The sequence below is a fragment of the Schistocerca serialis genome, chromosome 4 (genome assembly GCF_023864345.2).
Source record: "Schistocerca serialis cubense isolate TAMUIC-IGC-003099 chromosome 4, iqSchSeri2.2, whole genome shotgun sequence".
NCBI classification, from domain to species: domain Eukaryota; kingdom Metazoa; phylum Arthropoda; class Insecta; order Orthoptera; family Acrididae; genus Schistocerca; species Schistocerca serialis.
This window is the reverse complement of record NC_064641.1, coordinates 241,542,955-241,608,181: the sequence shown is the minus strand read 5'-3', so window position 1 is coordinate 241,608,181 and position 65,227 is coordinate 241,542,955. Positions and strand designations below refer to the sequence as shown.

At 41.5% G+C, this 65,227-nt stretch overlaps 1 protein-coding gene across 1 annotated transcript; it reads left to right on the top strand.

Moving 5' to 3' along the window:
• Positions 1-38,416: 38,416 nt before the first annotated feature.
• On the top strand, positions 38,417-54,826 carry LOC126473615 (protein yellow-like). Its single transcript, XM_050100785.1, has 5 exons — positions 38,417-38,723; positions 42,630-42,829; positions 43,781-43,960; positions 51,616-51,933; positions 54,392-54,826. The coding sequence occupies exons 1-5, from the start codon at positions 38,426-38,428 to the stop codon at positions 54,710-54,712; spliced, it is 1,317 nt and encodes a 438-aa protein (XP_049956742.1). The 5' UTR covers positions 38,417-38,425; the 3' UTR covers positions 54,713-54,826.
• The last annotated feature ends 10,401 nt before the right edge of the window (positions 54,827-65,227 follow it).

The following is a 65,227-nucleotide window of genomic DNA, read 5'->3' as shown; positions in this document are numbered from 1 at the left end:
ATATAAAAGCATTACGGGAAGTAAAAGATTTCACCGAAATGTATTGTTGTTTCTTACTGAAAGGCTAGATATTTAACTAAACATCTTCACTGACAGTCAGCTAATACATGTAAACGTGTGGGAATATTAATAATTTTTGAATGTTCTAATTTCTGTGCTTCAAGTAATTTCGTAACCTCCGAATGCAGTGAAGAAAGTAAGCTGAAATTGACCTGTTATGAGCAGTCGACCAAACAAACTGTTGTATAAAATTTTATTCAATTTGGTGTACGGCTAAGGTGTCCATTTGGAAATGTGTTTCATGTTTCATCTTCTATGACCTGCTGACACCTGTCGGCTCGAGCTGCAGGTTGGCTCATGGGAAAAATATCTGTCATGGTTAACGCATGTCTCGTAGCTCGTATGCAGTTAACTTCTGGTTCTATATGGACGGTGCATTGCACTATGCCACAGTTCAAGATTCCATAAAAGCCAAATTTTGCTGTTGTATAATTTGTTAATGACTTTCATCATGTATTGACCAGTCACATAACACATTGTCACCGCTGCGTGTATACAACGATTTAAAACCTTCTACTATATGGTTGCTGATTCCATATTGCCATTATAAGATAATACCTTACATATACACACTTCGGGATATCACTCTGTCCTTAGCTCCTCTATATTTCTGAAGATGGCTACTGAAACAGAGCTGGCGTTTGTCTAGGTCTTATTTCGAAGGCAGATATAAACGTTCACGATTAGTGGTGGGAAGAATACGTTTAGAAAAGCTGAATGTAATGGCATGTCGTCTGATGTTCATCTCGACGTAGCCGAATGAGAATAGTTAACAATAGCAGCAACCTCTCTACCTCGCTCTGCGGCACAAACTGACTGCGGGGACGGCTCACGCGATGTTCAGCTGCCGCAAACCACATACTACCGAAGTAGTGGGCTTCATCATCACACCATGAACAGGTACGACACGAGAACAGATCGAGTGGAAAATAATTCCGCATCGTGTAGGCTGGCCGTTGCTGCAGGTGGCAGGACTTAGGGTTCGGGGAAGCGGCCAAGTGTATTGCCTCCCGTAAACTACTGCATGGGGGCTTAATTATTATTTTTGCAAATATTTTTTTTTTCGCTGTATGTCCGATTACGCTGTTTCGTAAACGGTTGGCCCTGACTAGTATTTGTACGCAATCTGACCGCACTGAATAACAACAAAGAATGAAAGAAAATTTCCGTTAACACAATTAATTAATTAAATCCCCAGCAACTATAAAACCTACGAAACCAAAACACAAGTGTAATTGTTCTGTGTGTGGGAGTGTGATTCAACGTACACATCTGGCACGGTTCTTCTTCAACAAGACAAGAAATTTTAAATACCATTTATACTGAAGTAATTAAAAAAAATAGAAATACTATAATTGCGCAAGAAAACCAGAATTACACTCTAATACAAGAACACAAGCCAGATGCTTTGTTGACTGAACCTGTAATGACGCGTTATTTAAGACATTGAGATAATAAAAGAAAAGGAAAATTTTTTTTCTTTTACCTTCATATATATTGACGAAAAGCACTCTGATCCTTACAATATCTCCATTAGAACAACATCTGCTGTCTATCCCATCAAACAACTGCATAAAACGTGGAACAAGCACTCTCCACTACGACTTCTCGACAAGAACTTTTCACTACGACATCTCAGCGAGCACTCACTACTACGAGTTCTCGACAAGCACTGCCAGTGGAGGCGGCTGAATAATACTCTTTGGCGCGATCTCAGGCGCTGTGGCTCAGTGTAGCCACCTTTCATATGCCCTTCCTCCCGGGCCAGAATTTGATGGTATTTTTCCCAGCATTGGTGGTGAAAATACCACCAAATTCGTCCACAAAAATACAGACAAAAATAAAAGATAATATTAATACGTAAATATCACATAATTAGATAAAATTTTGGCTTTGCACTGACCTTTCAATAACCTAATATATAAAATACAATAAGCAATACAAATTCTTTAATACATGTGACTTTACATAATAGTTTACACAATACAGAAAAAATCAGTTTATACAAATGTTCACATAAAATGCTTTTAATTATTAAAAAAAAAACCAGTAGTTGACAGTTCCAGCAGTAGCACCCAGCAATGGTCAACAGGTGCAAATACCAACAAGTGACATCATTTTAGTAGAAGCAGTTCCATCAGTGGCACCCAGCAATGTTGAACAGGTGCAGACAGCAACAAGTGACATTATTTCAGTAGAAGCAGTTCCATCTGTGGCACCCAGTAATGTTGAACAGGTGCAGACAGCAAGAAGTAACATCATTTCAGTAGAAGCAGTTCCATTTGTGGCACCCAGCAATGTTGAACAGTTGCAGACACCAACAAGTGACATTATTTCAATAGATACAGTCCATCAGTGGCACCCAGTAATGTTGAACAGGTGCAGACACCAACAAGTGACATCATTTCAGTAGAAGCAGTCCGTCAATGGCACCCAGCAATGTTGAGCAGGTGCAAACAGCAACAAGTGACATTATTTCAGTAGAATCAGTTCCATCAGTCGCACCCAGTAATGTTGAGCAGGTGCAGACACCAACAAATGACATTATTTCAATAGAAGCAGTTCCATCAGTTGCACCCAGCTATGTTGAACAGGTGCAGACAGCAACAAGTGACAACATTTCAGTAGAAGCAGTTCCATCTGTGGCACCCAGCAATGTTGAACAGTTGCAGGCACCAACAAGTGACATTATTTCAATAGATGCAGTCCATCAGTGGCACCCAGTAATGTTGAACACGTGCAGACACCAACAAGTGCCATCATTTCAGTAGAAGCAGTTCCATCAGCGGCACCCAGCAATGTTGAACAGGTGCAGACACCAACACGTGACATTATTCAATAGAAGCAGTTCCATCAGTTGCACCCAGCAATGTTGAACAGGTGCAGACACCAACAAGTGACATTATATCAGTAGAAGCAGTCTATCAGTGGCACCCAGCAATGTTGAACAGTTGCAGACACCAACAAGTGACATTATTTCAATAGATGCAGTCCATCAGTGGCACCCGGCAATGTTGAACAGTTGCAGACACCAACAAGTGACATTATGTCAGTAGAAGCAGTTCTATCAGTGGCACCGAGGAATGTTGAGCAGGTGCAGATAACAGTCCATAATATTCCCTATCACTAATTAAACAGTTCATCAGAGTTCATCAGCAAAAATTAAACATCTCCTAGTGGCACCCATCATGTTGAACAAGTGCAGGTAACGGTCCATAATATTCACTATCACTAATTAGACAGTTCATCAGAGTTTATCAGCAGAAATTAAACATGTCCTAGTGGCACCAATCATGTAGAAAAAGTGCAAGTAACCGTCCATAATATTCACTATCCTAATCACACAATTCATCAGCAGAAATTAATCATTTATAAGTGTCACACATCAATGCTGAACAGGTGCAGGTGTGAACAACAGTTTGAATGCACACACAGTTGCTTTTACAAAATTATTCTCAATGCTCTTACACTAAACATACAAATTATAATAAACACACAAATGATATCAGATAATTGTCATCTTAACTATTACAAATACACAAATATCAGTAAACCTATAATATTTATGGGTGTCAGTGCAAGCCACAATAAACAAGTAAAATAATATTTAGGAGATAGGTTGGGATCAATTTGGGATTGGAAAAGGAAAACACACAAAACACACTCACTCATCTTTCATCCACATTAAGTACTACTGTGTAATTGAATAGTGTTAACTGTGTAAATGCAATTCTGTCAAAGATTTTATGTTCGACATGTGTATCAAATAGTAGTGGCAGCAATGTATAACAGTCAATAATAATTAGTCAACGTCATAGTCATCATGTCAAGACCAATGTTTGCCAAGCCAGATCAAAATGTATGGTTTCTGAACAACTGTCAGTGTGCCAAGATATACAAATACTTCCTATCTCCAAAAAAAGTGTATACTGCTTAGTGATTTAACCAAGTGTGTGTTTGTGTAGACAATCTTCCCTCTACTTGAGTGTTCTAGTCTGCTATCTTCATCCTCCTTGTTCCATATAAACCAACAAAAAAAAATATGCTCCTCACTTGCTTTACCTCTTATCCACCAAAAATCCAATAATCATCAGCATCAGATAATCTCAATACTTCAATAATACCTCTTACGTCGATACATATAAACCTTATCATCAATAGCATTTACCTTACCTCTTGTCCACCAAAACTCCAATAATCATCAACTTCACATAATCTCAATACCTCAATAATACCTCTTCAATACGTCGATTCATATAAACCTTATTACCAATATCATATCACTTCCATAACAACTCTTTCCTCTAGTCAGTCTCCTCGAACAAGTACAGATAAAATCCTAGTGCAAACATCAATTCATCATCCCATGCAATCCGAAGACACAGTGTCCACACACAACCTCTGTGTAATCCATCTGACCCAAATCCTCTACTCATTATGAATTATAAGACACATTTTAAGTGTCACTTCCTATTTCAATTGCTCACGAAGAATGCAGTGTAATAGCTGTCAATGGTCTAAACCTAGTGTTGGTATGTCATGTCGTTAGCTTCCTTCCTATTAGCATAAATTTATACAGCGTTCATAAAACCTCCAGCTCATGTGACTTCTATGAAGTTTCTTTTACTAATGTCGTTCGTCGAATTATAGCAGTTCATTTTCTTATCTTAAAAATATAAGGCACTGATCGTAAGCAAAACATGCAATAGCGAGTAAATATACCAGTAGAGAACAGAATGTCAACAAGTGGATGCAGCACAATTCTTACAACGAGGCTCTGCCAAGCGAACAATCTATAATTAATACAATAGTGTGACCTACACTCTATGTTCGTACACAGTACATCAGCATTTCTATATACCAAATTAAAGAGTAGTTATGACAACAAAACAGAAATGTGTAAATATGCAATCCATACGCAAGGCAGCAAATATATATCCTACATAATAAACAGGTCATTAGCATCATATCAGCATAAGCAAATAAATGTTCATATGTCATCTTAATAAATAAACATGAAGGCGCAAGCAGATACATCACAAAGTATAACCTACATACATAACCATATCAGCACAATTAATCATGTGACAATTATAATTTAAATAAATAAGCACAGCAGGCACATAAAAAAAATAATGTGACATCAGTGAAAAAGCATAGCAGCCAAGCGATGCATAATATACACAAGTAACAACCCTGTTCATTAATCAATCATTGTCAAAATCAGATAACACAAAGTATAAATCACGTAATTGCGAGCAGCAAATTACGTCTAAAGTACGTACCTAAGTGGAAATATGTTACCTGAAAAATAAACTCAATTAATAGTTACCTTTTTAGTACATTAGTTTCTTCTTTGAAATTACATTCTTCCTGAAATTTTCTCGATAGCAAGTCGTCTTAACGTCGTACACGCACAGAATTTACCTGATGTTCTTAAATATTTTATAGAACCGTGTCCTGAAAAATACTGAACGTTAATAACATAATTTATCAAGTCACTATAGCTTTATACTGAATTTAATCGGAGAAATTAGACTGTGTATTTGTTTACGGCTGTCAGTGCATTCGCACCGAGCGCTCGATCAGCTGTAGGCGTGTGACGTAGGAAGTAATTGTTTGCGGTCAACGACTGTCTTGTGCAGCGCGCAGACTTGACTGTTGCTTTGAGTATGTGCCGCCGCCAAAACACAGCGCGGTATCCTTGTACTCTCCGCATGTTTACGTAGCTGTTAGTTTCTCAAAGGTATGTCATTCCACAAAAATTTTTCAAAAGTATATCATTCCACAAAAATTTTAACGTTAGATATATGATGTATTCCCTTAGAGCGTCAAGATTTAAGAGTTTCTACTTCAACAGTGTTATCATGAATGATTTTGCGAATCCTATATGGACCGTTATAAAGCAGAAAAAATTTGCGACACAATCCCTTTCCTTTGTGAGACAAACGGTGGGACTTAATTAATACCTTTTGACCAACTGACAAAGTTTTTAAACGACCAGGACGTTTAGCTGATTTCTCTCTTCTAGCAGCCGCAGATGCAATATTTCGTAGAGCCAGGTTGACAACATCAGAATGCCACAGTTTCCGTGTAGGTGGAAAAGGAACGATTTCAGATATGCGATTTGTCGGTGCTTTGTTTTTTAATATCAGTATAGGCGGTAAAGAAGTTGAGTCATTAGAAAGTTCATTCAGGATGTTTTGAAAAATATGAAGATACTGTTCCCACGTTCTGTGATTCTGATGACAATAAAGACGACACAATTTATTGATTTCCTTCATCCATCTCTCTGAAGCGTTAGATTGAGGGTGAAAAAGTGAAATGAAGATTGGTTTAATCTTACGACGCCGTAGAGTACGAAGCCAAATTTTAGAACGAAACTGTGATCTATTATCTGATATAACCTTATCAACATGACCCACTTCTTTAAGAAAATGTTTGATGAAAGCGTTAGATACTGAACGAGCTGTTGCTTTGCGTAAAGGTGTAAAACACACATATTTTGATGTCAATTCCACTGCTACGAAAATGTACGCAAAACCATTAGTAGGACGAACCACTGGACCGAACAAGTCGACTGGAGTCATGTCCTTTAATTTCGCTGGAATGATAGGAAACAACAGTGCTCTGTGAGAAATAGTTGGCGGCTTAGCCTTTTGACATAACTTGCATTTGGCAAGAATAGATCGAATACGTTTTTCCATATTACTGAAGTAGCAATTTTCTCGTAATTTATGAAAGCATTTTCTGGGACCAAAGTGTGCATAACTGAAATGTGTGTACCAAATTAATTTATTGACCCACTCATCAGGAATACAAACTAACCAAACAGAGTTGTCGACCGATTTTCGTTTAAAAAGAATGTCATTGCGAACTAAATAATGCTGTCTAATCGCTACGCTTTCCTTTCTCCTCCACTTCTCCTTAATGTCCTTCCAGATTGGATCCTTATTTTGCTCCTTAGCGATGTCCTGGAGCGAAGACGAAATAAAGTTCTCAAACGCAACACCTTGAATATACATCAAACAATAATGGTTTTCTATGCAGTCCTCTTCAGCACTTTGTTTCAAACCCACAGGTGCATGTGATAAAGCATCAGCAATAATATTTGAAGAACCCTGTATGTAAACAATACTAAAATCAAATTCCTGTACATACAGCGCCCATCGTGACAATCTGCCGTGAGTTAATTTTGTTGACATAAGAAATTCCAGAGCTCGATGATCGCTGTAAACCTTAGTATGTCTGCCAAACAAAAATGTCCGAAATTTTGTAAAAGCCCAAACAACAGCCAAAGCTTCAAGTTCCATAATCGAATAATTCTTTTCGGATTTGGAGAGAGCACGACTTCCAAATGCAATAGTCTTTTGTACTACAACGCCGTCTTCTTCTATCTCTTGAAATAAATGAGCACCTAGGCCTTTGTATGATGAGTCCGTCGCCAAACAAAAATCTTTAGATAAATCCGGATGTGAAAGAAGTGGAGCAGCAACTAAAGCATCACGAAGTTGTTCAAATTCTGATTGAGCTTCCTCATCCCAACACCAATTGGATCTCTTTCCAGACAGTTTACATAAACGAGGTGTGGCCAAATCGTCCAATCTAACAAAGCATCTAAGAAAATTACAGACACCAAGGAAACTACGAACATCACGTTTTGTAGTAGGAACAGCATAATTACGAATAGCGTCTAGTTTCTCTGGATCAGGGAGAATACCTTCTGTAGAAATAATGTGACCGAGAAATTTCACCTGAGAACGAACAAATTCAGATTTTTCCAAGTTCACAGTAATGCCAACTCTTGCAAAAATACGTAATAAAGAATCCAAAATTTTGTTATGCTCACTCCAAGAACGTTTAGCAATAAGACATCGTCAACATATGAAGTAATATTGTAACGAAGATAAACAGGTAAAATTTCGTTTAAACTACGAATGAATGCTGATGAAGATACAGTAAGTCCAAATGGTAATTTCCGAAATCACTTTTAGGTAAAATAGTCATATCCGGTTATTGTTTACTTACTCTCTAGATAGATTGATAGTCGAAGAGTTGTTTTGACAGATGCAAAGAATAGTAAAAGAGTAGGCAGCGGTGCAGAAAACTAAAAGGGAACTAGCACCACCTCAGCTCGGAGCCCTATGCACGCTACGGCACATATTCACTTAGTGTAGTGAATCCCCTGAGGACATTAATAGCCGCACATAATTTCCAGTTTGTGACTTAGTGGCCAATTTGGTGGAAGTGCGTACGTAAATTGATCTAACCATGAACATGGATGTATGTCATTCTTAGAATTGCGAAAGATCTTAATTTCCGAACAGTTAAGAAGTGTTTATAATCAAAGTTTTCACCTCGTGGTGACAAAGACCTACCGCGACTGTTCCAGTCCGAATGTCGATTATTGTCAAGTTAACGCGCCTGGCGCGCTCTTGTTGCATCCCGTAAATGAAACAAATTATTTTCTTCAAAGCCCTCTACTATCTGTGATTCTAAATTTCTTCTGCTGTCTTTTCGTACGATTTCGCCTTCAATTTGTTTGACTTGCTTTCGTAATGCCTCAAATTCCCTTTTGACGCGTTCATTAAATTTTCCCGGATTTTCAACATGCTTATTTATGTTCTGGTACTCTTCGGTTTCTGCAAATGGCAATGGTGCTGTATCATCTGAATCTCTGTCACCATGTAAACTAAGATTTGTCAATTTATCTGAAATCTCCTCAACTCGTTCCGATAAGTCACCTATTTTTTCTTTCTGTTTATTTACGTCTTCCGTAAGTGTCGCGACTCGGGTTTCAGTATTGACACATTTGGTAGTTAACTGTTCATATTGTTGTGTTAGATTATTTATTCTGTCATTTGGTACGGATTCCTCGATTCTCTCAAATATATCTTCCCTATCGTGTGCGCGTTGTAAATTTAACTCTGAAAATTTCTGTACTATCACGCGATCTCTTTCCTCCTGTTCTCTATCCTGTTCCCTTTGTCTAATCTGTACTGCAACTAATCGATTATTGTGAGCATTCAAAATCGGTTGTGCTTCGTCTCTGATTTCTTTCCTTAATTCATCTTTCATATTTTTGAAACATGTCCCAATTCGTGAATCTAACCGTGTTTCCATTGTTTCTATCTCTGTTTCTAGCCGTGTTGCCACTGTTTTCAATTCAGATCCTAACTGTGATCCCAGTGAGTCTAACCGTGTTTCCATTGTTCCCATCTCAGTTCTAATTGTTCCTATTTGTGATCCCACTGAGTCTAACCGTGTTGCCAAAGTTCCCATCTCTGTTTTAATTGTTCCTATCTCTGTTTTAAATTCAGATCGTATCTGTGATCCCACTGTTTTTAATTCAGATCCCAAATATAATATTACACCCATCAACTGCTCCATATTAAATGGTTCAAAACTTTTTTCGCCTCTAACATTTCCCGCAAAACCAACGTCTTCCGTCAGAGCTGTAAAGCTATTTGTGTTTGATACTATTCCAGAATTTTCTGTCGTTAATCTCGGATTCTGAAAATTTTTTGATTGAGAAAAATTTTGAAATGGTTCCGGACTATTTTCCCGACTTATTAAATTGTTTTCCACTTCATTATTCATGATACTGTTTTCCGCTGTTGGTGAGTTCGCCATGTTAACAATTTCTTCATTCTCACTATCCATCATTTTTACCTTTTTCATCGATTGCGTAATCATTTACAAAACATACAAAACTCGTCACTGTACGAAAATTACACACAATGACTTTTTATCTCCAACAATACCATTTACACGAAATGTTTCCCTCAAACACGATTAATCGAACAATTGAATTAATTGCACTAAATTGTCAAACCCATAGACAAGACAACAAAAATTAAATTTTGAAAAATACCATTAGAAGAATGCCAATTACCAAATCTACACATGCAATATAGACTACAATTACTAAATTACAAATTACTACAACAATACTACTGCCTACTATTTTTACAATCAGAAGATTCCAAGGGACGATCCGAAGCAGCGGTCACCACGTGCATGGGGGCTTAATTATATAAATGAAAATAAATTTTATTTTTCGTAGCTGTATGTCCGATTACGCTGTTTCGTAAACGGTTGGCCCTGACTAGTATTTGTACGCAATGTGACTGCATAGAATAACAACAAAGAATGAAAGAAAATTTCCGTTAACACAATTAATTAATTAAGTACCCAGCAACTACAAAACCTACGAAACCAAAACACAAGTATAATTGTTCTGTGTGTGGGAGTGTGATTCAACGTACACATCTGGCACGGTTCTTCTTCAACAAGACAAGAAATTTTAAATACCATTTATACTGAAGTAATTAAAAAAAATAGAAATACTATAATTGCGCAAGAAAACCAGAATTACACTCTAATACAAGAACACAAGCCAGATGCTTTGTTGACTGAACCTGTAATGACGCATTATTTAAGACATTGAGATAATAAAAAGAAAAGGAAAAATTTTTTTCTTTTACCTTCATATATATTGACGAAAAGCACTCTGATCATTACAATATCTCCATTAGAACAACATCTGCTGTCTATCCCATCAAACAACTGCATAAAACATGGAACAAGCACTCTCCACTACGACTTCTCGACAAGAACTTTTCACTACGACATCTCAGCGAGCACTCACTACTACGAGTTCTCGACAAGCACTGCCAGTGGAGGCGGCTGAATAATACTCTTTGGCGCGATCTCAGGCGCTGTGGCTCAGTGTAGCCACCTTTCACTACTCGGACTATATGACTGTGGTGGCCGGCCACTGGCAGTGTTTTATGTCAAACTGTAGTTGACCTTAAGGTCTTTCATGGTTAAGCAAACAAAGTGTTTGGCGTCTACTCGCTTGGGACTGTTGAGTTACTGCATAGCGTCGAGTATGGTCCTGCGAATTCATGTACTGCGTATTCGCATGGTAGTCATGGGGCTGCAACCAAAGTGAGAAGCAGTGTCACAGAACGATTAACTGCAGCCTTTACTGGCGACGATCCGGTCGCTGTCAAATTCCGACATTAGAAGGCAGACAGTTGTCCTCATACGAGATATAACACGGTCTCCCCACTAATGGTGAACGTTCAAAGGCGTCTTCGGAATATGAAACCCGCAGCTTAATATTTCCTTATATATAAATGAAGATAGTGTTACTCCAATCCACTTGTGTGGTTGTGCTGCTAACCATCTGCATATCCAAGCATGTATTACACATCACGCCACTTTTATGACGTTACAATTTTAGCAGCCAGCAGGCTAAACGCAGCAACTTCGTGCTGCGTAGGTTACCTGCGATATTATGATAAATCGAACAGGTCCGGCGACAACAATATTTTCTGTTCCGCTGTCACACCACCACAGTCTCTGTTACTTATGTCTAACTAGAAACAAGTGTAGACTGTAGGACCTTCACTGCGAAGTGAACTGATATTATATCACTGTTCCGCTGTCACACCACCACAATCTCTGTTACTTATGTCTAACTAGAAACAAGAGTAGACTGTAGGACCTTCACTGCGAAGTGAACTGATATTATATCACGTACTAGCACCAACCGCCCAATTACTGGCTGCCTTCCCAGCCCCCTCCTCCGTCCCCGTTATTTTCAAGGCCTCAGCTCGAGTGCTGGGTTTTGCAATATGGCAAGTATCGAGTATGTTCCACTTTCGCTGCCGCAGAATGTATTTACAGCTTTTTTTGTTTCCAACCTAAATGAAACAAAATAAAAGAACTGCGGCATAGCATGTATATGATATTGGTACAGAATACTATAGTTGTTGTGAGATGCGAAAATATGAGGAGCATTTCCTAGAGATTGTCCCGAACAGGAATTGTAAAATGCAATGGCATTTCATATACGCAAAGGTTTAGTGATCCGTCTTTTCCGGACTACACCAGTACCTCTAGCAGAAATATCAGAAACCTGCGATAAATTGGGCGAACAAGAAAGGCTTAAGTCTCCACAAAACTATCAAAGATTCGTACACGTTAATACAATGACTTCGTAGGTGTGCTAAAAACAATATGGGTGTGCGGCGAGGTGGTTCATTCTGCTCTTGAAAGGGACCTCCAAGATGAAAGGCCGTGGAGGAATGTTTCACTACTTCAATACTTGAGAATGTCTAAACTCAGTCGTGTGAACCGACAATGGAGACTAATGGAGACTTAGAAATGGTTCAAATGGCTCTGACCACTATGGGGCTTAACACATGAAGATAAGTAGAAGACCTATTTTCATTGTAAAGTATCCCTCTTAACTGCTTACTGAAACTGTTGCTGTGGCCATTTGGACTATAATATACTTCGGATTATGGTCTGTAATATGCTTCAACACAGTGTTAAGAGGTACTTTATAAGTGGTCGTTAAAATATCCTAACCGACGAGGAACGCAGACGAGTGTAAGTCATTGTCAAAGGCAGCCGGCTTCAAACCTCTCAGGAATTATTTCTGTTAATGATTGCGAGTCTGTCTCAAAGTTTCCGAGCGAACGTTGCAACGCGAAGTGCACGCGTCGTGTGCCGGCAAAAGGCTATTATGCACAGCAGTATGTTTTCAATAAAACAAACATCACAGAAACAGATCAGAGCTAAATGAAGGAACGAGTTGCGACCGGACGATGACGCATGGTGTCGAGTGTACCGACTGCCCAATGGCGTTGAAATCCACAGTCCGCTGAGTATAGGCCTAACGTTATTGCCAGAAGTGGTTCATGGGTGATTTGGGAGTGTTTATCGAACCATCTCTTGCACCAACTCCTTGAGGTTAACCATGAACGTCATCACGATGTTTATTTCAACTCACTCGGAGACCTCCTGCCACCCTATGCGCTACTACTTCATCTTCAGCGTGTGGCGAACACTGTTAGGCCCTTGAAGTGCTAAACGCTATAGATACAGATTAGCTAAGGAAATATGTTCTACTTTCCGCAGGTGTAAGTGAGACTTGGCAACATTCTAGGGGTGTTCGGCAACTTGGTGAGCATCGGTTTACTTCCACTAGTGCTTCCGAAATGTTTTACTCTGTTCAGTTGATATTTTCATTCCGATTCATGTTCTCAATGATTGTCACTTAATGGTTGACACACTGTATTGCTAGGAATAATCTCATCGCCTCTGACAAGAAGTTTAAAACTGTGGCTCATCGACTGGCCAGCAATATCTCGTGGAAGTTGTTTGGATCTACAAGGAATGGTGTGTGAAACTTGGTAATTTCCATTGAATTTGGTAGCTCTCTGGCGTCTGTTAAGTTGTTTCAGGTGGTTACGGCATCACTGAATAAAATTGTGTCCTTTTTGGCCGAAATGAAGTCGTTACCAAGGCTACAGACAATGTTACAAGTTATTAGCGAGATGGCTCCTGGGGTGTGTAATGGGACTGGTCATATACGTACATAACACTGTATATATCAGCTACCGCTTGTTTGAAAGACCATCAGCTGGGAACGACTTGAGCGATTTCGGTTATTCTTCTTCTGTTCGTTATTATCAGGACATGGGTTGTAGGAAAGAAAATTTTTTGAAAGACGAAAGGAGAAGTCGGCAGTTCCTGCATCTATTAAATCCAATCAATTAAGAATGGTGCGATAGATTTGGTTGATTTGTGTCTTCTTGTGTTAGCAATTGTCAGAAGGAGATTTGTACGAAATAAAACTTGGAAAATCTACCGGAAAAGTCGGAAGTTAAAATCAGTTTCGAAAGAGCATCACTTGAGAATGGCTCTACCGCTTTTTTTATTTTTTGTGTTCTTAACCGTGATATGGAATTATATTTGGTGTGAAAAACGAAAGAAAAATACTTTTATATATATATATATATATATATATATATATATATATATATATATAAGGGAATTTAAGGAGATGGGACCTGGATAAACTGAATGAACCACAGGTTGTACAGTTTCAGGCAGAGCATAAGGGAACAATTGACAGGAATGGAGGAAAGAAATACAGTAGAAGAAGATTGGGTCACTTTGAGGGATGAAATAGTGAAGGCAGCAGAGGATCAAATAGATAAAAAGATGAGGGCTAGTAGAAAACCTTGGTTAACAGAAGAAATATTGAATTTCATTGATGGAAGGAGAAAATATAAAAAGGCAGTAAATGAATCAGGCAAAAAGGAATACAAACATCTCAAAAATTATATCGACAGTAAGTGCAAAATGGCTGAGCAGGGATGGCTAGAGGACAAATGTAAGGATGTAGAGGCTTATCTCACTAGGGGTAAGATAGATACTGCCTACAGGAAAATTAAAGAGACCTTTAGAGAAAGGAGAACCACTTGCATAAATATCAAGAGCTTTGATTGAAACCCAGTTCTAAGCAAAGAAGGGAAGGCAGAAAGGTGGAAGGAGTATATACAGAGTCTATACAAGGGCGATGTACTTGACGACAATATTATGTAAATGGAAGAGGATGTAGATTAAGATGAAATGGGAGATATGATACTGCGTGAAAGGTTTGACAGAGCACTGAAATACCTGAGTCGAAAAAAGGCCCCCGGAGTAGACAACGTTCCATTAGAACTACTGACAGCCTTGAGAGAGCCAGTCCTGACAAAACTCTACCATCTGGTGAGCACGATGTATGAGACAGGCGAAATACCCTCAGACTTCAAGAAGAATATTATAATTCCAATCCCAAAGAAAGCAGGTGTTGACAGATGTGAAAATTTCCGAACTATCAGTCTAAGTCACAGCTCAAAAATACTATCGCGAATTCTTTACAGACGAATGGAAAGACTGATAGAAGCCGACCTCGGGGAAGATCAGTTTGGATTCCGTAGAAATGTGGGAACACATGAGGCAACACTGACCCTACGACTTATCTTAGAAGAAAGATTAAGGAAAGGCAATTTGTAGACTTAGAGAAAGCTTTTGACAATGTTGACTGGTATACTCTCTTCCAAATTCTGAAGGTGGCAGGGGTAAAATACAGTGAGTGAAAGGCTATTTACAATTTGTACAGAAACCAGAAGGCAGTTATAAGAGTCGAGGGGTATGAAAGGGAAGCAGTGGTTGAAAAGGAGTGAGACAGGGCTGTAGCCTATTCCCGATGATATTCAATCTGTACCTTGAGCAAGCAATAAAGGAAACAAAAGAATAGTTCGGAGTAGGTATTAAAATCCATGGAGAAGAAATAAAAACTCTGAGGTTCACCGATGACATTGTAATTCTGTCAGAGACAGCAAAGAACTTGGAAGAGCAGTTGAACGCAATGCACAGTGTCTTGAAAGGAGGGTATAAGATGAACATCAACAAAAGCAAAACGAGGATAATGGAATGTAATCGAATTAAGTCGGGTGATGCTAAAGGAATTAGATAAGGAAATGAGACACTTAAAGTAGTAAAGGAGTTTTACCATTTAGGGAGCAAAATAACTGATGATGGTTGAAGTAGAGAGGATATAAAATGTAGGCTGGCAATGGCAAGGAAAGCGTTTCTGAAGAAGAGAAATTTGTTAACATCGAGTATAGATTTAAGTGTCAGGAAGTCGTTTCTGAAAGTATATGTATGGAGTGTAACCATGTATGGAAGTGAAAGAGGGACGATAAATAGTGTAGACACGAAGAGAATAGAAGCTTTCGAAATGTGGTGCTACAGAAGAATGCTGAATTTTAGATGGGTAGATCACATAACTAATGAGGAGGCATTCATTAGAATTGGGGAGAAAAGGAGCTTGTGGCACAACTTGACTAGAAGAAGGGATCGGTAGGTAGGACATGTTCTGAGACATCGAGGGGTCACCAATTTAGTACTGGACGGCAGAGTGGAGGGTAAAAATAGTAGAGGGAGACCAAGAGATGAATACGCTAAGCAGATTCAGAAGGATGTAGGCTGCAGTAGGTAGTGGGAGATGAAGAAGCTTGTACAGGATAGAGTAGCATGGAGAGCTGCATCAAACCAGTCTCAGGACTGAAGACCACAACAATATATATATATATATATATATATATATATTCCGCAAGCCACCCAACGGTGTGTGGCGGAGGGCACTTTACGTGCCACTGTCATTACTTCCCTTTTCTGTTCCAGTCGCGTATGGTTCCCGGGAAGAACGACTGTCTGAAAGCCTCCGTGTGCGCTCTAATCTCTCTGATTTTACATTCGTGATCTCCTCGGGAGGTATAAGTAGGGGGAAGCAATATATTCGATACCTCATCCAGAAACGCACCCTCTCGAAACCTGGCGACCAAGCTACATCGCGATGCAGAGCACCTCTCTTGCAGAGTCTGCCACTTGAGTTTGCTAAACATCTCCGTAACGCTATCGCGGTAACCAAATAACCCTGTGACGAAACGCGCCGCTCTTCTTTGGATCTTCACTATCTCCTCCGTCAACCCGATCTGGTAGTGATCCCACACTGATGAGCAATACTCAAGTATAGGTCGAACGAGCGTTTTGTAAGCCACCTCCTTTGTTGATGGACTACATTTTCTAAGGACTCTCCCAATGAATCTCAACCTGGTACCCGCCTTACCAACAATTAATTTTATATGGTCATTCCACTTCAAATCGTTCTGCATGCATACTCTCAGATATTTTACAGAAGTAACTGCTACCAGTGTTTGTTTCGCTATCATATAATCATGCAATAAAGGATCCTTCTTTCTATGTATTCGCAATACATTACATTTGTCTATGTTAAGGGTCAGTTGTCACTCGCTGCAGCAAGTGCCTATCCGCTACAGATCTTCCTGCATTTCGCTACAATTTTCTAATGCTGCAACTCCTCTGTATACTACAGCATCATCAGCGAAAAGCCGCATGGAACCACACTATCTACTAGGTCATTTATATATATTGTGAAAACCAATTGTCCCATAACACTCCCCTGTGGCACGCCAGAGGTTACTTTAACGTCTGTAGACGTCTCTCCATTGATAACAACACGCTGTGCTCTGTTTGCTAAAAACTCTTCAATCCAGCCACATAGCTGGTCTGATATTCCGTAGGCTCTTACTTTGTTTATCAGGCGACAGTGCGGAACTGTATCGAGCGCCTTCCGGAAGTCAAGGAAAATAGCATCTACCTGGGAGCCTGTACCTAATATTTTCTGGGTCTCATGAACAAATAAAGCGAGCTGCGTTTCACACGATCGCTGTTTCCTGAATCCATGTTGATTCCTACATAGTAGATTCTGGGTTTCCAAAAACGACATGATACGCGAGCAAAAAACATGTTCTAAAATTCTACAACAGATCGACGTCCGAGATATAGGTCTATCTGATCGACGACCCTTCTTGAAGACTGGGACTACCTGTGCTCTTTTCCAATCATTTGGAACCTTCCGTTCCTCTAGAGACTTGCGGTACACGGCTGTTAGAAGGAGGGCAAGTTCTTTCGCGTACTCTGTGTAGAATCGAATTGGTTTCCCGTCAGGTCCGGTGGACTTTCCCCTGTTGAGTGATTCCAGTTGCTTTTCTATTCCTTGGACACTTATTTCGATGTCAGCCATTTTTTCGTTTGTGCGAGGATTTAGAGAAGGAACTGCAGTGTGGTCTTCCTCTGTGAAACAGCTTTGGAAAAAGGTGTTCAGTATTTCAGCTTTACGCGTGTCATCCTCTGTTTCAATGCCATCATCATCCCGGAGAGTCTGGATATGCTGTTTCGAGCCACTTACTGATTTAACGTAAGACCAGAACTTCCTAGGATTTTCTGTCAAGTCGGTACATGGAATTTTACTTTCGCATTCACTGAATGCTTCACGCATAGCCCTCCTTACGATAACTTTGACATCGTTTAGCTTCTGTTTGTCTGAGAGGTTTGGCTGCGTTTACACTTGGAGTGAAGCTCTCTTTGCTTTCGCAATAGTTTCCTAACTTTGTTGTTGAACCACGGTGGGTTTTTCCCGTCCCTCACAGTTTTACTCGGCACGTACCTGTCTAAAACGCATTTTACGATTGCCTTGAACTTTTTCCACAAACACTCAACATTGTCAGTGTCGGAACAGAAATTTTCGTTTTGATCTGATAGGTAGTCTGATATCTGCCTTCCATTACTCTTGCTAAACAGATAAACCTTCCTCCCTTTTTTTATATTCCTATTAACTTCCATATTCAGGGATGCTGCAACGGCCTTATGATCACTGATTCCCTGTTCTGCGCTTACAGAGTCGAAAAGTTCGGGTCTGTTTGTTATCAGTAGGTCCAAGATGTTATCTCCACGGTTCGGTTCTCTGTTTAATTGCTCGAGGTAGTTTTCGGATAGTGCAGTCACTATAGTGTCACTCGATGCTCTGTCCCTACCACCCGTCCTAAACATCTGTATATATATATATATATATATATATATATATATATATATATATATATATATATATATATATATATGTTTAGGACGGGTGGTAGGGACAGAGCATATATATATATATATATATATATATATATATATATATATATATATATATATATATATATACACAGAGGTTATCGGAAACCTCGAAAAGTTCTTAACTGACCAAAAAATTTTATATGACACTCTACTGAACGTCCAGACGGACATAGGCTTTATATTTTTGTAATATATATAATAAATACATATATGTGTTATATATTAGGGGGCAGAGGGAGGAAGGAGGACATGGACAAAGGGAGGGGCAAGGAGGAGATGTAAGGAGGGAGATGGGGGATGCGAAGCTACTCAAAGAGAGGGTCAGAGAATTTACGATGTATACGCAATTCCAATACATCTGTAGGATTTATTTTCCACAAATATTTATTATTATTTCTTATTTCAAATTTCATTCGAAATTATAATAATATTTGAAATTGTCAGTGTCTTTCCATAATTTGTCCTGTTTATAATTACATATGATATACATACGTAACATACATATGACATACATGTGACTTCCGAAAGAACAGCACCCACACAGTTTCGGAGATAGTAAGGGTAGATGCAGTCATTTTGGCAGTCATTTTGGAAAGACGGGTAAAGTACAACACGTACAAGAACCAAGAGGGAGCAAAGAGAATTAAACAACGATTAAAAAGGGAGAAAGACGTGGATGTGTTCCTTCTCCTCTGCCTTTGAACCGCTACGTCGAGAGGCATTGGTGGAAATACAAGATAGGAGCGCGATCAAACACACGGTGATGATACCGTTCTCCTAAGTGAAAGTGAGTAAAACTGCACGGTTGTTGAATGGAATGAACAGTGTAATCAACGCGGAATATGGATTGGGAATAAACCGACGAAAGGTTAGATTAATTAAGAGTATCAGGAACCATAACGTGGCAGTCGGGTTTATTATGAAAGTGGTTAATTTATTGGAAATATAACCGTGAAGACATATATTACCCGACAGGAATTTACAAGAGAGTTTCAATTTGCAGGATAAAACTATTCGACCCTCACGATCACGTACTGACAACGGGTGATGAGAACTAAACAGAACCGCCGTGACGAATGTAAGTTTGCCAATGAGCAGCTAACAATTATAACACTATCACTGGATCACATAATTATCTAGTAACGTAATAACTAGCATAATCATTTACACTATAGCGGACGCAGATTTAAATACTATTCAATAATTAATCAAAATAACTTCTCATACCGAAAAATAGTGCAGTCATGAATGATATACTGTATTGGATGCAACAGAACATTCGTAATTAAAGTTTATTCTTGAGTATCGAAATAAACTGACGGGAAGAAAATCGCAACACCAAGAAATAATTAATGTAGTGTAAGGAAATTCCAGGAATACATTTGTCTGGGTAACATATTTGAGAGATTAACATTGTAAGATCACCAGTTAATGTAAGCAACTGAAAATGCGAAATTCTGGTACATTAATAACCCGTGGAACCTCCAGAGCGTGGAACGCAAGAATGAAAAGTGCGCGAATTGTTTTGTACAGATGCCGGATGTCAGTTTGTGGCATTGAGTTGCGCGCCTGTCGCACTTGGTCAGTAGGTACAGGGACAGTTAATACTGTTAGTGGATGATGCTGCAGGTGTCGTCCGATGATATCCGATAAGTGTCCGATTGGACACAGATCTTGTGATCGATCAGGCCAAGGCAACATGCCGACACTCTGTAGAGAAAGTTGGGTTACAAATAAGGTATGTGGGTGAGAGTTATCCTGCTGGAAAACACCAATACCCCCCCCCATCAGCCACATAGGAATGCTGTTCGTGAATGGCAGGACAACAGGTCGAATCTTTCAGGGTAGCCGAGCGGAGTGGTCGCGCAGTTTGAGGCGCCGGAGGTTCGAGTCCTCCCTCGAGCATGGGTGTGTGTGTTGTTCTTAGCATAAGTTAGTTTAAGTAACGTATGAGTCTAGGGACCGCTGATCTCAACAGTTTGGTCCCTTAGGAATTCACACACATTTGAACATTTTGAACATTGAGAGTGCTTGGGATACCCACAAGAGTGTTCTTGCTATAATACGAAATCGCGCCACAGATCAGACCTCCAGTTGTAGGTCCAATGTGTCTAGCACGCAGACAGATTGGTTGGTGGCTCTCAACTGGCCTCCTTGTAACCAACACATAGCCATCATGGGCGCTTAGGCAGAACCTGTTGTCATCAGAAACACGACAGATCTCCACCCTTCCCACCAATAGCCACTTCCTTGACACTAGTGAAGTCGTAAATGGCGGTGTTGTGGGGTCAGTGGAATGCATGCTACAGAGCGTCTAGTTCGTAGCTGTCCTTGAAGTAAACTATTTATAACAGTTCGTTGTGTCACTTTGGTGCCAACTGTTGCCTGCTGCTGCAGTGCAGTACGATGCATATGCCGAACGCAATGATCTTCCCTAATGGTAGTGCCAAGTGGCCTCCGGAGCCCAATCTTCTTGCGACCGTACATTCTCGTGACAACCGTAGCCAGCAGTCATGTACAGTGGCTACATTCCTAGCAAGTCTTTCTGCAGTATCGCTGAAGTAACATCCAGCTTCTCGTAGCCCTACTACACGACACCATTCGAACTCAGTGCGGTGGTGACAAATAGTGTCTTTGTCGCATTAAAGGCATTCTTAACCACCATCCACTTGCCACGTCCAATATGAAAACGGTAACCTACGCTCACGACCATTATAGCATATATTTAAATAATGGTTCAAATGGCTCTGAGCACTATGGGACTTAACTGCTGTGGTCATCAGTCCCCTAGAACTTAGAACTACTTAAACCTAACTAACGTAAGAACATCACACACATCCATTACCGAGGCCAGATTGGAACCTGGGACCTTAGCGGTCGCGCGTTTCCGGACTGTACATATATTTAAAGATTATACGCTTATTTGCATTCTCATAGTGGGACCACTAGAGAGACTCTTATGTGACTGGCGTGAAATTTGTACAGACATTATCTTTATGATGAAAAAACAGGCCTGCCAACTTTCGTTTATGTGACACAGCTCTTTCTTAATCTTGCAATTTTTTTTCCGTCAGTGCAATTTTAAATGAAAGTCTGTGAAAATGACTGATAAAAGAAACTTCTATTTTTATAGTGATTTTGATTCTGTAGGCTCAGAATCTCAACGCAAAATGTTAGTTAGAAACTGCACTTTGCAAGCAATTGTCACTTACTTGGACTGTTGCTGTGACATCGCAGTTCAGTGTCATAAAAAAATCATATTCCTATTATCTGGTTCTACAGACATGTTACGTTAATTATTAGATAGTGCTGCACCTATTCTTACATTCTATCCATATACCAGTAAAGCCACTTTATAAATTTTCCACCATATGTATTTCAGCAATCATCACAGGATGTTCGCATCTGCACATCGAGCACATGCAATTGTCACAAAGACCAGATGGCCACAGACTACTATTCTTAAAGTTGTTACGACAAAGCAAGTCTCAGCTTAACTAGTGTAGCTCTCGTATAATTACAATACAGGCTTTACGTACTTTGTTTCCCTTAACATACATTCCACTCTCCTAGTTGGCTTAACTTTAGAAACAAATGATCACACAAAAAATTTTATCCACAAATATTAAGAGCTCAGACAGAAATGACAATATTTATGCAAACAGTTTCCCATATTATCAACAAATGTCTTTACGATTTGTAAGTAGGCTGTTTAGGTTTTTATGTTGGCAACACCATGTAGGGCCCTGCATGAAAATCACTGCCTGCGCTGTATGCAGTCTGTGGCTGGCTGGATTCATTGTCGGAAAATTCGCTTGTGTAGTGGTGGGCAGTTGGATGAGAACAGTCCGTAGCGTTGGGCAGTTGGATGTGAACCGCCAGCTGTGATGGATGTGGGGAGAGAGATGCCAGAGTTTTGAGAGGTTACTATGAGCGGACAATCTGGACGTGTGTCCGGCAGAAAATGGAAAATTGTTTAATTGGACATCACAAAATTATATATAATGACTTTTGAACGCTATTAAGATAAATACATTGTTTGTTCTCTATCAAAATAATTCATTTGCTATCTATGCTTATCAGTAGTTAGTGCTTTCAGTAGTTAGAAACTTTCAGTTAACAGGCAATATTGGCGCTTGCTCTGTTGCAGTAGTTCGGGTCACGAAGATTTTTGTAAAGTAAGTGATTCATGAAAGGTATAAGTTATTGTTAGTGAGGGCCATTCTTTTGTAGGGATTATTGAAAGTCAGATAGCGTTGCGCTAAATTATTGTGTGTCAGTTTATTGATGATCAGAATAAGTAAATAGCAAACTGTGTAGGTTGAGTTTTGCTCAGCTGTTTGAAAATCAAATAACGTAAGAGTTTTTCCCGCATTGTTATTCTTTACATACAAAGAGGAAGTCTCACATTCTTACAGAACAATGGCGTATACTCTGAATTATCCTAGATCGGACTGTGAATTGAGATTAACAAAATCACAAATAAATATTATTCTGTGCTTTTGTGTTTCGCAACAGAGCGACAGTAGGTAAATGTTCTATCTTCACATAACAGTGTCGTTACAAAATGAGATTAGCGATAAAATCGACATAAAAGTTGGTGACGAAATAGTGGAGGAAGTGAAGGAATTCTTCTTCCTTTTCAGAATACTAAAAGACGGACTAGGGAAGGAGGGTACATGAAGTAGAAATGCACAGGGAAAGATGACAGTTCTCGCTTCAAGGAATCTGTTAGCATCAAATGTATATTTTAACACGAGGAAAGAGTTTCTGAGATTGTACATCTGGAGCACGGCATTGTATGGAAGTAAATCTTAGACTGTGGGAGAACCGAATAGAACAGAATCCAAGCGTATGGTGTTACAGAAGGATGCTAAAAATTTCGTTGTCACGAATAAAACGAAGTAAGAATGTTATCTGGAGAGTCGACGAGGAAAGAAATGTGTAGAGGAACCTAACCAGAAGAAGAATCTGGATTATAGGACGTCTGTTAACAAATCGTGGAGTAACTGTTATGCTAATAAAGGAAGACATAGAAGGAAAATACTGAAGGAGAGGAATGACATTGTAATATATCCAGTATACAATCGCAGACTTGGGACGTAAGTCTACTCTGCGAAAACAAGGTTGGTACAGGAGGGGAAGTTTGTGTGGGTGACATCAAAGCAGTCAGAAGACTGATGGTAGGTAGGAGTCACTGAGCACTTCTGAGCTCTCCAACAAATCATCCCGTTGGTCACAAACGTACTTTTAGGAGAGAGATTTATAGTGTTCACGAATTGTTGTCATGAACTGTTCTTGCTCGAAAACATTTTGCCGTGTCTAATTGTAAGTTTGCGAAATTCTCTGCAGATGTTCAGCTATGAACTGAAGCGTAGTCGCCCGCCCACCTCGCATCATCATACGTGACCTTAAGACCGTGCCTTGGCTGCATCAGTGGCGTGGTGAATCGTGTTTATATCACAGACCCATACCTGCCTGCTCTAACGGTGTCCAAAAGCACCGCATCTGGCGTTCGGTGTTCAGTTTGACTTACTGAGCACCCATCGTGGTGGCTTTATTTCGGGAACAGGTCGGTATGGTAGATCAAGAAGGGGTCACCAGAGTGCTACTCATCGAGGACTTCCCAATTAATACTGTCAGCAAGAGCATATTGATAACCGACTATTGTATCACGTGCTCAGCCTTCTCTCAGAACAAATGGCTTTTTATCAGCGGCGCTTGGCTTGATCCCTAGGTTCCCAGATCGCACTGCGTGTGTTAATAAGAGAACTGTTTGGCATAGATTATGGGCCAAGTAGAGGGAATATATTTTAAACGCAGGATGTGACTGCTGTTGAGGTGCTGATGAGAGAAGTGAGGGAGTATTTCCAGCTAACGAACGTTCCATCTCCACAGCCATCCTCCCAATCGGAACGTAGCTAATTTTGGGGTCTATGTGTTTTTATTGAATTTTGTGCCGTACTTACGATCCAGGATCTTAAATCAAATTTCCCGTGATAGCGCCACACAGCACGGTGGTCACTGAGGAGTGTTCAGATCTGACGGTTGCAGAGAACAGTCTGCGCTCGGTAGACCCCAGGCCATGAACCGCGGGTTCACCAGACGAAAACTGAGCTTCCTGGAGTACTCGCCATCTGGTGATCTAGCAATGTCCCCCCCCCCTTTCGCCCCTCGCCCCCCCCCCCAAATGTGAGGCACGTGTAGTTTTCTCGTATGCCATGAAAGCGTCAAGGATATCCCCTTGGAGAGAAAATAAACGATAAAAAATGAGTAGGGCCAAGTTATCAACACAGTTCCTATCTACTTACGTCAGTACACAGAGTAGTTTAGAAACATGTTGCTAACACAGCTACAAGATATTCCTAATCCTACTGATTTGGCACGATTTGGAAACTTGTAACCGGTTGCATTTATTACTGAAACGCACCTATATATAGCTTCCTTAGACGTAGTTCTTGCGTAATACTTTCCGGTAGACCTACGTCAGGTAAGTGTAGAATCCGAAGCAATCTGTTATTAGTTACTATGGTCATTTTACAGATTCTAATGGTGACAGTACGATGGAGTTGACACTCTTAACGTTTCAGATGAAAGGCCAGAGATGTGTGTTTATTTCAGACAAATTTCTTGCAGTAATATCAGTGTTGAAGAGCGGTTGGTAATATCTACGGGCTAGTAATGACAAAGAACGGTTCTGCGTAAAAGGTAGACACTTGAATTTGCGCTGACCCTTACTTTCTGGCCTACCAATTGACACACAATAAATATATTAGTAGTCGACATTAGTGCTTGTACGACTGACTTGCTCTGGTTTGAAATGTCTTGGTGAAACAATCAATTGGTCGTAGAAGACTTCAGACCGCCACATTGCTCCTAATTTCCTGTATCTCGATGCTTACTTCCGTACGTGTACTTATTACGGCAGCTCTCCAGACTGTGGTGTTGGCAGCAGTTACTTTCTTAACGTTTCAACTGGAAGACACCCGAAATATGTATCTGTGTGAGAGGACGTTCTCGCAGTAATACCTTTGTTAAAAAGCGGGTAGTAACACTTATCAATTAGTAGTGAAGAAACAACGCTCTTGCTTGAAAATCTGACACTTCAATTTGCACTGGGATTTGCTTTCTGGAGTAACATCTGACAGAGAATGAATACTAGTCATTGATAGGTATACGACTGGTTTGCTCTGGTATGAAATTTCTTGGTAGAACAATCAATTGTTCATAGAAGACTTGAGATTGACACAGTTACTTGACAGGCACCCTTTATTGACTACCCACGTCCCTCAAAATAAGGCGAACTGACGTCCCGAAGGAGGAAGACGGTGCTTCTAAAATGCCTTTCTCCGCTTAGACAAAATCATTTTTAAGATTTTCTTGTTCAAAATCACTTTAGCCATTAACTGCAGTAGATAATATACAGATGCAGTACACCTGCTTGGTAGATACTGACAGCTCGATGATATCGTGTCATCCCAGGACCGACGGATTCTATAAAACGACGTCTAGAACCGCTGGAAAGCGCCGCGGAACAGCTACAAGACAGAAGAACTGTGCCCCATGACCTGGTCAATCATTCCTAGACGTCTGTTGTAACGCATTGAACACCAGATATTTCTATTGGTGATTGAGGATGATGTAATGAACACAATTAGATCAATATTTACGTCATTTCCCGACCAATAATTATACGCATTACAAGTCGTATGGTTTTAGGTTTGGTAGTATCTGCAGCAAGACCAAGCGATTAACCCTTATTTTCATTGGACTGTTACTCAGGTGTTGAAGTGCAGACACGAGTACACAAAACTCAAAACGGTTATTATATATTGACAGGGGCAGTCCACGCAGTGGTGCAGTTACGATGGTGCAGAAGACTTCAAGTAGTAAATTACGCGACGCTTTTGCCGAAAAACTATTTCACACAGAGAAGAAACAACCAACATATTGTGTACATGTTACATTGCCATATTATATTATACAAGACTGTATTATATCTTTGCACATCTCTCCAGTGCCTTTTGTCAGTTAATGTCAAAGTCCCTCTCTCTGTCTTCCTCCTCAGACAAGCCCGTATATCCTTCACCCCCACCCAAATATGAGGTTGATGGATTTTACCCCCACAGTATTTCTTTAAGTATAGAAAGTATAACGTGCACCAAGTTTCGTTAAATTCGATCAGATACGCATGCATTTTACATCTCCTCCTGATATGTGTTGCACATATATGCTTTGTCTGATTTCTTCTGTTTTACACCATACGACTCAAGAGAGGATGTTAAATTTACCTGTGATACTCACTTGTGCAGCTTGATATTGCGTCACGTAACGCGGTGTCAAAATTATTGGCCCGCTTCAGTACTCATTCTCGCGATCTGCTTCGCGCGCTGAAGAACTCAAGCAAGGGACACATTGCACTTCACACTTTTAAACTGGCTCCAAGCCAACTAAATACAGGGAATAAATACGAACAAGTCATTTCCAAACAGTTTTAAGTCACACATTCTTGTCAACGACCCCTCCTCCCTCTCCCCCCCCCCTAACCGCCTTCCCCTTCCCCCCCCCCACCTAGTAATGGTGGGCAATCATACTCCTACAGTATTTTGTACAAATAAAAACTCAGGAACCTAACAAATTCGGTTGAAAATGCTCCAGGTGATCCTGAATTAGCTTCAGTGTCACCTACTTTCCATTCCAAACCCTCTGGGATGTACTTGGCTTCTGACCTGACAGTGCTTCTTTCCAGGCAGTTAGTAAGTAGTAAATCGCCGATTCTTTAACTCTTTCAGACCCTCTGGCTACAATTGTGTACATTAACTTTTACAGTCTGTTAGCTGCAACAAAAGTATTTCTTCCATAAGCGAACCTGAGCTGCACACTTGTAAATGTTTAACCTTTTCATCACGCGCAATTGCTGCCAACCGTTGGGCATCACTATAAAAATATCAGTAAGTCAATGTAGCAGTGCGCAGCAACTCGTGACCCCCAGAATACATGATTCGCTATATTCCAGTGTAGAATTGAATATTGCTGTTGTTATTTTACATGGAAATTATTAAATGATCATTTTACTATTTATTACAATAGGTAATATTTCACAATTAGTTATTTTAGTCCTTAAAGTGAAGCCAAGTGAACAAAGTACGTTTTGGAAACGGGTACATATTTTTGTATAAATCTTGCTCCTAACATCATTACAAAATCACATAAGACTACTACCACATAAAGAAAAATTTTTCTTCCTCCAAAAAATTTCGGGTCTGAAATGGTTAAAGAATCGCATTTCCCTGTATAAAACAGCTTCAAACTCCTGGTTACCTTACAAATCAATTAACGGATTAAACATCTCATGCTAAGCATGAGAGCGAGAAAAAGTTTAGAAAGGTTTTAAATTATGTTTGAAGTTTTTTGGATGTCGCTAAGTGCACTTATTATCAATTACTGAATGGGTATAGTCTGGATAATTTATGCTCAGTTTCTAGAAAACGTACTTTTGCAAGCATCTGGTTTTTATGACGTCATATCTGGTAAAATACGTGTTGTATGATTCTACAATTTTAATGGGGCCTGAAGAGGAGCTGCAGTCTTTTCAGTAGTTGTATGGACTCTGTTGCAAATGCTAAAGGTGGCAGGGGTAGAATATACCGAGCCAAATGCTATTTAAAACTTATACAGAAAGCAGATAGCAGTTATACGAGTCGAGAGGCACGAAAGGGAAGCAGTTGTTGAGAAGGGAGTGAGGCAGGGTTGTAGTCTATCGATGTTATACAACCTATACATTGTCCATGCTAATAAGAGAAACAATAGAAAAATTTTGGAAAACTAATTAAAGTCTAGGAAGAAGAGATAAAACTCTGAAAATTGCCGATGCCATTTTAATTCTGTCAGAGACAGCAAAGGACGTAGAAGAGCAGTTGCAAGGAGTGGACAATGTCTTAAAGGACGATTTAAGATGAACGTCAACAAAAGCAAAAGGAGTCTACTGGGATGTTGTCTAATTAAATCGGGTGATGTTGGGGGAATTAAATTAGCAACTGAGACATTTAAAGTAGTAAATGGGTTTTGCTATTTGGGAAGGAAAATAACTGATGATAGTAGACTAGGGAGGATATAAATTGCAGACTGGCAATCGCAAGAAACGCGTTTCTGAAGAAGAGAAATTTGTTAACATCGAGTATAGATTTGAGTGTCCGGAAGTCCTTTCTGAAAATATTTGTATTGAGTGTAGACAGTTTAGACAAGAAGAGAATAAAAGCATTTGAAATGTGGTGCTACAGAAGAATGCTCAACATTAGATGAGTAACCACGTAGCTAATGAGGTGATACTGAGTAGAATTGGGGAGAAGAGAAATTTGTTCAAAAATGGTTCAAATGACTCCAAGCACTATGGTACTTCACATCTGAGGTCATCAGTCCCCTAAACTTAGAACTACTTAAACCTAACTGACCTAACGAAATCACACACATCCATGACCGAGGCAAGATTCTAACCTGCGACCGTAGCAGCAGCGTGATTCCGGACTGAAGCGCCTTGAACCGCTCGGCCACAGAGGCCGGCGAGAAATTTGTGATACAATTCGACTAGAAGAAGGAATTGGCTGGTAGGACACATTCTGGGGCATCAAGAGATGGAGGGAAACGTGGTGGAGTAAAAATCATAGAGGGAGACCAAGAGATGAATAGAGTAAACGGATTCAGAAGTACGTAGACTGCAGTAGTTACTTGGAGGTGAAGAGGCTTCCACAGGATAGAGTAGCTTAGAGAGCTGCATCAAATCTGTCTTTGGGCTGAAGAGCACAACAACAACAACAACAACACACTGCATGAACAGAGAAAGTCTAGTAAGCGACAAGCTTTTCCCCTTTAATTATTTTCTGGAGTCGGTTCTGATCCCCAAAGTGCTTCTTTCCAGACAGCAAGTGACATGGGCAAAAATTTTGATTAAATCGATCCATCTGTTCAGAAGATGGTAAACATAAATACGTACATTAGTAGTCTATATATTTGAGCGTGTGTTATTTAGACTTAAAACATGTCGTATATACAGGGAGAGGCAACTAACACAGTCCACTCCAAATACACTCCTGGAAATTGAAATAAGAACACCGTGAATTCATTGTCCCAGGAAGGGGAAACTTTATTGACACATTCCTGGGGTCAGATACATCACATGATCACACTGACAGAACCACAGGCACATAGACACAGGCAACAGAGCATGCACAATGTCGGCACTAGTACAGTGTATATCCACCTTTCGCAGCAATGCAGGCAGCTATTCTCCCATGGAGACGATCGTAGAGGTGCTGGATGTAGTCCTGTGGAACGGCTTGCCATGCCATTTCCACCTGGCGCCTCAGTTGGACCAGCGTTCGTGCTGGACATGCAGACCGCGTGAGACGACGCTTCATCCAGTCCCAAACATGCTCAGTGGGGGACAGATCCGGAGATCTTGCTGGCCAGGGTAGTTGACTTACACCTTCTAGAGCACGTTGGGTGGCACGGGATACATGCGGACGTGCATTGTCCTGTTGGAACAGCAAGTTCCCTTGCCGGTCTAGGAATGGTAGAACGATGGGTTCGATGACGGTTTGGATGTACCGTGCACTATTCAGTGTCCCCTCGACGATCACCAGTGGTGTACGGCCAGTGTAGGAGATCGCTCCCCACACCATGATGCCGGGTGTTGGCCCTGTGTGCCTCGGTCGTATGCAGTCCTGATTGTGGCGCTCACCTGCACGGCGCCAAACACGCATACGACCATCATTGGCACCAAGGCAGAAGCGACTCTCATCGCTGAAGACGACACGTCTCCATTCGTCCCTCCATTCACGCCTGTCGCGACACCACTGGAGGCGGGCTGCACGATGTTGGGGCGTGAGCGGAAGACGGCCTAACGGTGTGCGGGACCGTAGCCCAGCTTCATGGAGACGGTTGCGAATGGTCCTCGCCGATACCCCAGGAGCAACAGTGTCCCTAATTTGCTGGGAAGTGGCGGTGCGGTCCCCTACGGCTCTGCGTAGGATCCTGCGGTCTTGGCGTGCATCCGTGTGTCTCTGCGGTCCGGTCCCAGGTCGACGGGCACGTGCACCTTCCGCCGACCACTGGCGACAACATCGATGTACTGTGGAGACCTCACGCCCCACGTGTTGAGCAATTCGGCGGTACGTCCACCCGGCCTCCCGCATGCCCACTGTACGCCATCGCTCAAAGTCCGTCAACTGCACATACGGTTCACGTCCACGCTGTCGCGGCATGCTACCAGTGTTAAAGACTGCGATGGAGCTCCGTATGCCACGGCAAACTGGCTGACACTGACGGCGGCGGTGCACAAATGCTGCGCAGCTAGCGCCATTCGACGGCCAACACCGCGGTTCCTGGTGTGTCCGCTGTGCCGTGCGTGTGATCATTGCTTGTACAGCCCTCTCGCAGTGTCCGGAGCAAGTATGGTGGGTCTGACACACCGGTGTCAATGTGTTCTTTTTTCCATTTCCAGGAGTGTACATCTGTGAGGAGGAAATTTATTGAGGTGCAGTTTTCGACAAGTTACAGCTCGTTATATGTTGAATTATCTACGGCATGCTAGTAGGTTTCATAATTGAGTTGCTGAATTATGACACTGATTTTACTTTCCTCACGTAACAACGTATTTCATTTGTGAAAACGGAAAGAGGCATCAAATATAACTTCGGCGACTCAGCATCTGTAGAATTTGAGCAAATATTAACAAGATGACACTGCCGCAAAACACTGACAAATAGGAAAAGATCTCCTGTAAGTTATTTCTGTGCGAAATGTGAGCAAACACATAACTCATTTATGGTTCTTATGTTTATTTGTGAGCAATCCTGTCAGTCAGTGCTTTGCTTTTATTGTGGTCAGATAACTTGCTTATGAAGGTATTCAGAGTTTCACAACGTTACAACATTCGAAAAAGCGGATATGTTTCTCGTTTATACTGAATGTCGTCAAGCTGTAAGAGCAGCAGTGAGGTCACATGCAGAAAAGTATCCTGATCCAGGTAAGCGCTCACGATCTGGTTTGGCATACATTGTAAAGAAATTCATGTAACAGAGGGTGTCCCACCGAGGGGCTCAGCATTCAGTTGCTGAGTACGGGTTTGGCGACCCCGGGGTCCTGAGCTGGGGACTGGTCAGCGCCGCCAGTCTCCTGTCACCGTAATCCCCAGACATGCTTCAGCGACCACCGTATGGTGCGGCTGTGGAATGTTGTGTGCTGCGGGGAATGGTAATCTTGGCTTGACCGTCTGGATTGCGAGGAAGGTCAACCTCTATAAAAACCCCTCAGTCTTACGGTGTGCTGCGCGCCTATAAGATGCGTGGCTGTTGCGGTGGAACAGTCGCAAGCAAGCAACCTCTGGGGCACCTGCCGCACCCCAGTTGTATATGACTTACTCAGGCATGTGGGGCCCTCTCTGAGCGGATTTTTAGTTCCATAGCTGCTCGTTGGACCGCAATGGACCCTTCGACCTCTAGGTTTCCCCCTACCAGTGGATTGCGTGGGCCACTGGTAGGACAACACACCCCATCGAAAAAGCAACTTCGTGCCGCGAGTCCTCCAGCGCCTGGTGTTACTAGGGATTTATCAGACTGTCGTAACAGCGCACATGCTGATAACCTGAATGTGTTTTTGATTGTCAAATGTAAGGAGGGTAGATTTGAGAGAGTTTCTGCCTCTTACATCCACAAGGGTCTTAAGGGAATTGCAGGAACACTGAAATCTGTGAAGCGACTGCACAATGAGACTTCGTTAGTTGAGACTTCTAGTTCCCGTCAAGTCGCTTCTCTTCGGAAAGCAACCTGTCTCGGAGAGTACGCTATCGAGACCGAGCTCCATTCCACTTTCAACTATAGTAAGGGTGTTGTGACATGTAGGAACTTGGTGGATATCCCCAAAGACGAGATGAAATCTGAGTGGGCTGACGAAGGTATTGTTGATGTGCAGCATATTATGAATCGAGTCGATGGGGACCTAGTCAAATCCGACTCGTTTATTCTCACGTTCAGTTTCCTGAGACTCCAAGAGCACACTAAAGCGGGTTTCTTACGTTTGCCAGTACAGCCATATTTCCCCAACCCAATGCGCTGTTTTAAATGTCAGCGCTTTAGGCATACTACCTTGGGGTGCAATGGGATAGCCACTTGTGGTAAATGTGGTCAGCCTGCCCATGAAGGAGCCGATTGTTCATCGCCTGTGAAGTGCGTGAATTGCTCTGGGAGTCACCCTGTCTGGAGCCAGGTCGGTCCCATCTATCTCGAGGAACGGAAGATACAGGCGATCAAAACATCTAAGCGCATCCCCTATGGTGAGGCAAAGAAACCGTTACAGTTGGCCACTGTTGCTACACAAACGGAGGTTGCAAGTGTCAGCACTAATACCTGCGTTTGCCAGTGCACTTGTACTGCTGCGGTTGTTTTGCAACCTGCAGCTCTCCCCACAACGTCGGACAAGGTCGTGGTTGCTGACATTATGGTACTTCCTGCCCCTCCCCATATGGCGCCATCTGCCCAGGTGAGTAACGCTCCAACTGTTGACAAGGTTCTGAATTCTAAGCCCCCCCCCCCCCCCCCCAAGACAAAGACGCCGAAGGTGAAGGTTTAGCCACCTGAGGAGACTAGTCAGGGTCAGTCCAATTACGAGGCCATCGTACTGTCTGACATCTCCCTTAGGTCGTCTTCAGAGCTGATGGACATTGATGTCGACTGGGGGCGATCTTCTCGCCCCAGGAATAAATCTCCAGCCTGTACAGGTTCTCTTCCAAACCACAGAGACAGGGTGAAAGTTCAGCCACCCTGATCACTGGCTCCCATATTACAGTGGAACCTGAATGGGTTCAGGACACATGTGGCCGAATTACAACTCCTTGTACGAGAGTGCCCCTTGTGCTTATGTCTCCAAGAGACACATTTTCGGGACACTAATGCTCCTTCTTTACATGGCTATACTGTATGTCGAAAAGATGATCTGATGGGGGAAAGGGCAAAGGGTGGTGTTGCGGTTTTTGTCCGTGACATGGACCACTCATCTGAGCTCCCTCTCGTTACGGACTTGCAAGCAGTTGCAGTTGACCTTCTTGTGGGGCGGAGGTTCACAGTCTGTTCCGTTTACTTACCACCTCAGGCTGCAATAGACTCTGAGGCTCACACAGACCTTATTAGCCAACTCCCCCGCCCATATCTCCTTCTGGGAGACTTCAATGCTCATACTGTCTTATGGGGCTCTACGACTACTTGCCCCAGGGGTCGTGTTCTGGGAAGCCTCATGACGTCCGACGAACTGTGCATCCTCAACTCTGGTGCTCCCACTCATTTTTGTACTGCTTCTGGGTCGTCTTCAGCTATTGACCTTTCCTTTTGCTTTCCATCACTCGCGGATTCTGCTCTGTGGGAGGTTGCTGCTGACCTCCATTCTAGTGACCACTTCCCCCTTTGGATTCGTCTCCTGGTTGAGGCTGTGGCATTACCAGTGCCGCCCAGGTGTCACCTCAGCAGAGCTGACTAGGCACTTTTCAGCCATCTGGCTGGAACACCATGCCAGCGTCCACGAATGGGTCGACCATGTTACAGCTGTGATCTCCCATGCTGTTGAATTGTCAATTCCACGGTAATCCGGTCATCCTAAGAGGCGTCCTGTCCCTTGGTGGGCCACTGAGTGCTGCTCAGCCATCCGAGCCCACCGTGCAGCTCTTCGTGCTTCAAGTGCCGTCCCTCAGCTGACAATCTTGCGGCCTTTCGGGTGGCAAGGGCCAAGGCGCGGCGAGTGATTAAAGAGAGCAAACGACGGTCATGGCAATCGTTCTTGAACTCCATCTCCCGCTCCACTAGTTCTACGAAAATGTGGGAAGCCATCAGGAGGATTTCCGGGAAACGCAGCCAACTACCTGTCACGGCATTGCTGCATCAGGGACGTCTCCTTACAGCTGCGAGAGACATTGAGCAGACGCTGGCCATGCATTTTGCGGAATCTACCGCCACTATTAACTGTGATCCAGATTTCTGCCGCTACAGCACTGCCATCAAGAAGGGATACTTGGACTTTCGGTCTCCAAATTCTAAACCCTATAACTGCCCCTTCACAATGTGGGAACTTGATTCGGCGCTGTCTGTGGCTCACGATACTGCGCCCGGTCACGATCAGATCCGGTACAGCATGCTGCAGCACTTGTTGCTGCGGTCCAACGAAGTTCTCCTGAATTGTTTTAACATGGTATGGTTATCCGGCACGTTCCCTGATTCGTGGAGGGAGGCGATTGTCATTCCCCTCCTCAAACCGGGGAAGGACCGAACGTATCCCAGTAGTTATCGGAGTATTGCTTTGAAGAGTTGTGTCGGGAAGACGTTGGAACCCATGGTCAACCGTCGCCTGGTTTGGCTGCTCGAGACCAGGCAGCTCCTTAGCCACTCTCAGTGTGGCTTTCTGAGATGTCATTCAACTATAGACAACTTGACCTGCTTGAGGCGGCTATCCAGCAGGCCTTCCTACGTAACCAACATTGTCTAGGTGTATTCTTTGACATTAATAAGGCGTATGACACTACTTGGCGCCGCCTTATCCTCAATCAACTCCATCAGTGGGGCTTTCGTGGCCATCTTCCCATCTTCATTCGGTCCTTTCTTCCCACCACCTCTTTCGATATCGGGTTGGAAATGTGCTATCTGATTTGTACGTGCAGGAGAATGGTGTTCCTCAGGGAAGCGTTTTAAGTGTCACCCTCTTTGCAGTCGCCATTCACAGTATCACGTCCACTATCCGGAGTCCTGCCCAGTGCTCCTTGTTTGTGGACGATTTTGATGTTTTCTGTTCTTCCTCCGGTCTTGTCACTGCTAGTCGGCAGTTGCAGCTTACGATAAAGCGATTACAGACATGGATTGCGAAGACGGGTTTTACCTTCTCTGCAGACAAATGTGTGTGGGTTCATTTTAATTGTTCTCGACGTCTTTTTACCCCCCCCCCCCCCCCCCCCCGCTGAATTGCGTGTGAGGGACACTGAGCGACACTGTGAGGCTCCTGGGCCTCACTTTTGATTCCAAGTTGTCGTGGCTGCCGCACCTTAAAGACCTCAAGGTGCGAGCCCTGAAGGCGCTGAATATTTTGAAGTGTCTGAACCATCGATCCTGCGGAGCAGATCGGGCGCGTCTGCTGCAGTTTTATAGGGCTTTCGTCCGATCGCGTCTTGACTATGGATGCACCGTGTTATGGGTCAGCGAGGACTTCGTATCTGAAGATTCTTGATGCTGTACACCATGAGGGTATCAGGCTGTCCACTGGTGCCTTCCATACCAGTCCCATACCCAGCCTGTGTGCTGAGGCAGGGGAACCGCCGCTCGCCATCCGGTGGAAACTCCTCATGGTGCGACGGGTGTGTCAATTCCTTGCCTGTCCTACCTCCCCTGCGTACCCTACCGTTGCCCGACCGCCTATGGAATGTCTCTTTTCCAGTCGTCCCAGGGCAACGAGACCATTTAGGATTCGTGCCAAACATTTGCTTGAGTCCCTTGGTGTGGAGCATGTGGCACCCAGGGTTTTACCGGCCTGCCTCCCTGGTTGCTCCAGAGGCCCAGCGTCCTTTTAGACTTGTCAGAGTACCGAAGGAGCTGCATTCCTGCGTTTTACGATATTTTAAACCAGCATCCCGACCATGTACCAGTATTTACGGATGGCTCTAAATAGGGGGACACTGTTGGTTGTACTGTTGTTTTCCCTGATCGAGGCGTCAAGTTACGGCTTCCTGCGGCGTTTACTATCTTTGATGCCGAATTACTTGCGATCTTGCGGGCATTGGAGCAGATGAGATGTGTTCCCAGTCTTAAGTTTCTCATCTGTTCTGACTCCCTGAGTGCCCTTCAGAACATGCAACACTTGTACCCAGCGGTTACGGTTGTCCAGAACATCCATGATGCCCTACTTCACCCGCAACGGCAGGGGAAGGAGGTTTCTTTCTGCTGAGTATTGGGACACGTGGGTATTAGGGGAAACGAACTGGCGGATGTGGCTGCCAAAGATGCATGTTCCCTCCCTCACGTTGTTGAATGTGCCGTCCCCCTCCATGCTGTTACCTCCCTTTTGCGTTTTCGTGTTATGCGTCAGTGGGAAGAGGAGTGGCTGGCAGTCGGTGAAAATAGGCTGCGTCTAGTCAAGGCCACCACGCGGCCATGGCGTACGTCCTACCAGTCATTCAGGCAGGATGAGGTTCTCCTCACTCGCCTCCGCATCGGACAGAGTGCCTTAACGCATGGTTTTTTACTCCGGCGGGAGGACCCCCCAATCTGCAGTGCTTGTGGCGTCCAGATTGCTGCCCGCTACATTTTACTTGACTGTCTTTTATTTTCTGACCAGAAGGCGGTGGTTTCCTTGCCATCGGATTTTCCCTCTATTTGCAAGACGATGCAACGACTGTGGTTAAGATCTTACGGTTTTGTGTCCTGTCAAATTTGTTGCGTCGGATATTAGGGAAAGGATTTTAATGTGCTGCTGGGTGACTAGCTCACCCAGGTTTTAGGTACGAGGTCCGCCAGTCCCTATTACCTACTTGTTTCACTTCGATATCTGTTCTCTTTTCCTTGTGTTTCCTTTCCTTTTTTAGTGCGTTTCTTCTCCTCTTGTTTTGCCTCTGTATGTGAGGATTTAGAACTGTGTCTGGTCTGTGTCTTTTAGCCGTTCTCCTTGTTCGCTGTCCGTCTTCGTCCCTTCACCGCATGTGTTCCTGTTTCTATGCGTTTGGGCGCTGATGACCACGCCGTTTAACGCCCGAAAGCCTCAAACCACACACACGCACAACAGAGGGTGTGCAGAATAAATTACGCCTTCTGCGAACAGGAACTGAAGAGAGAAATGCAATTGACTTTTATCAAATCCACACGATGCTGCAACACAGCTTGAGTATGCGAGTCGAATAAATAAAAGAAGTAGTCTACCAATATCACAGTACAATTATATGAACTTCATGCTTTCAACTTTTCGCTCCTTGGCAGAATGGTGACTACGAAAACTGCAAGTTTTCTCCAAGCAAAATTTTCTATATAATGCTCGGTGAGTCAATTTTCAATATGCTGTACTGATCGGGCCATAATACATGAAGGCCGCGAGAAGTGGGTGAGCAACGACCTTCGTATGTAAGAGTGTGGTGGGGGCCTTCGCGAATAGCATCATAGGTTTGCAATTTTATTGACGAATGTGCAGTTTCCCGCCGAAACCCAGCCGCTGTTATCGAATGATAGCCCACTGTATCTAAGGCAATCCATATATGGTATCTATGTATCGAATTGTCCCCGACGAGGTAATTAAAACAAGAGCTCAATGAAACACCGACGGTTCTCGAAGAAATGAAACGCTGGCATGCGAAAAGTATTATCGTATAGCCAGAATCGCAATTTACCATTTATTAATGCTAAAGATCAGAATTTGAATGCTGGGTGTGGGTGTCACAATAATAAACTCACGAACAGTATTCGAATTACGTAATTACGTGTTTGTTAACATTTTGTACAGATGTGGTGTTTCTTCTCCCAACGCAGAGACAGTATATCCTACGGCGTACTTTTATTACTGTTCTATTAAGATGAACACATGTTTTTAAGTGGAAATCTTTTTCCAAGACTCATTGTAACTCTACAAGAAGAACTAACTATAAGTCTGTGAGATAGTTTGACAGCTACAAATTTTAAATGTAACTTGTGTAAGTCAGAAAATTTGCCACATTACCCACTATAGCTTACTGAAAAACGCAACACGATTTGTTACTCGGAAAATTATCGGTGGTATCGGTGGCAAATGTTGAAGTAACATTTTTCGAGACTGCTTTATGTGATTTATAACGAACACTACAATGAGTGAATAATTTCGACTTGAACACAGACTCGGCAACCAACATTAAATATTCCACGCATATTCCTAGGACTAATGCCAGTACATCACATCTACAGTGATCTTTACTGCGCGTTTCCCGCTAGTTAATTTTGATGGGGTATTGAATCTCATATGCAAAATATTCACACACAGTTACGAGATGGGACCTCGCGTGTCGGCGCTCGCGTTGCTGGTGCTGCTGCTGGTGGCGGCTGGTGGCGCTCACCACAGGTCGAGCCACGCCACGAGGCACGGCGTTCGAGTCAGAGCGGCCCACAGGGCCGGCAAGGCGTCCCCAGTGGCGAGGAGCAAGGGCGCTTCCGAGGAGCCGCTGCTGGTCACCGTCAAGGCCGCCAAAGAGCTCGAATTCGACTTCGGAGACGACGGGGCGTTGGAAAAGGAAATGAAGGCAACCGGACGATACGACCCTAAAATGGTCGCTGGATACGACGTAACAAGTAAGAATCCCAGTTAGAAATACGTTTCTCATATTTCTTGTCATTACGTATTTGATATCGCATGATGCTGATCGTGTCGAAGCAGGTGACCAGAAGGTAACCTTGTCGTGCTATTTCCTACAAAGGGTAGTATAGTAAGGGAACAAGAAGAACGGTATCGAGCAATATACGATCTGTCAAGTTAGATTTAGAAAGTGACTCTTCAAGCTTTTCATGCTGATATGTTGTAAATAGTTTTCACGCGTTTGCCGCCAGATCACGCTATGCAAATCCACAATATTTCCTCGGAGCCACTGTTCTACATGATCAGGTGGTTCAGCCTTGTTGGTGGCTAGATACGACTGACGGTATCCCAACGGCGACGCCCCGTTTCTGGAACACGGGCGCGAAGAATGCGCATGCGCGTTTACCAAACAGATAGATTGTGCCATATCCAAACTCCCTCTGCCGAAAATTGCAGAGCGGTTCTCCTGCGCGTGGGCTGTACGCTGCGCTTGCCAACAGTGCAGCCAGACGTCACTCCCCTACGGCCGTACTAGACCAGTGTTACGACGGGTCTCTTAGCAATGAATCTCGATTTTCACATCGTGATTTGATAGCAGTCAATGCAGGGTTCCAGGCTTAGCTCAGTTGAAACCCCGCATCCCTGTTGATGAGATTACCGGCTGTACGGATACGTATTGCCCCCTTAATGACCCAATTCTGGAAATATGGTGCCGGAGATAAAACTTCCGTCTTTTCATAAATCATGCGATGTCCTGTATTCAGACAGTGTTCCGCAATTGCTGACTTTCCGGGTTGACGAAGGTGTGTATGATGCTGATGTTCATCGCAGCGTTCTTGTGCTGTGCGGCATGTCTGGCCTATATACTCTGCCCCACATTGACGAGGAATCCTGTACACACATTTCCTCAGGCCAAGGCCATTCTTAACCGAACCCAACAGATTTATTAGTTTTTCAGATGGTTGGAAAACACATTTAATTCTATATCTTCCGAGGACTCTTCCGGTTCTTGATAACATGGCACCAAAATACGTCAAACAGGCCATAGTGGTAGGTGTTTTCGTGTCTTCATTCTGCTCCATAGACTGAACTCTCCTGGACCTGAATGCATTACGTATCTGTCTCTCAGAATAACCTTTTGTCGGAATATTGTCTTCAAATGTCGTATTTCACTCGACAGGCCTTCATGATCAGATACCACATGTGTTCTATGAACTAACTTATGTAAGGCACTACCGTTTTGTGCAGGATGATGGCAGCTTGTGCCCTGCAGATATACATCTGTATGCGTTGGCTTGCGGTAGACGCTGTGTCCCAAGGTTACATCTACTTTCCTTAGTACCAAAACATCAAGAAAACGTAAAGTACCTTCCTTTCCCACTTCGATTGTGAAGTTTATATGATGATAAATTTGTGATGTGGCCACATGGACTTGATACTCTAACTACATTTTTTCAGCATCTCAATTCACTCCATCCGAATATAAACTGTGGGAGATGCGTTATTTAGCATATTATACTACGTTTTAGACTGAAATGGGCGTATTTTGCAGAAAATATCAAAGCCACAACTGGACGAATAAACACGCGTAAATAGCTGTCTGTAAGAATTTGTAAGGAAATAAAATTAAATGATCGCAGGAGCACATTTGTAGACAATATAGGTGGTAAGCTTGTGTTCATTGATCAGATGCTTGAAAAGTGTGATCGCATAGGCACAGCTGCACACAAAGCAGGTGGTAGAATTCTTTGGTAGACAATCACACTACAAAGAAGGTTATTTAAAGTCAGTCGTGCGGCCTGCACTAGAATGTTGCTCTAGTGCGTCGGACCCATACCAAAGAGGGTCAACAGGTGATGTTCACCAAATAATATGAAGGGCAGTTGGAATGGTCAACAGTTTGTTTGAGTCACAGAAGAGCGTCACGATAATCCTGAAAAACCTTACTGGCTAGATGCTTGAAGACAGCTGGATCTGCCGGCCGGTATGGCCGAGCGGTTCTAGGAGCTACAGTCTGGAACCGTGCGACCGCTACGGTCGCAGGTTCGAATCCTGTCTCGGGCATGGATGTGTGTGATATCCTTAGGTTAGTTAGGTTTAAGTAGTTCTAAGTTCTAGGGGACTGATGACCTCAGATGTTAAGTCCCATAGTGCTCAGAGCCATGTGAACATCTGGATCTCCTGAATACTGGTTTACATTCAAGAACCATTACGATATTTCTGAATGGTGGGCTCCATGTGGTTCCCAAGTTGTGCAGCGACCGTAAACCATAAAATTACCAAATAAGCAGCAACCAGTCGCAAAATCATGTTTTTTTTATTTACTTTTGCAAATCGACTTCAACTGATTAACAGCCATAATCGATGCTTTCAACTAATATGTGCCCTGTGTAGTAACACTGTCTTAAGCAGAGATCAAACATAAAGAAAACATGATTTTGCGACTAGTTACTGCTTAATTGGTAACATTACGATATTTTTAATCAAGGAATATGTGACAGCTGGCCGCGTATCGGTCTCGTAGGAAACGCGAGGACAAAGAATATTTCATTAATGTCTTTCTGGGTGTGTAACCGCACCATATATGATACACTGCCAATATTTATGCTGTTGTTGACGGCAAACGTTTGAGTTAATAATACGTGTGGCAGCTACGGTGCCTTTATCACAATAGTAATATACATTACGTTCCTCTCTATCAGAACTGTGAATAAAGCATCACCGACTGGACGTGTGTGTGAAGTTCTAACGTTCAGGAAAGGGCTAGGTGAATGCAAGGCGTCCCCAGGGACGAAGGGGTCGACGAGCCACAGCGCCTCCGAGGAGCCGCTGCTGGTCGCTATCAGAGCCGCCAAATAGCTCAAATACGATTTTGGAGACCATGGGAAGTTGGAGAATGCAATGACGGCCAGCGAGCGCTACGACCCTAAAATGGTCTGGAAGTATGACTTGACAAGTAAGAGCCCCAGTTAGAGATACATTTCTCACATTTAGTATCACTACATATTTGTTCCCCCGTGATGCTGTCATGCCAAGCAGGTGGAATAAGTACAATAAAATCAATAACTTCGCTGTCGTGTTTCCTACAAAAAAGAATGAGATGAAAGTGATACAGATTGTATGTTGTATGTTGCTGATACAAATGTTTCTGGTTGTGTTATTTACTTGTAAACATTTCTGTATTAACTGGTACAGACTAACACACTATATCTATTTCATGTATGTCAAAGTATAGCACTCCGTAATCAGTTTCACGACTTAATTGTGGAACTAGATATGAGGGGAGACGGACAAGCAGGTAGGATTTACCACATCGAGTACTCCACTATGAGCCCGCCCGGCTAGCCGCGCTGTCTAACGCGGTACTTCCCGAGCGGGGAGGCGCGCTGGTCCCTGTGTCGAGGTCCGGTGTGCCGGCCAGCCTTTGGATGGTTTCTAAGGCTGTTTTCCATTTGCCTCGGATAATGCGGGATGGCTCCCTTTATTCCGCCTCAGTTACACTATGTCGGCGATTGCTGCTCAAACACTGTCTCCACGTATGCGTTAACCATAATTACTCCTCCATACAAACATTGGGGCTACACTCGTCTGGTATGAGACGTTCCGGTGGGTGTCCACTGCGGGCCGAACCGCACAATAACCCGGGGTTCGACGTAGGGTGGCGGTGGGGTGCGTGGACTGCTGTAGCTTGTTGTGGGATTGTGAACCACTGAGTGCTATGGCAGGACGAAGCCTCTCCGTCGTTTCTAGGCCCCGGTTCAATACACAGTACACTCTACTATGGGTAAACACAGTATCTTAAGGCGCCCTTATGGTCATGTTGCTCTGCAGTGAAGCTAATGTCTATTTCGATGTCTGATTATAAAACACAATATGGTCTGCCTATGTTCGTCGTGTCGCAGTGGACAATCACCAGCGTAACCGCATGTTCGTGACGACGCCTCTTGCCCGCCGCGGTATCCCAGTGACGCTGAGCACCATCCCCTATGACGGAGAGCAGAGTCCGCGCCTGAAGCCCTACCCCAACCTGGAAATCCACCACACCACCGAAGACTCCATCACCGACTGCAACTCACAGTTGGTGGACGTCATCAGAACGACGGTAAGACTCCTCTGACATGTACATTGGAGCTCGGAATGGATACAACCTCTGTGCTGAACTGTTCATGACGTTTTTATGCTTATCTCATTTCCTTTTTCCTTTTCTTCCATTTTCCATGTTCTTCGTTCATTATGTATTGTCTCTGACTTTTATTGTTTTTCCTTTCCGAACAAAGAATTTATTTCCGGTGCTTCTACCTTGTCTTGTTGTTAGTATTTAGTTCATTTTACTGTAATGTTACAGCGTGAAATTTTGTTTTATCATAATATTAATTGAGTATGTTGTAATAATTACGATGATTATTGTATTTTCCTTATTAATGTTATTCATAATAAGATTGTGAGTACCGCTAATTACATTCATATTGATATACCACCTCCAAACATATCTGCGTACATGTAAAAGGCGGGTGTTAATTTTAATTGATAAGATGTTTCTGTAAATAAATAAATAAACAATCAAATCATTTCCCTCGATGATGAAATAATCTTCGTGTTATGCCAGTCTTCTCGTTATTGCTTCATAGCTACCGTTGTCGAGCGTAATCTTGAATACATTGTAGGACACTTTATCTTTTACTAATACATAGGTCGACTTCTTCTTATTTTTGTCATTGCCTTAGTTTGTATTTTACCTTAAAATGAATTTGGTTCTCCTCTTTACTAGTGATTCGAATTCCTTTCAGGACTGTCCATTATTTTCGTTATCACATTTTCAGTCAATAGCTAATGAAAACTCTTCTTCGTCATCGTTTCTTCTCTCATTTTTGTTTCGATTACTTAACTCACAGACAGCAAATTGGATAAGCCATAAGGATATACCCAGTAAGGACCAGGTATACTAATTTAGAGCGTGGACAGTCTTGTCTTCGTAGCAGTAATCAACGATTCTCTTACGGAGATATGTCGTCGTTTTTCAGCTGTGAGTTCCTTCACTGACCGTTTGTTTCAGAAAACATCGGCGGATGATGATACTCTATACGCCCTCGACAGCGGTGCTTTGGACCTGTGTACGATTTCCAAAGACGTGTGTCCACCAAAAATTGTCATCTTCGACCTGCGAACAGATGAGATCATCAAGTTCGTACAAATCCAGAACGCATACTGCGATTCATGGTACACCTATTTGTGGGTGAGTATTTACTGGAAAAGACAGAATATGTATAAAAAAATCAGTATTTTCTATGTGGGAACTAGCTACAAAACGATGACCGTCTTGTTATACGCTAGAAATTTCCTCTTTCTGCCCACTGTTCTTCTTCATTGCTAGCGTTACCCATCTGCATCTTTCCAAAACACAGCCTTTTCACATATTTATTCCTACTCCTCCCTTCTTTATATTACTATCTAATGATTACGACAAGTAATTTTTCACTACATTGCAAACAGATGTTATTTCATTCTTAATACCAATATCGTTATGTCATTCTTAATACCAATATCCTTAATTACACCCCTTCTTGTATAACCTTTTACTGACCAATGACTCATTTTTGTTCAGTAAAGTAAGGACACTCATGGTCTCATAAAATTTTAAACGTGTCTTTTCCCGTATTTTGCAGTTCAGGCACTTAATTACAGTTCCACATCTATTTGACAGTGCTGCTACTTTCTTCTTACCAGCGCGCATATTCTACGGAATGTAACCCTGTTTCCAACAAATAGCATAGTTCAGTCAGTAAAAGAGAGCTACGTTTCATAAATTCAGCAGGAATGCCTTATTCTCCATAAGGCATTTAATTACATTGTGGATTCGCTACTGTATTTTTCTCCACAGCAAGCTAACAAACAATCTAACTACAACCAACCTACCAGACGAATATCAGTCTGGTTGTCTTAAACATCGCAGCCTATTTGCCTTAATAAAGGTAAAAGATTACTTCAAGCTTCCCATGGATGCAAAAGGTGCGACTATCATATGCATTTAGACTGCAGCGAAGCCTTGGACACAGTCGACTTCGGCATTTTCTTGCTAAACTGAGCAGCCTAAATTTTAGAAAAGCTTCCCTCATACCTCAAGTATCGACAGCTATGCGTCATGTCCGGCACCATTAAAACCACAATGGAGGCTGGCGCCCCTTAGGGTTCGGCTCTATATTCTTTCCATTGTACAGGTATATCAATGAAGTGGGATGAATTTTTCCTATTGCAAATAGAACATGTAAGCTGACGACCTCCAATTGCAAGCAAAAAACCAAAAGTCCCGAAGAAACCTACTGAGAATCTCAATAATGACCTGAGTGCACTATCAAAATGGGAAGAGAATGTAGCGTTAAACCTCAACCAATACAAAACCTAAGCGCTAGTGATAGATCATTATAGGTCATTAGTCCAATACATAGGGAATCCCTACAATAAATAGCTATAAATGGGACAAATACCAAGTTGGTCCTTCATATTTCGGGCTTGCAGCCGGATCACGTTGACATCTTGGCACGATATTTCGGCTAACAAACATGCAGCCATCTTCAGGTGAGTACGAGACTGAAGACTACTGGTGCGCGTCGTTCTATATATACCGAAAATTGGCGCGGCGGCGCCTGCGCAGTGGAGAAGGCTAACACGGCGCCCCCTATCTAATTTGGTGCGCTCTGCAGCAGAAGCGGGCCGCGCATGCCTAGTCGTGTACCTACATTTGCGCTATCTGTCGTAAAGCGCCTTCGCGCAGCTGAGGCGCGGTAGTCGAAAGTATAAAATCAATTTTCGTCAGCCGTCGCACTAGATGCAGACCAATGCCTCTGTGAAGCGATTAAAGAAATTACAGGATCCCATGCTTTATCCATCTGATAGCCGCCGCCTCGATTAATAAGATCTTCTGCCAATCGCATCTCCACGGACTCCTTGATAATGGATTCCCAAAAAGATCTAGTTGTCGCTAAAATTTTTGTTCCACAATAATCCATGGAGTGTCCCGTCGAAATACAGTGTTCTGCTAAGGCTGATTTGTTGGGCTGTAGTAGACGTGTGTGGCGCTCATGCTCCACGCATCTTTCCCGTACTGTGCGAGTAGTTTGGCCAGAGTAGTTTCGTCATATGGATAAAGCACGGATTCCTGTAATTTCTTTAATCGCTTCACAGAGACATTGGTCTACATCTAGTGCGACGGCTGACGAAAATTGATTTTGTACTTTCGACTACCGCGCCTCAGCTGCGCGAAGGCGCTTTACGACAGATAGCTCCAATGTAGGTACACGACTAGGCATGCGCGGCCCGCTTCTGCTGCAGAGCGCGCCAAATTAGATAGGGGGCGCCGTATTAGCCTTCTCCACTGCGCAGGCGCCGCCGCGCCAATTTTCGGTATATATAGAACGACGCGCACCAGTAGTCTTCAGTCTCGTACTCACCTGAAGATGGCTGCATGTTTGTTAGCCGAAATATCATGCCATGATGTCAACGTGATCCGGCTGCAAGCCCGAAATATGATGGACCAATCAATACGCCGGGAAAACTTCAAGATACACATCAGATACTGTTACGGGGAGGAGATGGTAGCACACGTCCAGAATTTGGATAAATTACACAACAAACGAGCAAGATTACTTAGCTCTCTGTGTTTTTTGTTGAAGTGTGGGAACAATGGCTTTATCCCTAAGTTTGCCAAAGTGACACATTTCATCAGGACCGCCGCCGCCAGGAATATAACTCGGAAGGCAAGCCTGGCTCTAGTAAAGGAGAGGATTTGCTTCACTCGCCGTGAACTGGATCTGATTTCAAGACAACTGTATCACCCTCATTTGGAAAAAGCATCCAGTCTTCCTTCTTTCACCTGGGAGTGGGTTGACGGAGTCACTTGGGCCAAAGCGGACTGGGCTCACAACAAGTCATCTTCTAGGCAGTCATCGAAGTTTGCACGTCTATCGACAGCATCGCAGCAAGAAGGCACTTTTCGACGCTCCGTGGTTAATTTCATGGATAGAGTTTTGGACAATGCGACGCTGTCTGTACTCGGAAAAGGACTTAACTTCGCTCCTACACCTAAGACTCCACCTTTCGCGGATTTCATAAGTGCTATTGAAGAAGCTGTTAGACCCCTTCCCAGCGACGCAGCTGAAGAAATCAGGCGTGAAACATGCCGTGCACTTAAGAAAGCGACTCCTCTGAAGAACAACATTTCTTCTAGCGAAAGGGCTGCACTTCGCAAACTACGTGAAGATCCTCACACTGTGGTTCTCCGAGCGGACAAGGGCAATGCGACGGTACTTTTGCCACGAAACATCTACAACGAGAAGATTTATAACCTCCTTGGTGAATCCACATATCGGAAGATCAAGAAGGATCCGACGAGCAGAGAAGAAAGAAAAACGACAGTTTTGTTAAACTCTTCTACGCTTCCACCTGAAGTCATTAAAAGACTGAAACCGCATAGCTCTGTTCCACTGAGGCTTCATGGTCTTCCGAAAATTCACAAAGAAGGACTACCATTACGCCCTATTGTCAGTAATATCGGTGCGCCAACCTATGACTTAGCACATCTGTCTTCGTTACTGAGACCTTATGTGGGCAAGTGTCCACATCACATTCGTAATTCCGCCGATTTTACTAGTAGACAGAAGTCGCTCCAACTCCACAATTCTGACTTATTACTGAGTTTTGATGTCGTCTCTTTCTTTACTAAGGTTCCACTGATGGATTCACTGGCACTCATTAGCAGAAGGTTCAAAGCCGACATAACAGCATTATTTCATCATTGCCTGTCCTCAACTTATTTCTTATTCAATAATGAATATTTTGAACAAGTTGACGGTGTTGCCATGGGCAGTCCTTTGTCCCCTCTGGTAGCAAACCTTTTTATGGAGGACTTTGGGGAGAAGGCACTCGAGTCGGCTGAATTTAAATCGAAAGTCTTCTGGCGTTATGTGGATGACACATTTGTAGTTTGGCCCCATGGAAAAGAAAAACTGGCAAGATTCTTAAAACATCTGAATTCCATTCACAAGAATATTCAGTTTACCATGGAAGTCGAAAACGATAGATGTCTGCCGTTTTTGGATGTCCTTGTCAATCGTAGAACCGATTGATCTTTGGGGCACTCCGTCTACCGGAAGCCCACACACACAGATCTGTACTTGCAGGCGACAAGCTCCCACCACCCTGCACAAAAAAATGGTTCAAATGGCTCTGAGCACTATGGGACTCAACTGCTGTGGTCATCAGTCCCCTAGAACTTAGATCTACTTAAACCTAACTAACCTAAGTACATCACACACACCCAAGCTCGAGGCAGGATTCGAACCTGCGACCATAGGAGCAGCGCGGCTCCGGACTGGAGCGCCTAGAACCGCACGGCCACCACGGCCGGCCAACCCTGCACAAACCATGGGTCTGCTGCGTACTCTGGTGCACCGGCCACATGTGGTATCTGATAAGGACAGCCTTCCTAAACAATTAGAACATTTGCAATCCGTCTTCAGGGAGAATGGATATTCTACACGCCAAATCCGCACAGCTATAACAAAGAAGAAATGTAAAGAGAAACAAGAAGAAGAAGACAAAGAGGTGGTCAGGTCCAGGGCGTTCCTTCCGTATGTGGGTAACCTCTCCTCTAAAATAGGAAGGATTTTAAAGAAGCATTAAGTTAAAGTGATCTTCCGACCACCTACGAAAATATCGGCTTTGCTTGGCTCTGTGAAGGACGATCTGGGTCTGAGGAAGGCGGGTATTTATAAGATCCCTTGTCAATGTGGCAAATCCTACATTAGCCAAACTACTCGCACAGTACGGGAAAGATGCGTGGAGCATGAGCGCCACACACGTCTACTACAGCCCAACAAATCAGCCATAGCAGAACACTGTATTTCGACGGGACACTCCATGGATTATTGTGGAACAAAAATTTTAGCGACAACTAGATATTTTTGGGAATCCATTATCAAGGAGTCCGTGGAGATACGATTGGCAGAAGATCTTATTAATCGAGACGGCGGCTTTCAGATGGATGAAGCATGGGATCCTGTAATTTCTTTAATCGCTTCACAGAGACATTGGTCTGCATCTAGTGCGACGGCTGATGAAAATTGATTTTATACTTTCGACTACCGCGCCTCAGCTGCGCGAAGGCGCTTTACGACAGATAGCTCCAATGTAGGTACACGACTAGGCATGCGCGGCCCGCTTCTGCTGCAGAGCGCGCCAAATTAGATAGGGGGCGCCGTGTTAGCCTTCTCCACTGCGCAGGCGCCGCCGCGCCAATTTTCGGTGTTTTTTAGAACGACGCGCACCAGTAGTCTTCAGTCTCGTACTCACCTGAAGATGGCTGCATGTTTGTTAGCCTAAATATCGTGCCAAGATGTCAACGTGATCCGGCTGCCAGCCCGAAATATGATGGACCAATCAATACACCGGGAAAACTTCAAGATACACAAATACCAAGTTATCTCCCCCCAGCAAATAGTCTGTGAGTAATGAAAGACAAAATCTAAATGGGAATGAGGACGTAGCTTTAAGAGCAAGAAAGCCTCAACATCTCTTCATGGCCTACAGAACCATATAATGCCCTTCTCTCTTGACCTGGAAAATAAACTTATACGAACACTTATACTTTCAGTTATTGATTACTACAATGTTATTCTCCAAGATATTTGTCAGGAAAGCTCATGGCGACTTGAACAATGCCTGTGTTTTTGTTATATTAGTGACGTTCAACTCTTTGGTTATATTTCACCATCATACTCACAGCTATCCGGCCTGCAGACAAGTGCTGAGTTTCCCATCCCGTCGGTCTCGTCTACTGTCCTATCAACACAAACACTGTCACTCATATGTCTCCTCGGCCCTGATGCGTTTGTAGGAATAAAAGGGTCGAAACACCTATTCCCATCAGAGAAAATTCCTTAAGACACTCAATGACATAAAGCAACAATGAAAACTATCATTGTCGCTAGATGCACTCGTTACCCTTCCTTATGAATCCTTGTTTCAACCAACCAGATCTTCCCTGTATTCTTAGCTGATGTAGTCTCCTTATATTTCCTTTCCACAGAAATCACTGTATCAGAAAACATTTGTTTAGTACATAATTAAGTTATTTTGATATCGCTACTTATATTGTTGTTATTTTCGTATTTATTATCACTGCTATCATTATTCGTGGCAGAAGCAGCAGTAATAGTAGAAGAATTGTCAGTAATAAATTTATTAGTTTATAGTCAGTATTATTTACTCATATTGTCATCACAGGCAATCAAACCATACAATTGTCATACACTACTCGTCTTATTAAAACTGGTATTTCTTGCGTAACTACGATGCAGAAAAGGTACTGTACATGTGAACCTTGGCCCGATGTAGGAGATGGTCTGACGGCCCTAATGAGTACTTAGTCCAGTTCTTCCATGACTATGATAGCAACCCTGGGAATTATTGTCACATAGTTCTGAGTGGTATGCAGCACAAAACAGTGGTAAACTCGAAAAGTCAACTAAATGACAACGTAGTCTGTTTAAGGTTGTGACGACTTGGCCTTGTTGTGAAACTATTGGTCTCCCTAGCCCCGTCTTATATGTCTGTGAGTTTCTGTAGGCTACAGGGCTACAGCATCCGTTAATATTATAAGCCAATTCTGGATGAAATTATTGGTGTTCCTAATAGGCAGCAATACGGTAATTATTTCTCGTAGTACAAGATGCTAGCAAGCAAGCAGTGTAACCCTTTTGCTCTTGTTCACTTGAACCAACTCGTCATCGTTATTTCTGATTTCTTTCATTCGAAAGTATTTAATAGCCAAGTTGTATATGTCTTCAAGTCTGACCACGTGATTCCTAAGCACTTGTCAGTTTGTTCGCAATTTGTAGATTCACTGTCGATGAGGGGGAGTTAGCAACGAGAATACTGGTGAACACATAACAGCAATACAAGTGCAGAGCAAGAATCCAATCTGATGCTCGAGAAGTGAGAATGTGGTGTGTGTGTGTGTGTGTGTGTGTGTGTGTGTGTGTGTGTGTATGTGTGGAGGGGACATGGGGCTAAGAAGTGAGCTGAAGTAGGTTTATTTTGTTTCTCTTACACAATCTGTATCTGGCAGGTGGGAGCTGTGTTTCCCAAAACCATGCAGTGTCAAAAAAAATCACCCAAACTCACCAAAAGGCAGAGGCGTTACGGTTCTGGGAATCACCCATTTTGAGTTCTGACAGGCATATTACAAACAAGAGGTACCCATATTACTCTCCGTGTACAGGGCCGCCCTTATTGCCACAGTACCGACGTTCGCTTGCGCGCCATAGATACCGTTTACTAGTAATTGAGGCTGAGATGTCTAGCAGATGCTGCGCACTGGAACACTGAACTGCGGAATCTGAATAGGCAAAGCACCACTCCATACTAGAATTGACTCAAAATATGGTACTTACCCGCCACCTAAAACATTTATACACCACTATCAGCATTAAATCAGTTCTCAGACCTAGCTGTATTTAAACAAAATTTAGGAGTTGAAATAAATCGTAATATAACTCAGCCGCTTTTCATATTATTCTTTTAACTGTTTATTATATGTTGTAGAAGAAGTTCCTTTCTTGTCAGGTAGTTAAGAGAGTGAACGTATAATTGTAAGAACTGGGATTCATCTATTGATATGATATCGACATTGAAAGGAAAGACAAACATAGTTTTTGGAAACATTCCATGGTGCAATCACATTGTTTCATTGAAATAAATTTGCAGTTCTTATCTGTTACTTAAGTAAATTGTAATGTCAGTCAATTGAGTTGTCTAACTGATGCACTGTGGTTTCTTCAGAACATAAATGACCAATGTGTTAAAGGACATACACAAACATGAGTTCGTATTCAGGTGGACGCGTGTCCAGATGGTAGCTTGACGGCCTACAGCTCCGACCCCAGAGGCAACGTACTGTCGGTGACGGACCTCAACACTGGAGTCTCCAAATTCCTGCAGAGCCAGTACTTCCACCCCAAGCCTGGCTTCTTCTTCAGCAAAGCGGGAGGGCCTGCCTACTACTTGCCGGCCGGCCTCACTGGAGTGACGGCCGAAGAGAGCTGCGATGGGAAACTCTACTTCCAGGCGTTCGCCAGCAACATCCAGGGCGTTGTCGACAAGCAGGTCATCCGAGATGCACGCGACTGGGACGTTTTGGACATCAAGACGCAGGTAACGTCACCTTTCTTCCACTGTCACACAGTATGTGCAACACTTCTGCAGGGAGCAAATACTTATGTTCGTGTGATGCCCAGATTCTGTATCCTTCAGTTTCTCTGAACTGCAAAGAAATGTACTATAATGGTCCAGTATAAAGCTATGCGAGTTCACTATACTAAGATTCACCCAACGCGTTTCCTGGGCAACTGCGTTTCCGTTTGTCGCAAGAGTGTATGATGTTATAGTATACAGCCTTTAATGTGGAGCGTAACACGTGAGGCATTTACTACTGCCAGGGTATCTATGAAACTCCAATTAATCGAGATACAAGAACTTTTATGCAACGTTATTCCACTCGTGGTTACCACTGGATATTTCCTCAATGTTTACAGCTCATCTGCGATCCATGGTGAAAAGGAGAGCTAACTTTGTCGTTAGACATCACTAAGAAAATAAGTAATTACAGTTTTACTCACAACACAAATGTAGAAATCAATGTTTTTGAGCCGTCAGCAGAGACTGAATTCATCCATACAGTTTATCGTACAATTCCTACGCAACTGGCTATATCTAGAGACACTTTTTGTCAAGTTGTTACCTACCAAATTTAACAATATAGTCTACGAGCAAAATATTTACGTAACGAAAGTGCTAAAATACAAAAACTGTCCTCATTTTATGTTTACTGCAGAACTTAACTTTGATTCGTGCACATGCTACGCCCTTACATTATAAGTGGAACTGCCCATTACCGGCTGCACCTGTTTGTATGCTTTCTGTAGAAATGGAGTTTCCATTAACCATGCATTATCCAGGAGCAACGTCATGTTTCCTGCGTCTATGAGTTAAGCGGGGCTTCTATCGTCCGCCAATAGGAGCATAGGGACTATGTTCTGCCACTTGAGAGGCGGCCGGATAGCGGAGTAAATGGTGGGCCCCAGTCGATGGTAACAGTAGATTCGTTTTACATTCAGTTTTAGGCACACTACGGCTCCGACATTGTGGGCTTGGTCACCGTTCAAGGGAAAGCTATGACATTATTCGCGAAATTTAAAGAAAGAATTAGGCATGAGTATGGACATAATTTCTATTCTACATACACCTCTTCGAACGGAGGTTCTCTAAATAGAAATAACAGTGGTACTCGCGGACTACGTGATCTTCGAGGATTCCCATTTCTGTTCCCCCATTATTTTTGTTACACTTTCATGTGGCTTACACAGAACTATTACGATCCCAACATCGTGTCTCTGAAGTCTCGCTTGATCTCTGTTTTCAAGATCACTTCGTAACGACTCCAACAGCTGGACCACTTCTTTAGGTTTAGTCGCATTAGTTTCTTGTACGCGATTTCCTTTACGAAAGTACTGCATTTGCGTAGAACCTTTGCAAAAAAAATATGTCTTCCATCCTTCTCAACTAATGCTAAAATAGTGTAATCGTCCCTATTCACAACGTTTCTTAGTATTTACACTAAATAGTTTTAAGATGTGATCTACTCTAGTTGTCCACCACTAAACTCGATGAATACAACTGGTTCCCAGTGTATAGTCTTATAAGGTTGCTGATCATCTCTGATAAATTTTTCGCGCACTTTTTCTCGTATAAAGTTACTTGCGTTTCTGTGGGACACTCAGCGTCCTGTATAATGTACTCGATTCTGTTTACAAAATATTTGGTAATCTAATCACACAGTTGAGAATATACTCTTCAAGGTATGGAAAATGTGGTGTAACCAAACATGTCACATACACCCACACACACACACACACACACACACACACACACACACACACACACACAAGCCCATATTTATTATAAAAATACATTTACACACGGCAGAATACATACACAAGCACACACACACATAACAAATGAAAAACGTCAAAACCAACTCAAACAAAAGACAAACACACAACAGTTGGCAACACTACACATCAAAAACACACATAGGTTTATCACCAAATGGAAAGTGAAAGAAAAACTTGTGACGTGACGAATGTGGATGAAAGAACGCCAGAAATCAGCCAGTTGGTGTATGAAAGATAATAAATACGTCTCCAGGACTAAACACATGTGTTAATAGAGCAGGAAATCGTAAGTAACACTTTACGATACATTTATAATACGGAACTTGTGCTATAAAAGTTGCCTCTAACCTAAAAATCAAGAAAAAACATAACAAAATGTAATATATCAGCATATTATATATCACATAATACGTTTATTGCATGTACAAAAAGAAACTTGAATTTCAGGCTACTGATAATGCATCCCAAATAAAAGAAGCGAAATCCGTTTGGCAATAAATAAACTGCCTTCATTCAGTTGCATAGACGGTATATATAGCTCCACGAATTTAGAGCGACTAAGGGATATTACTAAAGAAATTCTGAAATGTGTGGAAGAGGTAGTCTTGTTCTGTCATCTGTTCTCAACTTTCTGATAGAGACTGGTGTACCCGTTTCAGGTTGATCTGCCAGGAGAATTATCTGGGCAGAGTGGAGTAATGGTGGTGGACCCAAAGGGACAGCTGCTATTCTTCCCTGTGCTCGATGAATTGGCCATCTACTGTTGGAACACGAGCAAGCCTCACGATCCAAAGAACTTTCGCATGATAGTTCAAGACGAAGAACGTCTACAGTTTGTCAGCAGCATCAACATAGATCCCAAAACACAACGATTATATATAATGAGCGATCGAATGACATCATATCTGTCAAATACGACCAACTACTCTGAGGACAACTACCGGATTTTGTATATTGACATAAAGAATATAGAATGTTAGTTTTGTGTACCAACTGATTTTGTTTTGTGAATTTGTGAAGGAAGTTACTGCATCAGCAAGATTTAACTAATGTAATTACCACTGTATGAAATATTGCTAAGAATTAAATACAGAAACTGCAAAAATTTAGGTCGAACTTAATTTATTCACTTTTAAAACGCAGAATAACGCGAATTAAAATTTATTACTTTGTGACATATTAATTTTAATTACAATCACTCACGATCATGAATTAAAATGTTAACTCTCACATTTACACTTAAAAACATATGATACAAAAATGTTATAAATGGAAATTTACGTCATTTTGTGTTCATTGAACCACAAAGAAAGGAGAGAAACCTAGGACTTCAAGTTTTGTCGACGATAAGGCCACTAAGGATGGAATACAAACTCGGACGGGGGAAGAATGTTGGCTGTGTCCTTTCATAACGTCCATCCGATTGTTTGCCTAAAGCAACTTAGGGAAATCACAAAAAAAAAAAAAAAATCAAAATCACGATGGCAGGGCGGGGATTTGAACTGTTATCCCCTCGAATGGGAGTCTTTCATGGTAACTGCGGTGGCATCTGTTTTAGTCTCTGTCTTAATAAAAACAAAAACAATAGAAATAATTAGGACACTAGGAATGGCTGGTATCTCACCAACCAAATGAAGTTAGTTGATTCCTTGTGTCAGAGTCGAACGTCACGATTTATAACGGTATGATGTTGAATCATTCCGAATACAGACCAATTAAGTATTAAAGAATAGTGCAGTGGTTAAATCTTCTTAGTAGTGAACATTACGATCTGAGCCACTAAACGTACTTTTTGTCGAACACGTGTAGCAGAAGAGGCAATCCTCTTTCTCCTTCCATACAGCTGATACCACTGTAACATTTCATTTTTATTTTTTAGAAGAAGCACCCAGAAACAGTAAAATCAATATATATCTCAAATTTGCTCTGACAGATGTAATACAGCTTACGTTTTCATTCAAATTATCAAAGATTTATGTGGTAACATGTCGAACACAGCATTATGATCAACTGTCAGTCCTACTGATGAATATGATTGTACTGGTTCTTCTTGTTATGCTTCTGTAGATATTACTGCTCCTTTTTAAAAGTTTGATAGCTCTCTTTTGACCAGTTTCTCTAGGGTATATGTTCATGATGTTCTAAAATTCCCTTAAATGTACAACGTTCTTTTGTTTTTGGGAACACCTGTGAAAACACATATGCTGTTGCAACCCTGCAGGAAGGGTAACGTTCAACATATCTCACGACTCGAACACCACGCACAGGTCCTGGTGTGTCTCACAAGCTAGTTACGATTATCAAAATTGCAGAGTTCCAACCTTGCGATTTCCAATTCCTATTTTTAACGTATTCCATCCTAATTTTATTTTGTAGCACTCATAAATATCTTTTGAGACTCAAACTTCTTATCCAGCTTCATTTGTTCACGGCAGGTAACCGAAATAACAATACTACTGTAAAGAAAAATACATAGTTGATTACAATGAAAGACACTGAAGTTATTAGCGGCAGTTTTCAATTGGTTTTCAAGGAGGTGTCGGTACTGTGCCATAAATTCTTTTGCACACTGAGATAAGAGACTGAACCATCAGTACTATTTCCTTAGGGTTCAGCAGTTAGCCAAACATGTGACCCTCTCCTGCCTATTGCAGTCTAAAAACATTATATGTCATAATTTGAAATCCACTTGACAAATGAGGTAAATTATATTACTTACTGTCATTAATAATTTATCCTCACAGTATGTAGCTCTTCACAGTGGAGATTTGACAGGACATCTATTTCAACAATGTAAACTTTAGCTAAAAGGGCAATTCGAAGAATATTTATGCTCGAGAATCTAATGGAGCGTTGTATAGGAAAATGAATAGATACAAACACTTAGACATCCAGTATGTTGTGTTGGTTGAACTGCTACATATGATAGTTATTACTCGCCGGCTGCATTCAAAATACTCCTTCTGAATAGCTACCTGAGAAAAGTATCCAGTAAGATGTTAATAAGAAGAATGTAGACATAAAAGAAGATATTGACTTGCATCTCCAAAAAGAAGTAACTGTATTAAGAGAATTTAGGTATATGAAAAACTCAGCAGTTTATTTTCTCCATTTTAAGTTTCTGTGAGTAGGCACACCAAAGAAACTGGAATTTAGATTACATTTGCTTATGGTTTCATACATCTACTAAGAAATATGTCACTTCATTAGAAATAGCTCGCCACTAGTGAATTGTTTAATTTTCTCTTAGATTGAACTTTATTATTAGCTGCAAAATTTTTTGTATCTGCTGCAAAGTTAATGAAAATTTCTTTTCCTGAAAAATAGATAGTGACTTTAATCTCTGTCAATTTAAACTTATTTCTGGTATTGCTTTCATGAACCAAGTTCTTAGTTTGAAAAAGAGATATATTGTTTATGACAATCATTATTAAAATATAAATATATTGGGAGGCAGTAGTTAGTATACTTAGTTCTTTGAATATGTCATGGCGGACATTCTTCAGTTTATGAAACAAATAATTCATAATACATGCTTTTGAATGTGGAGTACTTCCAGTTGGTTTAATGAGATGCCTCAAGAAATTATCCCCTATCACATTATAGAATGAAAAGAGGTGAGGTATGCTACATTCTTTATTTTTTTGTTGGCTATGTGTAGCAGCATCCACATTGCCAAAAAGTGATTTGTTTAGGAACTTAAACAGTTGTGTGATATGCAACTCCCAGTTGAATTCATTATGAAATCGTAATCCCAAAAGTTTGACACTTTCAGGCTATTCTACCTGCGTGTCATATTTTAGGAATACACTTGGGAGGGGGTTCTTCATACAAGTTCTGCACAGTATATAGAGCGTTTTTTGAAAAATAGCGACGAAATATTGACTAGCAACCATTCATTAACGTCAATAAGATTTACAATTAATGACATTTCTAAATCTATACTTGTTATTTCTGCTATCAAAATGAAGCATGATCTGGCTATGTAGTGATTTGTTATTGATCTACCCCAAAAAATATCATGGAAATCTGTGAGACATCACATGTAACTGGTTCTCAGTTGGATGATGCTTGATAGCTTAATATAGATCTCTCTGGTGTTGGTAACCTAAGATTCCTGTCAGGGAGGTAAGATTGGATGCAATCTGTAGGTCTTTTGTGGCATCGTAGTATACCTGTTTACTTGAGTGGACATTGTGATTCACACAGTCAAATGCTTTTGAAGGATCACAAGTACACCAACAGGCTGTAATTAATTGTTTAAAGAATTAAGCATATCCTTACTGTATGTTTAAGAAGCCTTCACAGTATCCGAAATCTGCAGAAATCCAGACTGTGACATTGACAATATATTATTTGATGTCAGACACAAGCACTGTATACATCACTCCACTGTATGTCATCAAGGTGTTTCCTAAAATTAGCAATTTTGGCCTACTGACTGTCTTAATCATCTCAAATTTAGTAGATTTTGTACCTTGATCAGTATTAACATGCAGCAAAAGGAACTATAGCCTGTGTTTCAGGAGGACATTGGTTATGGTTTTGTAACATTACTTTCTTCATTAGAAGTTTCTATAAAAGATACTGTCAATGACTGAGCAATCAGCTACCCTAGTTGCAAAATTAGGAATGCAGCCAGTGTTACTGACTGCAACAAATTCTTGTTCAGGCATTATAGGAAAGTCTTTATTATAAGGCCACACAAATGTTATTTCCTCGTCTGTACTGTTAAATGGGCCAACAGGGAATCAAAGTGATTGATGAAAAAATAAAAATTAGCTTCAGGGTCATAGTATACCTCTATTGTTACAAATGATTTATTTTGAATTTCTACTTGTTCTACATGCTTCCCAATGTTGCACTAACAATATTCATTAACTACCGCTGTATTAACTTTTTGTGTTATACTGGTTACAGTATAGAATTTAGTGTGTTGGTTTTTGTTAATTATGAGTTCATGTGGAAAACAACTGTACTTACTAATTCTTAGACAAGCATTGATGAAGATTTCTTCTATTGCTGTCTCTGAGAAGGTTAACAAAAGCAACTTTTATGTACTACTATTATAAATTATGGTGTTAGACCGCTCAAAAATGTAATGAGGACACTTAACTGTACATAGTCGGATATAGCTCATCATTTCTCCTCAATCTCAAAATATCTCCTTCCATCAGTGTTTAAAAGAGCTGTTTACCCCATTGTACATAGGTTGTTCAAAATTAATTGCTTGATATGTAACTTGGCAAGAAGCTGACTCACGCATTTGTACAAGTTAAAAAATTACATGCTGGTAAGTTTTTAATTAATATTAGGCGAGTATATATCCAAATAAAATATATTAGTTAAATATTCAATATTTAAATGTGAAAATACTCTTGGACACTTTTCTAGCTCAGATTAAGGGGAACACATCGTGGTTCAGGTCGAAAAAAATAGATTTTCGGTTTCCATCATATTTCGATAGATTAAGGTTTTATTTAAGTATGCTGAAAAGTATTTTGCAGAAAAAAAAATTTTCCAGCATTTAAAGAGCATTTTCATACCAAGTGTGTTTATGTGCAAGGCCACTTTTCTGTCACTCATTTTTCTGCATATATTTTAGATCTTCATATCCCCTACATTGCAGGTTAGGGTTTTTTTTTTACTCGCGAGTTCGTTGGCTATCCTTGGAATGCAATGGTCAGTGTTCTTTTGCTCCTATGGATTGTAAACAACACACTTTCAACTACATGGTTTGTTTTGTAGTACTTGTTATACTTACGTTTATAGTGCTTGTTTAGGTGTTTGTTGTGTTTATTGAAGATGACGAAATGTAAAGGCATTTTCAAGAGACGACAATTTAGAGGTGACAAGTTTAGAAAGCTATCTATACAATAGGTTATGTCGCCTGGCAACGATGTTTCTAAATTTAATTCTTCAAGAAGTGCGTCATCAAAGAAGCTCTCACCAATTCAAGAGAGGTACAACGAATTTACTGTAAGTGACAAGGGGTGCAGTAACATTACTATAAATTTGAGAATATTATCAGACGTAATTTCTAAATTTTTATGATGCTGACTGTGTGGTGAGTCACAGAGCTTGAAAATTTGTGAGAGTGCCAGTGGGAGAAAAGGCCTAGCAGTTTCTTTGGATTAAATTGCACAGCTGTGATTTCATTTATGAGTTCTTCAAAACCAGATGAAAGTGGCCCTTATGAAATCAGTACTAGATTAGTTTATGCATTATGACCCATTGGCAAGGGCATGGCTGCAGGGAGAACATTTTGTTCCATGATGAACTTACATCAACCACCAAATAAAGTTGAAAAACTGTCTGCAGTATTAGGGATAGTTGTGTGTGAGGTCAGTGAGGAAAGCATGAATCTGGCTGCTAGGGAAGCAGTTGAAGAAAATGATGGATGTTCGGATATCGCAGTTGCACTTGGCAGAAATTGGCAGAAAAGAGGACATACTTCTCTGAATGGAGTAGTGACTGCCATGAGTGTAGACCCCAGTAAAGTGTTAGATGTAGAGATAATATCTAAATATTGCAAATGTTGTAAAGTCAATGAACATAAAGAACACAACTGTGTGGCTAATTTTAGAGAAACAAGAGGTGGTAAGGAAGTTCATGGAGTACTACAAATATTTCATTGCCCCGTAGAAACAAGAGGCGTACGGTACACCAAATATTTGGGCATTGGTGACAGTAAGGCATACAAGAGTGTGGTGAACTCTAAGCCATATGGAGATGCCATTATTAGCAAAATAAGATGTGTAGGCCACGTTCAAAAACTTTTGCGAACAAGGCTGAGAAAACTAACTGTTGATATGAGAGGTAAAAAATTAGCAGATGGAAAATTGTTGACTGGACAGGGTCAGTTAACTAAAACTGAAATAGAAAACTTGCAGGTATACTATGGGCAGCCAATTAGGAGAAATAAAGAAAATCTGAAGGCAATGAAGAGAGATGTTTGGGTCATATTCTTCCATAAGTCCTCTACTGATGATAAGCCATGTCAAGGATTGTGTCCATCAGGAGAAAAATCGTGGCACAAATACAAGAGGGCTCAGGCAACTGGAGAATCTTATTCTCAACAGCATTCTCTTACTGCTGCTGTTATTACCTATTTTCAGAGACTTGGCTTATCCTGACGTTCTAAGGAAATGTCTGCGTGGGCTGACACAGAACCCAAATGAATGTTTCAACAGCATAATTTGAAATCGACTTCCTAAAACTGTATTTGTGAGCCTGCATACAAAGAAACTACGAGTTCATGATGCTGTTATTACATTCAGTTGTGGTAATATTGGAAAGTGTAGGGTACTGCAAAAGCTGGGAATTAATCCTGGTGAAAATTTGAACACTGGGCTGCAACATTTCGATAAAATGAGGATAGCCATTGCAGACAGGTCTGCATCTAATATGGCCAAGAAAGCAAGAAGGAAGGTGAAAAAGAAGCTGGAAGACATGCTAGAGGCCAAAGATGGGCCATCATATGCAGCAGGAAAGTTTTAATTAACTGTAACTAACAAATTTCAAAATAATTTTCTTTAAAGTCAATTTCCCACAAACTAAAATTATTAGTACATATGCCCCATTATATCAGAAACTATCATAGATAAATGAGTGACATTTTCAGAGACTCTGCGTAACATAAAAAGCCACCTCTGGTACTACATCATTAATATACCCCCATTAGGAAGTGCACAAAAAATATTTTCTGCAGAAAAAAATTATATTTTTTGTTAATAAATTTAAAAAAGTATTTCTTAAAAACTAAAAATGGATAAAGTAGATTTTGGTACAGTTGACTCTATTATCATCATGTAATGTATAGTAAAAATTTGAGGTCCTGTGTCAAATAGTTCTTCAGATATTTGTCAAATATGTGCCTAAATTAACATGGGTTAGACAGGCAGGTTGTGGTCCCCTTAATTAGGAAAATGAAGCCTTTAAGGAAACTTAACAAACTTATTTAGATGTTCCATGCCATCATTCTCATAAGAACATTTAACAAAGACATCTAGAAAAATACTTCGGAATTTGGTTGACAGTTACTTTTACACTACACAAGCATATATTTTTAGGCAGTCTATTACTTCCAAGATTTTAATAACAGATATCAGCGCTATCTGACAACGGAAATTATGGGGAATAAAATTTTAAGTCCACCTCCTTCCTCCTTCAATGAACCTCTTGAGCCTGTCTTTACCAAATATTAATTAGTAATTAATTAAATATATTTTCATTTTGTGGTTTATCATTCACATTACCGTTTTTCAATAAAACTGTGAGCTGTCTTGAGCGTTAACTGATTGTATAGTACCTTATTTCCCTTATAGTCACAATTTTTTCATTGTTGCCACTAATATCTGTCATAATGTGCATATTTATAAACCTTTCCCTTCCATTATACATTGCTGTTTTTTTTATGTTTCTGTTCATTTCAAAAGTGGACTCAGAATCATTGTAATTCCGAAAATTTGCTTGACTGCATCATTCCACTATACCTATGATTTCTGAAAATTTTCACCTTGGTATTACTATCAAATACATAGCCATGATTCAGAATTGTGTAGTATTACGTACAGTATTCATTTTCTATAGTTCTAACTTATGGTCAGTTAGTGCAGCAATAAGAAGGCAATTTTTTCCAGTCTGGTAACTGTCTGTAAAATACAAATTTCACAAGCTTCTAGATAAGCCGGCAACCATGAAAGTACATTTAATTCTAGTCCCTGGCATTGTAGATTGGAATCTGGAAGTATAAATATTTACTCTTTTAAAATATTTGTCTCATCATTAATCAATATCGAGTGAGAAGTTAAAGATCGTGTGTTTGTGTTCAGTGGCATACCATGTTTAGTTATTAAAAGTTGTGCGATTTGCATGGAAGTGTGACTACATTGGATGGCAGAATAGAGTGGAAACATGTCATTAGGAGCCTCGTCTTTCTGCATACACATATATCCTGGTTCCAAAATGAATGAAAGTTCTTCCTCTGGCCTCCAAGGACAGCCCACCTTGACGATATGAAATAGTGTCTTTATTTTCCACATAGAAATGACAGTTTCAACAGCATCTAGGGACATTTGTTATTCCGCACTTCAGTTTCAGGAAGAGTTAGGAGCCATCAAACGCCATTAGCGGCATGAGATATATAGATATATACAAGGAATGCCTCTAAATTTGGTAATATCTCCAGGCTCTACATCATATAGCGTCTGTTGTCAGGAAATATTATCAGATACATTAGGTAGCCCTAATTGTTTGCTAAAGTGGTACTATTCAATTTAAAGAGGTTTCTGTTATCTTATTTTTCAATGGGGTATGCAGCTTTATAGTGGAGATAATGTAGTTAAAGAGCCAATGGAATTTATTTTTGCAATATATTTCAGTTATTGCGTGTTCTGTTAATGTTTTGGTGGCATATTAACACTGCTACATACCTCCTTATAAGGGACTACTTGAGACTGCAAGACTCTCTACAAGTTACTGAAGCTAAAGTTCTGGATAAGAAGATGTGCAGGGCTAATGGTCCGCACTTATCAAGCCCACTGGATAATTTGCCTACTCTACCCATGGAGAAAAGTTAACTCATTATTATTGTAAGTCTGATATGAAATAATTTACTCTACGACGATAGAACTGCTCATTAAGACATCAACACACTGACATGTGTATGAGTCATTTTCTAATGATCTCTTCCTGATTAGATCACATTATGACAAATAACCAATAACACTTCCCAGGCTAACTGCGTTCTGATAATTCTATCCAGAAACAGCCAGTGACATGTACTGATTTTTGATGAAGAAAACCAAGTGTTACAGTCTTATGGAAGATACTTTCGATAAATACAATGATTCGGAATCCACGTTAAACTGTATCCCTCCAGCAGTTGGCTGGTTAAGTAATTTCAAAAGTTAGTTAAAGGCAATACTTTACCATCTTCAGTACCTTGACTAGTACAGTACTATGGTGTTGAACCCATGCATATGGTTATAGACACATTTGTGATTATTTACTTTCACTATTTATTATTACTACTACATAACTCGTTTATTAAGCTCAATACACTGGCTATATGGAACACAAGTACACTATTCCAAACTGTTAACCTTTTCAGGTCCTCTGGCTACAACTGTGCATATTAACATTTTAATGTGTCTTCGCTGCAACAGAAGTATTTTTTCACAATTGAGACCTGACGTACACATTTGTGAATTTTCAGTCCTTTCATCATGTGCAAGTGCAGCCAACTGTTGCCAATCACCATGAAAATATCAGAAAGTCATTGCACTTTCCGAAAACAAAAATGTTCAAAAAAATGTTCAAATGTGTGCGAAATCTTATGGGACTTAACTGCTAAGGTCATCAGTCATTAAGCTGACACACTACGTAACCTAAATTATCCTAAAGACAAACACATACAACCAAGCCCGAGGGAGGACTCGAACCTCCGACGGGACCAGCCGCACAGCCCATGACTGCAGCGCCCGTAGACAGCTCGGCTAATCCCACGCGGCTTTCCGAAAACCCCTTAAATGTCAGGCACACGTGAAGGGTGCCAGATGATAAACGAAGATATCAGGCTGAATACCATTTGGTAAAATATGGAGGACAGAAAGAGTTTCTTTGTGCTGACATTGACAGTAACCGTAACCTGCTAGGAATGTTACCCAGTGGCTATTCAAATGGCTCTGAGCACTATGGGACTTAAAAAAACATCTGAGGTCATCAGTCCCCTAGAACGTAGAACTACTTGAACCTAACTAACCTAAGGACACCACACACTTCCATGCCCGAGGCAGGATTCGAACCTGCGACCGTAGCAGTCGCGCGGTTCCAGACTGAAGCGCCTAGAACCGCTCGGCCACATCGGCCGGCCCGTGGCCATTCACTATCTCAAAGAAATCATTTGAAACTTAAGAAACAAGATAAGCTGAAGAAACTAAATCCTCAGACTAACTTGTGAGAACATGAGACAAAAGGTCTAATAAAACTTCAAGCAGTTATTGGTGTAGAGAACCGTAACAACTACATTACAAAAAAAAGGCGTACTAAGGGTAGCGAATGAAGAGCTGCGGTTGACAAAAATCACGCAACAACGAGCTGGCGATAAAAGTCGAGATGAATTAAAAATAAACTACGGAAACCTATAAAACTTTATCTCGGGAGGAACAAGTTACTCGGAAATAAATTTGAGAGGAAACTTAGCGAAACTAAGAAAGAACGGATGTATGTAAGATGATAAGAAGTTAATTCCTAACTGATATTAACGTAGATGGTGCACACCGACTTAGAAATAATTTCTTTAATTTGTAATGATGAAAGATCGCAGAGATGCTGTTGCTGTTGTGGTCTTCAGTCCAGAGACTGGTTTTATGGAGCCCTCCATGCTACTCTATCCAATGCAAGATTCTTCATCTCCCAGTAACTACTGCAACCTACATCCTTCTGAACCTGCTAAGTGTATTTATCTCTTGGTCTCCCTCTACGATTTTTAC

What these genes read in the sequence shown, in the direction of transcription:
- LOC126473615 (XM_050100785.1), top strand. Translation starts at nt 38,426, where the DNA reads ATGGGACCTCGCGTGTCGGCGCTCGCGTTGCTGGTGCTGCTGCTGGTG. An exon ending in CATGGTACACCTATTTGTGG is followed by an intron (nt 43,961 to 51,615) that starts GTGAGTATTTAC and finishes GTTCGTATTCAG; the next exon opens with GTGGACGCGTGTCCAGATGG. An exon ending in TTTTGGACATCAAGACGCAG is followed by an intron (nt 51,934 to 54,391) that starts GTAACGTCACCT and finishes TACCCGTTTCAG; the next exon opens with GTTGATCTGCCAGGAGAATT.